At 46.7% G+C, this 70,744-nt stretch overlaps 4 protein-coding genes across 4 annotated transcripts; all 4 read left to right on the top strand.

Moving 5' to 3' along the window:
* Positions 1 to 9,610: 9,610 nt before the first annotated feature.
* On the top strand, positions 9,611 to 11,740 carry LOC309796191 (OTU domain-containing protein 6A-like; the record flags this gene model as incomplete). Its single annotated transcript, XM_082609249.1, has 1 exon — positions 9,611 to 11,740. The coding sequence occupies exon 1, from the start codon at positions 10,883 to 10,885 to the stop codon at positions 11,738 to 11,740; it is 858 nt and encodes a 285-aa protein (XP_082465375.1). The 5' UTR covers positions 9,611 to 10,882.
* A 14,322-nt stretch (positions 11,741 to 26,062) lies between these two features.
* LOC309796364 (OTU domain-containing protein 6A-like) lies at positions 26,063 to 28,850 on the top strand. The gene has a single exon (XM_082609392.1). It carries the CDS (start codon positions 27,591 to 27,593, stop codon positions 28,461 to 28,463), a length of 873 nt encoding a protein of 290 aa, XP_082465518.1. The 5' UTR covers positions 26,063 to 27,590; the 3' UTR covers positions 28,464 to 28,850.
* Positions 28,851 to 44,331: 15,481 nt separating this feature from the next.
* LOC309796592 (OTU domain-containing protein 6A-like) lies at positions 44,332 to 45,598 on the top strand. The gene has a single exon (XM_082609825.1). The coding sequence runs from the start codon at positions 44,339 to 44,341 to the stop codon at positions 45,209 to 45,211; it is 873 nt and encodes a 290-aa protein (XP_082465951.1). The 5' UTR covers positions 44,332 to 44,338; the 3' UTR covers positions 45,212 to 45,598.
* A 14,301-nt stretch (positions 45,599 to 59,899) lies between these two features.
* On the top strand, positions 59,900 to 61,952 carry LOC309796192 (OTU domain-containing protein 6A-like; the record flags this gene model as incomplete). Its single annotated transcript, XM_082609250.1, has 1 exon — positions 59,900 to 61,952. The coding sequence occupies exon 1, from the start codon at positions 61,080 to 61,082 to the stop codon at positions 61,950 to 61,952; it is 873 nt and encodes a 290-aa protein (XP_082465376.1). The 5' UTR covers positions 59,900 to 61,079.
* Between the last annotated feature and the right edge of the window lie 8,792 nt (positions 61,953 to 70,744).

Here is a 70,744-nt window from a genome sequence, read left to right on the forward strand (position 1 = left end):
AGCCAAAGACAAGGACACCTATCTGGATTTGAAGCCCAGCTCATATACCCGCTTCCTAGCTTTGTGACTTGGATTAAGTCATCTAATCTTTCTGGGCTTCAGTTACCTCATCAGTAACATGGGACAGTTAATGCCCGTCTTAGAGGTATCTCTTGGGATGTTAGGTACATTAAATGAAAATATGTATAAAATGTGCAATAAATGTATCATTACCTAGGGGCCTAACACTATAACACTATCAGCTGTGGCAGCAACCACCCCTTCACTCTGTCTACAGTAATTTTGGAGCCACTTGGCCTCTTCCCGCAGGTCCTACAGTGGAAGCCAAAACTTCTTGGGCTGCAGCGTGAAAGCAAATCCCACTGGGGCTTACCAGAGTGTCCTCTTGGGGACAGGGGGGCCTGTGTGCGGGGACTCCTCAGGCCAGTCAGTATCTTCCTTCCTTCCACCCTTTTTCTACACACACACATAGACATGCGTATTTAAAAAAAACCAAACTGGTATCATTCTATTTGGACTACTTTTTTTTTTTTAACTTAACAATACATTATAAGCATTTCCTTCTCTCCTTAGTCTTCAATACGATGATTTGAATGCCTGCATTCTAGCCTGTGAATGTGCCACAATTTATTTGTCCTATTCTATTGCTGGACATTTAGATTGCTTTCAGTTTCTCACTGCTACAAATATGCGACTGTAATATCCTTGTAGCTGAGTCTTTGTCTATATTCCTGATTATTCCCCTTTGATAAGATTTCTAGAAGTGATCTAGGTCCAAAGGAGAGGCTTTTAATGCATACTGGTAAATTGCCCTCCAGAAAGAGTGAGCCAATGTACACTCGCAGGGTGTGAGAGTGTTATTTTCCCATATAGTTGCAAACACTGAAAATTATCATCTTTGCTCATTTGTTAGGTGAAAGATGCTGTATTAGTTGACCCTTTGTTGATTACTAGTAAGGTAGAATATTCCTCTAAGTATTTGTTAGCATGTCTATTTCATTCATGCTGGAACAAATAATTCTTAATTTATTGCCTGTTCCTGACATTTGCTTAATTTTTTATGGGTAAGTTTGTCTTCTTCTTACGGATTTTTAATAGGTCCTTCCACTTTTCATTCGGATATTTTTTAAAAACAGTTTTTCCCGTACATTATTAGGCTCTCAGTGTTGTTTCTGACTTTTTGCGTGTGCTCAAGTTTAAAATTGTAATGGGGTCTATCTATCGATCTTTTTCTTTATGGTTTCTGTCTTGGTATCTTGCTTAGAAAGGGCTTCCCCATCCCGAGGTTGGATCAATATTCGTATATACTTTCAAGTTTTTTATGCTTTCTCTTTATATTTAACACTATTTAACATATCCACCTGGAAATTACTTGGGTGGAAGACAAGGACATAAATTGATTTTCTCCAATTATGGTAATTAACCAGTTAGCCCCACACCACTTACTGAATAATCCACCATTTCACCACTGATTTCAAGTGCCACCTTCCACATATATGACATTCTTATGAGAGGGTAAATCTCGTTTCAGCCAGTCACACAGAATAACTGCATTCCAGTGACCTCCATGTGAAACTGCCAGCTGTCCATTCATCCATTCACTCCATATTTACTGAAGAGAATGGTGATAAACAGTAGAGGTAGAGAGATAAAGATCCAGTCCCAGCGCTCACCATCTAGTAGAAATGGCAGATGGGAAAATAGACAGAAATAAACAGAAGGCAGCATGACCAGTGCTGTGATGAAAGGAAGCACAGAGGAAGGACACTTCATCAGACCTGGGGTGGCAGGGAGGCTTAGGAGGAGCTCGCAGAGGACACAGCCAGAGCAAAGGCAGGAGTGAAAGAACAGGGTGTCGGGACTTCCCTGGTGGCCCAGAGGTTGGGACTTTGCCTTCCAATGCAGGGGGTGAGGGTTCGATCCCTGGTCGGGAAGCTGGGATCCCACGTGCCTTGAGGCCAACAAACCAAAACACAAAAGGGAAGCAGTGTTGTAACAAATTCAATAAAGACTTTAAAAAAAAATGGTCCACATTAAAAAAAAAAAAAAAAAAGAACATGGTGTGTCCGTGTTCAGTGGAGCTGGAGGATAGAGGTGACAGGTGAGGGAGCTGTGGGAAAGAAGCTGCAGAGGGAGGCTGGCATGGTCTCCCAGCTTTAGTAACCATCGGTTTTACTCATAATATTACAAATTAAATAAATACACATTGAATGAGATACCATTTTTCATCAGTCAGATTAGCAAAGAAGTCAAGTTTGATAATATGCTGTGTTGATGGGAGAATGCAGAAACAGGCATTCTCAAACATACTGTTTCCCTTGTACATGACTAAAGAATATATTTTAAATGATACTATTGGTTGCTTTTGAGGAGGGGAACCAAGTTGCTGGGGGAAAAGGATGGGACGGAGCTTTGCACTGTGTGATCTCTTAAATGGCTGATATTTTGAACTATATGAGTTAATCAATAAATCTAAACCTAACTAACTCGCTAAATAAAACGCACATAGCTTTTGAACTGGCAGTCCATATCCAGGGACCTATACTACAGGTATACGTATTATACGGCAGTATATTTCAAGGCTATTCATTAGAGTGTTGTTTGTGCAAGTAAAACTCTAGATACAACCTAAATATCCTCAGTGAGGACTAGCTGAGTAAATTTTGGATCATCCATATGAATTGTTTCCTCTAGGGAGAGGGAAAGAAATGGGTGGGTGGGAGGAGGAAGGTGTTGAGCTTTTTCCTTTTAAACTATGTCCTTCGATAGAGTTGGATTTTTTTATTGCAAGGCTATATATCTCCTCATTCTCTCTCCTGCCAGCCCCTGGCAACCAACATTCTACTCTCTGTCTCTCAATTTGACTACTCTATGTACCTCATATAAGTGGAATCATACAATATTTGTCCTTTTGTGACTGGCTTATTTCACATAGCATAATGTCTTCAAGGTTCATCCACGTTGTAGCAGGTGTCAGAATTTCCTTTTTAAAGCTGAATAATAGTCCATCGTGTGTATATACCACATTTTGTTTATCCATTATATCATTGAATTTTTAAGTAGAAAGTTGTATCTATGTATCATCTAAAACCTAGAAAAAAATGATTTCAAAACACTATTTCCTTTCTTCCTCTTCCTCTGGGATAATTTAAATATCATAGGAATTATCTGCTCCTTGAAAGTTTGAAACAGTCCATTCGCTTGTGAAACTGCGCCTGGGCCTTTCTTTGAAGTGAGACTCTGACAGTCAGGTAGAGTCCTTGGAAGAAAAGCTATGCTGTGTAAAACAACCATAATTTATCTAAAATAGATAGGGACAAAAATTAGACAAAACAGTCAGGAGGTAAAGAGTAAATGTGAAATTTTTCTTATCTCTCAGAGGGTGAATCAAAGATACCATTTCAGTTTTGAAGTTGAAAAATTGAGAATTGTAGGCTTAAGCGTGGGGCTTACCGTCATAAAAATAACCACCAGTAGAACTAAAAGCGAATTGCCTATGCTCCCATTTAGAAGATTAAAAAAAAAAGAATAAAGGAAAGAGAAAACCTAGCCCTTGGAGCAACAGATAGAAAACAAGGGAAACAGAAATAGTGAACTGGCCTTTTGTCATGGGGTCGGGGAGGGCGTGGGAGGAGCCAGGTAGCTTCTGCCTTTTTTTCCTGGCGTCTTCATTTTTACTTTGGTTTAAATTATTTTGCATATGGAGATACCAAGGTTGTGCTCTGCGTCTGTGGCCTGTTCCTACTTGGAAAAAGAAGACATCTTCTTATCTCATTTTGATTCTGTTTTATTTCGGTGGGTATCTCCTAGGGGGATTATGCATATGCTCATTAACTCAGCCATCAAGTCCCAACTTGACTTTGAATAGGAAAGATGTGCCCCTTAAATATGTTTACTGCTCCTGAATTAATCTTGCCAAAACAGTGTGTTAACCATTGACCTAGATGATCTCTGTAGGCCCTTCCAGCTCCCTCTGCGTCTGTCTTGGTTTCTCTGTCTCTCTATCTCTCTGTCTCTGTCTCTCTCCTTCACACACACACACACACACACTCACACAAATCTAGGAAATGTCTCTGAACATTGTGTATGACCCCACAACACTACATGGCAGAAACAATAGGGAAGCAGTCTTGGTTTGGCGTAAGAAAGAAATGTTTTGATAATCAGAGCTATTCAAAGATATGAAAAACCATCTCACAAGGTGGTGAGTTCTCTGTTATTGGAGATGTGTAAGCCCAGGCTGGATAGCCACCACCTCAGAGGTTTTCAGGCTATTCAAGCGTCTAATGGGGATTTAGAAGAAATTTGAAAACAAAAGAGGTTTCTTTTACTTAGAGGTGGGGAGTGAGCCAGAAGAGAACCACAGAAGCCCCTGGGCATGGGGAAGGCCTGGGCCGGGAGCTGGGGGAGCACTAAAGGAGATTTGCCAGGCCTCTTTTACTCAGTTGAGTCCTCTTTCTAGGACCACAGAAATGTTCATCCCTCCCCCAGGGATGGCCCTGATGAGTCTTGAGTTTGGAAACACAACAGTATTGTGGAGCTGCAGGAATAGCCTAAGGTGGAGACACCGCAACTGCAATGTTGACTCCAGCCCTTGTTCCTAAGTGCAAAACTACCGGTTGAGCGGGCTTGCAGAGTTGCCCAAGGGACCTGTTCTAATGAATAGCCTAGAAACACTGGAATACATTCTCAAGTGTGTAAATAGTGCTTCTGACATATTTGAGGGGGCTTGAAAACAGTTTAAGTATCCTAATCAGTTCAACCAAATACACTGAGTATCTCTACTAGCAGGCACTGCTGGCTGGGTAGGGGCCCCAAAATAATTAAGACTGAGTTTGTGCTCTCCATGGCAGCCTCACGGCCTCGGAGATGAGAAGCACACAAATCCAAGTGACTGCCAACCCAAGGCCCAGCCTTAAGTGCTGTGGTCCAGTTAAGAAGATGAGGAAGTGAAGTGGGAATGCTCTGGGCCAGCTTGGAGTAGGGAGGAAGAGGGAACGGGAAGCTCGGAAAGTTCATCTCAGATTTAGGGGGGAAGCCCTCAAGGGAAGAGCGTCCCAGGCTGTGAGGTCCCCAGGAGGCAAACACCAGAGGTGGCAGTGGGCGAGACACGAGTAAAGAAGGGTTGTTCGCATCTCCAGCGTCTGTTTCCCTCCATCACCACAAAAGCCTCCAATCTCCTTTTTGGGGGTGCGAACCCCTGTCACCCTCTTGGGGTGACAGCGGTTCACCTCCAGGACCCTCCCCTTTCAGGTCTGCCAATCAAAGCACCGATTCTTCCGGGCCACAGTGATTGGCTCAAGGTGAATCTATGGCTTGGGCCTGCCCAATCAGAGTGAAGCCCATGAGCACACGCGCTCTGTTGCTCCTTTGAGCCTGTGAGAAACAAAATCCGGAGCCCCTGCCGTCTTGCATCTGTGGGAGCTGGCGGGGGAGGGACTGCATTGACCAGGGTGGCCGAGGTGAAGCCACCAAGGTTCATCACCAAACTGAGTCACCTCCTAGGAAGAGGCTAATAAGGCTTTCCTGGAATTGGAGGTGAGTTCAAAGTTCTTGCAAAATCACGTCAGAATTTTGTTTGAAACAAAAGCGGAAGGAAATGGGGAGCGGCAGCGGTGTTTTCCCATGTCCACGAAGCCGCTTTATCTGGGCTTCTCAGCTACCTTGAAACCAAGAACGGGCTACTCGGGGTATTCTAGCCCCTGGGGAGTGGGCTCTCTAAGGAGTAAGTGAGAACTCGGGGGCCTGTGGCAGTCTGATGTGAATGAGTGTTTGTCCATTCCCAGGAATGCAAGCATCCCTGAGGGGTCCTGGGAGTAACCGGGTTCTGATCCCAGTCATGAGTTTCTGATCATGAGCTGCCTTCCCGTAGGGCCCAGATTCAGTGACCAGCCACATCCGAGAAGAGAGAATATTTCTGCCACTTGCTCCATCCTTTGTGGAAAAAAATCTTCTGTACTCAGGAGTTAGAATGTTACCCTAGGGGCAGTAGAATCCGTTAAAAGTTTGTTTTTCAGAAGGAATGAGACATCAGAGCTATGCTTTAGAGATAAGGAATCTTAGGGGAAAGAATGGATTGCAAGGAGAGAGATTGGAGGCAAGAGGCTGATTTGAGAGGCTGTCTTTTCATCCATGACAGACGACGCTGACGTGGCCTGGGGCTGTGGCAGCAGGGAGAGAACAGGGGACCAAAGTGATGGACACTGGGAGTAGAATTAACATTTGTTTTATGAGGAGGGTAAAGACAAAGACAGGATCAGAGGTGATTCCCTGGTTTCTGGCTGGAGTATCTCAGGAAGAGGTCCACTGAGATAGGCCCTTAAAAATCCCTTCAATTACCAATCAAGTAGAGTGTCCCCAGTTTCACATATACAACCTTTGTACACTAAAGCTTTTTGTACCTCTGAGCCAAACTGAAAGGAGCATATGAGTGAGCACAGACTCTTAGAAATGATACACAAGAAACTCCAAGGAGACCAACTCAGCAGCTGAGAATAGGGTGTAAAAGCACTGATTATTCAAAATATAAATAGAGTTTAAAATTTTAAGTATATAATCAAATTTTAAGAATAAAAGCAGTACGGGATTTCCCAGGTGGTCCAGTGGTTAGGACTCCACGCTTTCACTGCCAAGGGCCCGAGTTCAATCCCTGGTCAGGGAACTAAGATCCCACAAGCCACATGGCACAGCCAAATAAATAAATAAATAAAAGCAGTAGCAAGACAAGAGTGTGTCACCCATCAGTAGTCACCAAGCTGAGAATTTTTCAGTTGATAATAATAAGACAGGAGCTTCAGCAGGACAATGCAGGGAGGGCTCTACACCCTTCCTCCTGTAGTTCTCTAGTAGGTAACTATTTGACCACAGTTCACAGCCTGTCTCTTTGTCATACACACATCCCACTGCTTTCAAGGAAAGCAAATAATCCTCAGAGACAGTAAAGTCTAAATTCCACATCTTTTGGTTAAAATGGTAAATTGTATTTATTTTACTATAATAAGAATCATATTATATATACATATGTATACATATACATTTATACAGTAATATACATACAGATATACATACATGCATATATAAATGAAACACTAAAAAGCTACAAGCCAAATGTCAGCAGTGAATTGTGAAGTCTGAATTGTGAGATTATGAGATTTTTACTTTCTTTTTTTTGTTTTTGGCTTTGTAGGGTCTTTGTTGCTGCACGAGGCTTTCTCTAATTGCCCTGAGCGGGGGCTACTCTTTGTTGCAGTGTGCGGGCTTCTCATTGCGGTGGCTTCTCTTGTTGTGGAGCACGGGCTCTAGGCGCGCGAGCTTCAGTAGTTGTGGCACACGGGCTTAGTTGCTCCGAGGCATGTGGGATCTTCCTGGACCAGGGCTTGAACCTGTGTCCACTGCATTGGCAGGTGGATTCTTAACCAGTGCACCACCAGGGAAGCCCGAACACATTACTTTTTCAGGGAAAAATAAGTGTGTTTCTTTAAATCCACTTGAGTTTGCTTGAACAGGCTCTTTGCTTTGGCCAAGGAGGAGGCAGGCCCTAGGGGCAGATGCACGTGTGTTCCACCGCAGGAATTTCTCCTCTCCAGGCCTGCCCTCCACCTTTACAAGGCGATTTCAGGCTTGCAGAGCTCATGAGGAGTCTCTCGCTCACACGTGGGCATTGTCGGAGGGCACGTACAAGGTCTCTTTGAATCTCATAGATGAATTTACAGCCGTTTCATGAGGGATTCCTCCCGATGGCCCCAGAAGCTATGTTGGGACTGTTCTGCCTGACTTACAGCCAAGAGTCATGTCAAGGCTGCGTGTGGCAGCAGCACAGTGCGGTGGGAAACGTGACACAGACGAGTCAGCCGTGGAATTCTGCAGTGTGACCATCAGCCCAACACTCCCCCTCTCTGGCCCTTCCTTCCTTCATTGCTAAGATGAGGGGATCATTAATTCCATTAAAAGCAGTATAATTTTTTCCTGAAATCGGACCCACAATGGATTTTGAGTTTTGCATCATTTGCAAAGCAGTTTCTGTTTCTTTCTTCTGCTTCTACTGATGCAGAGACCTGAGGCCCACTACAATGCCTTGTCTAAAAGCAGAACCACTAAACCTTGGTGACACAAAGAAATTGCCGCAGAAACTTTGAAATTTAAGAACTTTCTGTTTTGCTTTGTTGTTTGTTGTTTTGACTTTTTACTTTGAGCCAGGTCAAATTTTTAGCCTTGATGTATTTCCCTCACTGATCTTTGAAGAGAGAAGGGAGGTCCCCAGAGGCCAAGGTGGGGAGGGCGATAGGCAGACAGGATGGCAGGGAGCACCGCTTAGAGTTCTGTTAACAAACAAAATTCACCTGAGTGAATTTGAAGATCAATTGGCTTTATTCAGCAATTCACAAATGGGACAGCATCCCATCCACCAAGTAGTGAGGAGCTCCAAGGAACTGTACAAAACGGAAGGTTTTGAAAGGCAGAGAAGGGGTGGGACAAAGAAGTCATCAACAAAATAAGGGGTTATTTCAGACAGAGGTCACCTTCCTTTTGGGGAAGGCAGGGGTCTATGTGGCAGACTACCTCACTAGTGCTGGCCAGGAAATTCCAGACTGACTGGTTAAAGTCACTTTCATGGGATGGGCTAAAACTGCAATTTGGTTACGTATTAAGTCTTGGTTTACTGATGTGGGGCATAGCACACGTGACTTCATTTTGGGTCTGTTGTTTCTTTGTTTAACAGTTCTATTTGAGTAGAATAGGCATGGCAAGAATAAACACAAAATGTTAACAGAGGGCTTCCCCGGTGGCGCAGTGGTTGAGAGTCTGCCTGCCGATGCAGGGGACACGGGTTCGTGCCCCGGTCCACATGCCGCGGAGCGGCTGGGCCCGTGAGCCATGGCCGCTGAGCCTGCGCGTCCGGAGCCTGTGCTCCGCAACGGGAGAGGCCACAGCGGTGAGAGGCCCGTGTACCGCAAAAAAAAAAAAAAAAAAAAAAAAATGTTCACAGGGGTTTTCTCCCAGGAGAATTATGGAATTTAATTTCTCCAGATTATTGACAGTGAGCATATATTACAGTTTTATTTTATATTGTATTTCAATAAAAATCAATCAGTGTAAAGATTCCTAGATACTGTGAGACTCATTAAAATCATTTTGTAGTATTCTTTTCTGCAAACAAAAAGACCCTTTTTAATTAAGAAAAACATCATTTGAAATTGCAAATGCTTTTCTTTTTTTAATGAAAAAACAATTAGCCATGACTTTTTTCCAGTGAATAAAAATTTCCCTAACAGGCTTGCTCTAAATGTTAAATTTTAAAAATTTCAGTATGGTAGTGCTACCTCCATACACAATAGCTAGCCTGATTAAAAGTTAAAGTCTTTCTTAAAACACAGAAAATCATTATAATGAATAATGCAAGTTAAAAAAAAATTTAATTCAGTGTTTTCCTGAAAGTAGCTTCATATTTTAAGTACTCATTAGAAAAACGAAGCTGCAAAGTAATTTGTAAAATGAGACCACTACACATCTATCAGAATGACTAAAAATAAAAAATGATGACGACACCAAATGCTGGTGAGGATGCAGAGAAACCTGATTGCGCATACACTGCTGGTGAGAACGCACAATGGTACAACCACTCTGGAAAATAGCTTCTTCACAAACTAAACATACACTTATAATATGACCCAGAAATTGCACTCCTGGGCATTTTTTTCCCAGAGAAATGAAGCCTTGTGCTCACACAAAACACCTGTATATGGATGTTTATAGCAGGGGTTGTAACAACCCCAAACTGGAAACAGCCCAGATGTCCTTCAACAGGTGAATGGTTAAGTGAACTACAGTACATCCATATCATGGAATCCTAGTTAGCACTAAAAACGACTGAAGTTTTGATATATGTAAAAACTTGGACAAATGTCCACTTTCCTCATTTGTAACAGGGAGGAGGTTGTCTCAAGAGCCTTCCTGTTTGGGAATTCACGATACAGATGAGCAGAGTGGGGCAGGATGAGAGCATGTTTGAAAGAGCTTAGGGATTTTATTTTACTTTATTTTATTTTTTAGAACTTTTAGAGATTCAAAATAATCAGAAGGAAGTGGCTTGATGAAGGCCAACTGTCATGCTTCATGGGAGCCCATTTTGGAAGCTGGGAACCCAGGAGAAGGGGAGTTTAGGGTAGGTGCATTCTGTTGGCACAAGACGAAGTCTGCTCAGCTGTAGTGAACTTTAAGGTTGTTGCTTTCTCACACTGAGATGGGACAGGGTGGATTTGAGGCCTAAACTGAAAGGATTCTGTGTTCCCAGGAACATAAGGAAATATCTTGTTCTGATACACAAAATTAAGGGTTCATCAGTCAAGGCAACTAAAGAACTGGAGAGAGCCACATTGCCTCCTGAACACTGGGAGCAATGGGAAGTCCGGTGTCAAGGGCACATTCATCTGGTGTAACAGTATTTGTCATGTGATTCTCAAGCACGACCAGTGTCTGCACTGTGTTCAGGCTAGGAAGTGAAGTACGCAGTTCAGAGCCCACGAAAATCTCCACAAGCTCAGTTGCTGCACATGATGCACCAAGGCGGGATTTTACATCCGGGACAGGAACCCCGCTAAAACCGGAAGCACCCCTTGCTACGGGGTCTACTGGGGGCATACGTAGTGTCTCCCAACAGCCAATCCTAGTGCCAGGAGTGTTTAGGAGGCGTAGCCGTGGAGAGACAGTGGCCAATGGCAGAGAGGGCCGTTAATAGAGTGAGGGCAGCCGCGGGTGAGGGGAAGAGAGTACAGCCGCCACGGGAGGCTGAGGAGCTCTAGCCGGTTGGGTGGTTAGACTGTTGACGCGAACTGTAGCGGTACTTCAGCCACCAAACTTCGATTCTCGCCTGCCCTTAAACATCATGGGAGATGCACAGAGTGAGCATCAGCGGATGTTACGACGCCACAAGCGCGAGAAGGCAGAGCTGCAGGCCCACATTCAGGGCATGAAGAGCTCGGTCCCCAAGAGGGACGAGAAGAGAAGAAAGCAGTTGCTCCTCGATGTGGCCCGCCTCGAGGCCGAGATGGAGCAGAAGCAGCAGCAGGAGCTGCAGAAGTTCCAGGAGAGTTTCCCTGATAACAGCAACCTCGATTCAGTCACTGAAGATCTGGGCAAGCTGGATCTCGAGGACAAGCCTCCTCACCTCTCGAGGGCACAGAGAAGGCGCGAAAGAAAGGTGGCCCTCGAGAGAGAAAGGCAGGAGAGGATGGCCAAGGCTGAGATGGAGCACCTGGCCAGCTTCCGCCATGACGAGGAAATGAAGCTCGACGGCATCCTGTGGGCCAGGAATCTGGAGATGAAGGCTATCCCGGCCGACGGCCACTGCATGTACCGCGCCATCCAAGACCAGCTGGTGTTCTCCGTGACCGTGGAGAGCCTGCGGAGGCGCACCGCCGAGTACATGCGGAAGCATGTCGAGGACTTCCTGCCCTTCTGCAGCGACGCCTGCAGCCACGACGACTTCTTGAGCTGCTGCGACGACATCGTGCTCAGCGCGTCGTGTGGAGGCCAGCTCGAGCTGAGGGCCCTGTCGCACGTCCTGCAGACCCCCATCGAGGTGATCCAGGCCAACTCGCCCGCCGTCGTCTACGGAGAGGAGTACACCAAGAAGCCGCTCACCCTGGTCTACAGGAGCTACTCCATGTGCGGGGAGCACTACAACTCGGTGAAGCCGCTCGACGCCGGCTCCGTCAGGTGCCTGGCCTGCCGTCTCTTGTAGGCCCGCTGCCGCCATCGCCGTGGCGGCTGCCGTTGGAGCCGAAGCTGCCGCCGCCGCGTCTCCTCAGCAGGCTCCGCTTTTTTCCTTCGGTTTTCTCAGGGTTTTGTTGATTCATTTTACTCAGAGTTCACCCCCTCTCTCCACCCCCGCCCCCCCTTCTTCCCCCCTCGCTCTTCTATCCTCCTCGATCGTCCCTGGGTTGCTTCTTTCACGGGGTTAGGGGAACCGGAGGCCGGTGACCAGGAAGACATCTGCACCGTCCTACCCTAGCGGAGTGACTATGCCAAGTTCCCACCTTTCTTGCTCCGCGGCATGTGGGGTTGGGTCTTCCCCGACCAGGGCTGGAACCCGTGTCCCCAGGATTCTTAACCACTGAGCCACCAGGGAAGCCCTAGTATTTTGTTTTGTTTTTTCATAAAACCTTGTATGGTTGCAAATTAATGACAGTTGTTTAGATGTTTTCTGAATTCTAAATAATGTTTGTTAACTTTAGAAGTTAAATGTAAGCGTTAAATGTAGAAAGTAGATTTACCGAAACTGATAGGCTAGATAAGGCTTGCTCTAAGATATGAAAGATCTCAATTTAATTTCCTTTATTAAATATAAGAAAGGACATGACTTTATTCAAGTAGTTGATTCATTTCATTATATCTGCAATTGATGTGAAGTAAGAAGAGACAAACTGATAGGTAGTTTAACTGACTGTGAGGGGTGACATCAACTAGTAAGTTTCCTTTATTCTCAGACATAAAAGGGTATAACGCTGTTCAAGCACTTGGTCCACTTTGTTCTATCTACAACTGGTATGAGTGTGAAAGATCTGAACTTAGTCGTTTTCCTTAATTCTTAGAGATAAAAAGTATTTAAAGAGAGATTTTAAAAAGTATTAAAGTCGTTGATTCATTTTGTTATATCTGCAACTGCTATGAAGCACAAAAAATGAGCAATATACTTTTGTTGATATTTGAGACTTGTTGATATCTGAATTTGCCAAAAAAAAGTAAAAGTGAAATGATTTGCAGTAAACAACTTAAAAAAATTTAACCTTTAGGTCCTGTACTTCAGTGAGATTACTTACATTCATTTAAAAATTCTTTGTACACACCAAATGTTCTAAACTAAAACATACGAAGGGGAAAAGGCGAACAGTAGTTTGTTTAAAGAATAAAAGCAGTTTAAAAAAATACCTGGTTTTCTATTTTTGTATAGCTGACTGAGTTCATATAGAGTTTGTATCCCAGGATCGACTTCAGCAAAGGAATCCTGGAGGGTTAGGGAGCAGGAGGGAAGGGGGAGGACACAGTGACAGATGAGGCTTTTGGAAGGAGGAATGGGCCTGCAGTCCTGATGGTGGTCTGGAGTGGAATATCTCCCAGGGAAGGATATAGGGAGGAATAAGATAGTTGAAGCTATCCTGAGTTGATGTTTCACTCAGTGAAAACATCATGAAATGGCTCCAGTTAAGGATGTTCTCATTGCTATGCATGACAAAGTACTTGCACTTTCAAAAACTTGCCAGTCCAGGGCTAGTTGCAGGAGGGAAAGAAGTGCCACTGTTTTTTTCTTTTTTTTTTTTTTTGAAGGCAGGGTGTGTGTTGGGGGGAATCTCTTTTCAAAATGCAAATATAGAAATCCTGCCAGATAGCTCGCTGTGTAAATGTGTGCATCAGATACATTTTCAGATAGCCAGCTGTCTGAGAAGAGGAAGTCCCTGAGAAAACTAGGTATTTGGACGCATTGTGAGAAGAGCGCCTTTTATAGGGATGAGAATGCTGGCTGGGGAAGGAAGAATAGGCCAGGAAGGGAGGCATAATCTGTAGAAGGGGGCCTGGCTGGGACAAAGGGTGAAAACTGGGGAAGGGGTCAGTCTAGGAGGATGAATGGGCCGTGGCAGGGGAAAGGGGAACAGGCAGAAGAAGGGGAGACGGCGAGGTAAGGACACCTGTGTGGACTGGGGCACAGGGTGAAGAAGGAGGCCAGGCTAGGAAGGGGATAATGGAGCGGGGGCTGCTTAGGGAAGGAGGACTCGGCTGGTCAAGGGAAAGAGGCTTAGTTGAGTTAGGAGGCAAAGGATGAGAGAGGAATCCTTGAGTGTTAAAGGGTAAAAACCCTGGGGAATGGCACCTGACCAGGGAAAGAGATCTGGCTGGGAAAGTAGGCTTAAGCTGGGGAAGAGGGTGAGGCTGGGGAAGGGGCCTGGATGTGGGAAGGGGCCTGTCTTGTAAAAGGAGCAGAGACTTGATAGGGTGGCACAAGCTGAGGATGGGAGACTGGTTGGGCTGGGGGAGATTGGGGGGAGAAAATATCCTGGCAGGGAAAGGTGGCCTGCCTGGGGAGGGGCTCTGGCAGGGGAATGGGGCCTGGGAAGGAGGCACAGGCAAGGAAAGGAAGCTGGTGGCGGGAGAGGTTCGAATGCTGAGACCAACATAGGCTGGGCATGGGATAATCGGTGGGTTGATGGACCTGCCTGGAAGAGGGGGATTAGCAGGTGGGGAGGGCCTGCTAGGGCAGGGATCCTGCCTGGGAAGGAAGGCGTGTGTCCTGGCTGAGGGAGGGCACATGGTTGAGGAAAGGGACCTAGCTGGGGGCACAGGCTAGGGATGGGGAAAAGGTCTGGCTGAGGAGGGGGAATAAGCTAGGGGAGGGGTTTGGTTGAGGAAGGGGTATACCGGTTGAGGAAAGGTACCTTACTGGGAAGGAGGCCCGCCTAGGGAAATGAGCTTAGACTGGGGGAGAGGCTGTTAGGTCCCTGGGTGAAGAGAGCCTGGCTGTGGGGAGGAGTTTGGCTGGGAAAGACTTCCCAGCTGGGGGCATGTGTGTGTGAAGGGGTCCCGGCAGGGAAATGTCACATGGTTGGGGAGGGGACTTTACTGGTGTTGGAGAGCTGAGAGAGGAGGATGCTTGGCCAGGGAAGGGGGCCTTTTTTTTTTTTTTTTCTGGGGATGGCAGAAGTGTGTTTGTTCTGGGTCCACCCACCGAGCCAATTAGGGTGCTGGGGGTGCGAAGCGGATGTAAAGGGTGGGCCGAGACAGTCCCGGGGACGGCCTAGGCCTCCACGGCCCGGCCGTTGATGATGCGGATGTGGCGGATGATGTCGTGGATGGCTTCTGACGTGGTGCCCTGGCCCCCGATGTCTGGGGTGTGCATATTTTCATTGTCCATGGATGCCAAGACGGCCTTGCGGGTGGAGGTGGCGTAGGAGTGGAGCTTGAGGTGGTCGAGCATCATGCGACTTGGCACTGGCTATGAAAGGCCAGTGAAGGGGGAACTCCTTGGAAAAGTGGTCCAGCTGAAAAGGGAAAAGGCTGGGCACAAGCACCTGGCTATCAGAAGGAGGCCCTTTCTGGAGAAGGGGTCCCGTGAGGGCAAGGGGACACAGGGTTGAAAAGGGGCTTTGCCTGGGGAAGGGTAGCCTGGCTAAGGAGGCTGTCAACAGGGTCTCAGGTCGGGGAACAGGCCCTGGCTGGGTGAGGGGCCTGCGAGCAGAAGGGTCCTGCATGGGGAATAACACAGGCTGGGGTTGAGGCCTGCCTGGGGAGGGGAGGCTGGCAGCATAGGACGGTAAAGAGGCTGGGCTGTGGCCCAGGGTGGGAAAACTTCCAGGCAAGTGGCTAGAGGCTGGAGAGTTGGACACAGGCTGGTAAGATGGCTGGTTTAGAAAGGGGGCCAATGCCAAGAAGGAGGCATAGGCTGAGGAAGAGGCTCTGGCTGGGGAAAGGGGCCTGGCCGGGCAAGGGGGCATAGGCTGGGGAAGGAAAAGCAAGTTGGGTCAGGGAGCCTGGGCACGGGCTGGCGGGGGTGGGTGGGTGGGTAAGAAGCTGGGGCAGGGGCCGAGGCAGGGGCCTGGGTAGGGTTACTGCAAAAGAGGATACTGGCTGGGAATGTGACTCCGCTGGGGCGAGGGTCTAGGTGGGTATAGGGGACGCCTGCCTAGGAGGGGAAGGGAACCAGGCTGGGGAGGTAGCCTTGGCCAGGGAAGGGGGCATAGGTAGCTGGGGAGGCAGGTATAAACGGACAAAGAGAGCCCGGCTGAGAAGAGGGCCTGGCTGGCTTGGAAGCACAGGCAGGTTAAGGGCTTCTGATGGGGGATGGGCTTATCTGCTGGGGCAGGGTGCATAATGTGGGGAAATGGGACTACCTGGGGAAGGGGGCCTGGCTCCAAGGGGGTATAGACTGAGGAGCAGGGTTAGGGAAGTGAGGAAGAGGGAATAGGCTGGTGACAAGGACCAGGGGCCTGGTTGGTATAGGGTATGAATTGGTATAAGGTGAAAAGGGGATTCCTGGCTTTTGCATGGGGAAGGGCTAGGGAGTGGCACCTGGCTAGGGGAGGAGGCACTCGCTAGGGAAGTTATCTGCACATAAAGTTGGGAGGGGCTGGATGCAGAGGGGGCACTGTTGTGAAGGCAGGGTGCACTGGCCAAGGAAGGGGGCATGGCCGCGGAAGAGGGCATAGGTTGGTGAAGAGGGCACTGCCTGGATAATGTGGGCCTTGCTGGGAGTGGGGGGAGGGCCTGGTGCTGCCCACGGAATTCTGCCCAGCAGAAGGCAGCAAACAAACCAGCAGAGTCCCATTTTACAGGCTTCTTTCTCCCTAAATACAAGAGAAATAACTATTTCTGTCTAGGGAACCCTTAAGATCTCACTGGGCCTGTCCCAGCTTCCTCCACTGGGTCTGCCTTCAGCTGGAAGGATGGGGAAGAGTAAACCCAGGCCAGATTCCAACCAGGCCCAGAGCACAAGCCAAGAAGGGGCCTTCGCTGTGGGATCTGGCAGGACATGAGGGATTTGCAGTCTGTTCCATTTTGTAACAGTGACCACAGTCACTGAGGACAGTTGACTGTTCTGGGCAATTGTGTGTGCAAAAGCCATGGGGTACTGTTCCCAAAGGGGTTCAATTCCAGAAGCAGCTTTCATTCATTTACTTACCATTCTTCATTTACTCCTCATGATCATGCACTTTTGCCTTAGCAGCCAAAGACAAGGACACCTATCTGGATTTGAAGCCCAGCTCATATACCCGCTTCCTAGCTTTGTGACTTGGATTAAGTCATCTAATCTTTCTGGGCTTCAGTTACCTCATCAGTAACATGGGACAGTTAATGCCCGTCTTAGAGGTATCTCTTGGGATGTTAGGTACATTAAATGAAAATATGTATAAAATGTGCAATAAATGTATCATTACCTAGGGGCCTAACACTATAACACTATCAGCTGTGGCAGCAACCACCCCTTCACTCTGTCTACAGTAATTTTGGAGCCACTTGGCCTCTTCCCGCAGGTCCTACAGTGGAAGCCAAAACTTCTTGGGCTGCAGCGTGAAAGCAAATCCCACTGGGGCTTACCAGAGTGTCCTCTTGGGGACAGGGGGGCCTGTGTGCGGGGACTCCTCAGGCCAGTCAGTATCTTCCTTCCTTCCACCCTTTTTCTACACACACACATAGACATGCGTATTTAAAAAAAAACCAAACTGGTATCATTCTATTTGGACTACTTTTTTTTTTTTAACTTAACAATACATTATAAGCATTTCCTTCTCTCCTTAGTCTTCAATACGATGATTTGAATGCCTGCATTCTAGCCTGTGAATGTGCCACAATTTATTTGTCCTATTCTATTGCTGGACATTTAGATTGCTTTCAGTTTCTCACTGCTACAAATATGCGACTGTAATATCCTTGTAGCTGAGTCTTTGTCTATATTTCTGATTATTCCCCTTTGATAAGATTTCTAGAAGTGATCTAGGTCCAAAGGAGAGGCTTTTAATGCATACTGGTAAATTGCCCTCCAGAAAGAGTGAGCCAATGTACACTCGCAGGGTGTGAGAGTGTTATTTTCCCATATAGTTGCAAACACTGAAAATTATCATCTTTGCTCATTTGTTAGGTGAAAGATGCTGTATTAGTTGACCCTTTGTTGATTACTAGTAAGGTAGAATATTCCTCTAAGTATTTGTTAGCATGTCTATTTCATTCATGCTGGAACAAATAATTCTTAATTTATTGCCTGTTCCTGACATTTGCTTAATTTTTTATGGGTAAGTTTGTCTTCTTCTTACGGATTTTTAATAGGTCCTTCCACTTTTCATTCGGATATTTTTTAAAAACAGTTTTTCCCGTACATTATTAGGCTCTCAGTGTTGTTTCTGACTTTTTGCGTGTGCTCAAGTTTAAAATTGTAATGGGGTCTATCTATCGATCTTTTTCTTTATGGTTTCTGTCTTGGTATCTTGCTTAGAAAGGGCTTCCCCATCCCGAGGTTGGATCAATATTCGTATATACTTTCAAGTTTTTTATGCTTTCTCTTTATATTTAACACTATTTAACATATCCACCTGGAAATTACTTGGGTGGAAGACAAGGACATAAATTGATTTTCTCCAATTATGGTAATTAACCAGTTAGCCCCACACCACTTACTGAATAATCCACCATTTCACCACTGATTTCAAGTGCCACCTTCCACATATATGACATTCTTATGAGAGGGTAAATCTCGTTTCAGCCAGTCACACAGAATAACTGCATTCCAGTGACCTCCATGTGAAACTGCCAGCTGTCCATTCATCCATTCACTCCATATTTACTGAAGAGAATGGTGATAAACAGTAGAGGTAGAGAGATAAAGATCCAGTCCCAGCGCTCACCATCTAGTAGAAATGGCAGATGGGAAAATAGACAGAAATAAACAGAAGGCAGCATGACCAGTGCTGTGATGAAAGGAAGCACAGAGGAAGGACACTTCATCAGACCTGGGGTGGCAGGGAGGCTTAGGAGGAGCTCGCAGAGGACACAGCCAGAGCAAAGGCAGGAGTGAAAGAACAGGGTGTCGGGACTTCCCTGGTGGCCCAGAGGTTGGGACTTTGCCTTCCAATGCAGGGGGTGAGGGTTCGATCCCTGGTCGGGAAGCTGGGATCCCACGTGCCTTGAGGCCAACAAACCAAAACACAAAAGGGAAGCAGTGTTGTAACAAATTCAATAAAGACTTTAAAAAAAAATGGTCCACATTAAAAAAAAAAAAAAAAAAGAACATGGTGTGTCCGTGTTCAGTGGAGCTGGAGGATAGAGGTGACAGGTGAGGGAGCTGTGGGAAAGAAGCTGCAGAGGGAGGCTGGCATGGTCTCCCAGCTTTAGTAACCATCGGTTTTACTCATAATATTACAAATTAAATAAATACACATTGAATGAGATACCATTTTTCATCAGTCAGATTAGCAAAGAAGTCAAGTTTGATAATATGCTGTGTTGATGGGAGAATGCAGAAACAGGCATTCTCAAACATACTGTTTCCCTTGTACATGACTAAAGAATATATTTTAAATGATACTATTGGTTGCTTTTGAGGAGGGGAACCAAGTTGCTGGGGGAAAAGGATGGGACGGAGCTTTGCACTGTGTGATCTCTTAAATGGCTGATATTTTGAACTATATGAGTTAATCAATAAATCTAAACCTAACTAACTCGCTAAATAAAACGCACATAGCTTTTGAACTGGCAGTCCATATCCAGGGACCTATACTACAGGTATACGTATTATACGGCAGTATATTTCAAGGCTATTCATTAGAGTGTTGTTTGTGCAAGTAAAACTCTAGATACAACCTAAATATCCTCAGTGAGGACTAGCTGAGTAAATTTTGGATCATCCATATGAATTGTTTCCTCTAGGGAGAGGGAAAGAAATGGGTGGGTGGGAGGAGGAAGGTGTTGAGCTTTTTCCTTTTAAACTATGTCCTTCGATAGAGTTGGATTTTTTTATTGCAAGGCTATATATCTCCTCATTCTCTCTCCTGCCAGCCCCTGGCAACCAACATTCTACTCTCTGTCTCTCAATTTGACTACTCTATGTACCTCATATAAGTGGAATCATACAATATTTGTCCTTTTGTGACTGGCTTATTTCACATAGCATAATGTCTTCAAGGTTCATCCACGTTGTAGCAGGTGTCAGAATTTCCTTTTTAAAGCTGAATAATAGTCCATCGTGTGTATATACCACATTTTGTTTATCCATTATATCATTGAATTTTTAAGTAGAAAGTTGTATCTATGTATCATCTAAAACCTAGAAAAAAATGATTTCAAAACACTATTTCCTTTCTTCCTCTTCCTCTGGGATAATTTAAATATCATAGGAATTATCTGCTCCTTGAAAGTTTGAAACAGTCCATTCGCTTGTGAAACTGCGCCTGGGCCTTTCTTTGAAGTGAGACTCTGACAGTCAGGTAGAGTCCTTGGAAGAAAAGCTATGCTGTGTAAAACAACCATAATTTATCTAAAATAGATAGGGACAAAAATTAGACAAAACAGTCAGGAGGTAAAGAGTAAATGTGAAATTTTTCTTATCTCTCAGAGGGTGAATCAAAGATACCATTTCAGTTTTGAAGTTGAAAAATTGAGAATTGTAGGCTTAAGCGTGGGGCTTACCGTCATAAAAATAACCACCAGTAGAACTAAAAGCGAATTGCCTATGCTCCCATTTAGAAGATTAAAAAAAAAAGAATAAAGGAAAGAGAAAACCTAGCCCTTGGAGCAACAGATAGAAAACAAGGGAAACAGAAATAGTGAACTGGCCTTTTGTCATGGGGTCGGGGAGGGCGTGGGAGGAGCCAGGTAGCTTCTGCCTTTTTTTCCTGGCGTCTTCATTTTTACTTTGGTTTAAATTATTTTGCATATGGAGATACCAAGGTTGTGCTCTGCGTCTGTGGCCTGTTCCTACTTGGAAAAAGAAGACATCTTCTTATCTCATTTTGATTCTGTTTTATTTCGGTGGGTATCTCCTAGGGGGATTATGCATATGCTCATTAACTCAGCCATCAAGTCCCAACTTGACTTTGAATAGGAAAGATGTGCCCCTTAAATATGTTTACTGCTCCTGAATTAATCTTGCCAAAACAGTGTGTTAACCATTGACCTAGATGATCTCTGTAGGCCCTTCCAGCTCCCTCTGCGTCTGTCTTGGTTTCTCTGTCTCTCTATCTCTCTGTCTCTGTCTCTCTCCTTCACACACACACACACACACACTCACACAAATCTAGGAAATGTCTCTGAACATTGTGTATGACCCCACAACACTACATGGCAGAAACAATAGGGAAGCAGTCTTGGTTTGGCGTAAGAAAGAAATGTTTTGATAATCAGAGCTATTCAAAGATATGAAAAACCATCTCACAAGGTGGTGAGTTCTCTGTTATTGGAGATGTGTAAGCCCAGGCTGGATAGCCACCACCTCAGAGGTTTTCAGGCCATTCAAGCGTCTAATGGGGATTTAGAAGAAATTTGAAAACAAAAGAGGTTTCTTTTACTTAGAGGTGGGGAGTGAGCCAGAAGAGAACCACAGAAGCCCCTGGGCATGGGGAAGGCCTGGGCCGGGAGCTGGGGGAGCACTAAAGGAGATTTGCCAGGCCTCTTTTACTCAGTTGAGTCCTCTTTCTAGGACCACAGAAATGTTCATCCCTCCCCCAGGGATGGCCCTGATGAGTCTTGAGTTTGGAAACACAACAGTATTGTGGAGCTGCAGGAATAGCCTAAGGTGGAGACACCGCAACTGCAATGTTGACTCCAGCCCTTGTTCCTAAGTGCAAAACTACCGGTTGAGCGGGCTTGCAGAGTTGCCCAAGGGACCTGTTCTAATGAATAGCCTAGAAACACTGGAATACATTCTCAAGTGTGTAAATAGTGCTTCTGACATATTTGAGGGGGCTTGAAAACAGTTTAAGTATCCTAATCAGTTCAACCAAATACACTGAGTATCTCTACTAGCAGGCACTGCTGGCTGGGTAGGGGCCCCAAAATAATTAAGACTGAGTTTGTGCTCTCCATGGCAGCCTCACGGCCTCGGAGATGAGAAGCACACAAATCCAAGTGACTGCCAACCCAAGGCCCAGCCTTAAGTGCTGTGGTCCAGTTAAGAAGATGAGGAAGTGAAGTGGGAATGCTCTGGGCCAGCTTGGAGTAGGGAGGAAGAGGGAACGGGAAGCTCGGAAAGTTCATCTCAGATTTAGGGGGGAAGCCCTCAAGGGAAGAGCGTCCCAGGCTGTGAGGTCCCCAGGAGGCAAACACCAGAGGTGGCAGTGGGCGAGACACGAGTAAAGAAGGGTTGTTCGCATCTCCAGCGTCTGTTTCCCTCCATCACCACAAAAGCCTCCAATCTCCTTTTTGGGGGTGCGAACCCCTGTCACCCTCTTGGGGTGACAGCGGTTCACCTCCAGGACCCTCCCCTTTCAGGTCTGCCAATCAAAGCACCGATTCTTCCGGGCCACAGTGATTGGCTCAAGGTGAATCTATGGCTTGGGCCTGCCCAATCAGAGTGAAGCCCATGAGCACACGCGCTCTGTTGCTCCTTTGAGCTTGTGAGAAACAAAATCCGGAGCCCCTGCCGTCTTGCATCTGTGGGAGCTGGCGGGGGAGGGACTGCATTGACCAGGGTGGCCGAGGTGAAGCCACCAAGGTTCATCACCAAACTGAGTCACCTCCTAGGAAGAGGCTAATAAGGCTTTCCTGGAATTGGAGGTGAGTTCAAAGTTCTTGCAAAATCACGTCAGAATTTTGTTTGAAACAAAAGCGGAAGGAAATGGGGAGCGGCAGCGGTGTTTTCCCATGTCCACGAAGCCGCTTTATCTGGGCTTCTCAGCTACCTTGAAACCAAGAACGGGCTACTCGGGGTATTCTAGCCCCTGGGGAGTGGGCTCTCTAAGGAGTAAGTGAGAACTCGGGGGCCTGTGGCAGTCTGATGTGAATGAGTGTTTGTCCATTCCCAGGAATGCAAGCATCCCTGAGGGGTCCTGGGAGTAACCGGGTTCTGATCCCAGTCATGAGTTTCTGATCATGAGCTGCCTTCCCGTAGGGCCCAGATTCAGTGACCAGCCACATCCGAGAAGAGAGAATATTTCTGCCACTTGCTCCATCCTTTGTGGAAAAAAATCTTCTGTACTCAGGAGTTAGAATGTTACCCTAGGGGCAGTAGAATCCGTTAAAAGTTTGTTTTTCAGAAGGAATGAGACATCAGAGCTATGCTTTAGAGATAAGGAATCTTAGGGGAAAGAATGGATTGCAAGGAGAGAGATTGGAGGCAAGAGGCTGATTTGAGAGGCTGTCTTTTCATCCATGACAGACGACGCTGACGTGGCCTGGGGCTGTGGCAGCAGGGAGAGAACAGGGGACCAAAGTGATGGACACTGGGAGTAGAATTAACATTTGTTTTATGAGGAGGGTAAAGACAAAGACAGGATCAGAGGTGATTCCCTGGTTTCTGGCTGGAGTATCTCAGGAAGAGGTCCACTGAGATAGGCCCTTAAAAATCCCTTCAATTACCAATCAAGTAGAGTGTCCCCAGTTTCACATATACAACCTTTGTACACTAAAGCTTTTTGTACCTCTGAGCCAAACTGAAAGGAGCATATGAGTGAGCACAGACTCTTAGAAATGATACACAAGAAACTCCAAGGAGACCAACTCAGCAGCTGAGAATAGGGTGTAAAAGCACTGATTATTCAAAATATAAATAGAGTTTAAAATTTTAAGTATATAATCAAATTTTAAGAATAAAAGCAGTACGGGATTTCCCAGGTGGTCCAGTGGTTAGGACTCCACGCTTTCACTGCCAGGGGCCCGAGTTCAATCCCTGGTCAGGGAACTAAGATCCCACAAGCCACATGGCACAGCCAAATAAATAAATAAATAAAAGCAGTAGCAAGACAAGAGTGTGTCACCCATCAGTAGTCACCAAGCTGAGAATTTTTCAGTTGATAATAATAAGACAGGAGCTTCAGCAGGACAATGCAGGGAGGGCTCTACACCCTTCCTCCTGTAGTTCTCTAGTAGGTAACTATTTGACCACAGTTCACAGCCTGTCTCTTTGTCATACACACATCCCACTGCTTTCAAGGAAAGCAAATAATCCTCAGAGACAGTAAAGTCTAAATTCCACATCTTTTGGTTAAAATGGTAAATTGTATTTATTTTACTATAATAAGAATCATATTATATATACATATGTATACATATACATTTATACAGTAATATACATACAGATATACATACATGCATATATAAATGAAACACTAAAAAGCTACAAGCCAAATGTCAGCAGTGAATTGTGAAGTCTGAATTGTGAGATTATGAGATTTTTACTTTCTTTTTTTTGTTTTTGGCTTTGTAGGGTCTTTGTTGCTGCACGAGGCTTTCTCTAATTGCCCTGAGCGGGGGCTACTCTTTGTTGCAGTGTGCGGGCTTCTCATTGCGGTGGCTTCTCTTGTTGTGGAGCACGGGCTCTAGGCGCGCGAGCTTCAGTAGTTGTGGCACACGGGCTTAGTTGCTCCGAGGCATGTGGGATCTTCCTGGACCAGGGCTTGAACCTGTGTCCACTGCATTGGCAGGTGGATTCTTAACCAGTGCACCACCAGGGAAGCCCGAACACATTACTTTTTCAGGGAAAAATAAGTGTGTTTCTTTAAATCCACTTGAGTTTGCTTGAACAGGCTCTTTGCTTTGGCCAAGGAGGAGGCAGGCCCTAGGGGCAGATGCACGTGTGTTCCACCGCAGGAATTTCTCCTCTCCAGGCCTGCCCTCCACCTTTACAAGGCGATTTCAGGCTTGCAGAGCTCATGAGGAGTCTCTCGCTCACACGTGGGCATTGTCGGAGGGCACGTACAAGGTCTCTTTGAATCTCATAGATGAATTTACAGCCGTTTCATGAGGGATTCCTCCCGATGGCCCCAGAAGCTATGTTGGGACTGTTCTGCCTGACTTACAGCCAAGAGTCATGTCAAGGCTGCGTGTGGCAGCAGCACAGTGCGGTGGGAAACGTGACACAGACGAGTCAGCCGTGGAATTCTGCAGTGTGACCATCAGCCCAACACTCCCCCTCTCTGGCCCTTCCTTCCTTCATTGCTAAGATGAGGGGATCATTAATTCCATTAAAAGCAGTATAATTTTTTCCTGAAATCGGACCCACAATGGATTTTGAGTTTTGCATCATTTGCAAAGCAGTTTCTGTTTCTTTCTTCTGCTTCTACTGATGCAGAGACCTGAGGCCCACTACAATGCCTTGTCTAAAAGCAGAACCACTAAACCTTGGTGACACAAAGAAATTGCCGCAGAAACTTTGAAATTTAAGAACTTTCTGTTTTGCTTTGTTGTTTGTTGTTTTGACTTTTTACTTTGAGCCAGGTCAAATTTTTAGCCTTGATGTATTTCCCTCACTGATCTTTGAAGAGAGAAGGGAGGTCCCCAGAGGCCAAGGTGGGGAGGGCGATAGGCAGACAGGATGGCAGGGAGCACCGCTTAGAGTTCTGTTAACAAACAAAATTCACCTGAGTGAATTTGAAGATCAATTGGCTTTATTCAGCAATTCACAAATGGGACAGCATCCCATCCACCAAGTAGTGAGGAGCTCCAAGGAACTGTACAAAACGGAAGGTTTTGAAAGGCAGAGAAGGGGTGGGACAAAGAAGTCATCAACAAAATAAGGGGTTATTTCAGACAGAGGTCACCTTCCTTTTGGGGAAGGCAGGGGTCTATGTGGCAGACTACCTCACTAGTGCTGGCCAGGAAATTCCAGACTGACTGGTTAAAGTCACTTTCATGGGATGGGCTAAAACTGCAATTTGGTTACGTATTAAGTCTTGGTTTACTGATGTGGGGCATAGCACACGTGACTTCATTTTGGGTCTGTTGTTTCTTTGTTTAACAGTTCTATTTGAGTAGAATAGGCATGGCAAGAATAAACACAAAATGTTAACAGAGGGCTTCCCCGGTGGCGCAGTGGTTGAGAGTCTGCCTGCCGATGCAGGGGACACGGGTTCGTGCCCCGGTCCACATGCCGCGGAGCGGCTGGGCCCGTGAGCCATGGCCGCTGAGCCTGCGCGTCCGGAGCCTGTGCTCCGCAACGGGAGAGGCCACAGCGGTGAGAGGCCCGTGTACCGCAAAAAAAAAAAAAAAAAAAAAAAAATGTTCACAGGGGTTTTCTCCCAGGAGAATTATGGAATTTAATTTCTCCAGATTATTGACAGTGAGCATATATTACAGTTTTATTTTATATTGTATTTCAATAAAAATCAATCAGTGTAAAGATTCCTAGATACTGTGAGACTCATTAAAATCATTTTGTAGTATTCTTTTCTGCAAACAAAAGACCTTTTTAAATTAAGAAAAACATCATTTAAAATTGCAAATGCTTTTCTTTTTTTAATGAAAAAACAATTAGCCATGACTTTTTTCCAGTGAATAAAAATTTCCCTAACAGGCTTGCTCTAAATGTTAAATTTTAAAAATTTCAGTATGGTAGTGCTACCTCCATACACAATAGCTAGCCTGATTAAAAGTTAAAGTCTTTCTTAAAACACAGAAAATCATTATAATGAATAATTCAAGTTAAAAAAATTTTAATTCAGTGTTTTCCTAAAAGTAGCTTCATATTTTAAGTACTCATTAGAAAAACGAAGCTGCAAAGTAATTTGTAAAATGAGACCACTACACATCTATCAGAATGACTAAAAATAAAAAATGATGACGACACCAAATGCTGGTGAGGATGCAGAGAAACCTGATTGCGCATACACTGCTGGTGAGAACGCACAATGGTACAACCACTCTGGAAAATAGCTTCTTCACAAACTAAACATACACTTATAATATGACCCAGAAATTGCACTCCTGGGCATTTTTTTCCCAGAGAAATGAAGCCTTGTGCTCACACAAAACACCTGTATATGGATGTTTATAGCAGGGGTTGTAACAACCCCAAACTGGAAACAGCCCAGATGTCCTTCAACAGGTGAATGGTTAAGTGAACTACAGTACATCCATATCATGGAATCCTAGTTAGCACTAAAAACGACTGAAGTTTTGATATATGTAAAAACTTGGACAAATGTCCACTTTCCTCATTTGTAACAGGGAGGAGGTTGTCTCAAGAGCCTTCCTGTTTGGGAATTCACGATACAGATGAGCAGAGTGGGGCAGGATGAGAGCATGTTTGAAAGAGCTTAGGGATTTTATTTTACTTTATTTTATTTTTTAGAACTTTTAGAGATTCAAAATAATCAGAAGGAAGTGGCTTGATGAAGGCCAACTGTCATGCTTCATGGGAGCCCATTTTGGAAGCTGGGAACCCAGGAGAAGGGGAGTTTAGGGTAGGTGCATTCTGTTGGCACAAGACGAAGTCTGCTCAGCTGTAGTGAACTTTAAGGTTGTTGCTTTCTCACACTGAGATGGGACAGGGTGGATTTGAGGCCTAAACTGAAAGGATTCTGTGTTCCCAGGAACATAAGGAAATATCTTGTTCTGATACACAAAATTAAGGGTTCATCAGTCAAGGCAACTAAAGAACTGGAGAGAGCCACATTGCCTCCTGAACACTGGGAGCAATGGGAAGTCCGGTGTCAAGGGCACATTCATCTGGTGTAACAGTATTTGTCATGTGATTCTCAAGCACGACCAGTGTCTGCACTGTGTTCAGGCTAGGAAGTGAAGTACGCAGTTCAGAGCCCACGAAAATCTCCACAAGCTCAGTTGCTGCACATGATGCACCAAGGCGGGATTTTACATCCGGGACAGGAACCCCGCTAAAACCGGAAGCACCCCTTGCTACGGGGTCTACTGGGGGCATACGTAGTGTCTCCCAACAGCCAATCCTAGTGCCAGGAGTGTTTAGGAGGCGTAGCCGTGGAGAGACAGTGGCCAATGGCAGAGAGGGCCGTTAATAGAGTGAGGGCAGCCGCGGGTGAGGGGAAGAGAGTACAGCCGCCACGGGAGGCTGAGGAGCTCTAGCCGGTTGGGTGGTTAGACTGTTGACGCGAACTGTAGCGGTACTTCAGCCACCAAACTTCGATTCTCGCCTGCCCTTAAACATCATGGGAGATGCACAGAGTGAGCATCAGCGGATGTTACGACGCCACAAGCGCGAGAAGGCAGAGCTGCAGGCCCACATTCAGGGCATGAAGAGCTCGGTCCCCAAGAGGGACGAGAAGAGAAGAAAGCAGTTGCTCCTCGATGTGGCCCGCCTCGAGGCCGAGATGGAGCAGAAGCAGCAGCAGGAGCTGCAGAAGTTCCAGGAGAGTTTCCCTGATAACAGCAACCTCGATTCAGTCACTGAAGATCTGGGCAAGCTGGATCTCGAGGACAAGCCTCCTCACCTCTCGAGGGCACAGAGAAGGCGCGAAAGAAAGGTGGCCCTCGAGAGAGAAAGGCAGGAGAGGATGGCCAAGGCTGAGATGGAGCATCTGGCCAGCTTCCGCCATGACGAGGAAAGGAAGCTCGACGGCATCCTGTGGGCCAGGAATCTGGAGATGAAGGCTATCCCGGCCGACGGCCACTGCATGTACCGCGCCATCCAAGACCAGCTGGTGTTCTCCGTGACCGTGGAGAGCCTGCGGAGGCGCACCGCCGAGTACATGCGGAAGCATGTCGAGGACTTCCTGCCCTTCTACAGCGACCCCGAAACCGGCGACGCCTGCAGCCGCGACGACTTCTTGAGCTACTGCGACGACATCGTGCTCAGCACGTCGTGTGGAGGCCAGCTCGAGCTGAGGGCCCTGTCGCACGTCCTGCAGACCCCCATCGAGGTGATCCAGGCCAACTCGCCCGCCGTCGTCTACGGAGAGGAGTACACCAAGAAGCCGCTCACCCTGGTCTACAAGAGCTCCTCCACCTGCGGGGAGCACTACAACTCGGTGAAGCCGCTCGACACCGGCTCCGTCAGGTGCCTGGCCTGCCGTCTCTTGTAGGCCCGCTGCCGCCATCGCCGTGGCGGCTGCCGTTGGAGCCGAAGCTGCCGCCGCCGCGTCTCCTCAGCAGGCTCCGCTTTTTTCCTTCGGTTTTCTCAGGGTTTTGTTGATTCATTTTACTCAGAGTTCACCCCCTCTCTCCACCCCCGCCCCCCCTTCTTCCTCCCTCGCTCTTCTATCCTCCTCGATCGTCCCTGGGTTGCTTCTTTCACGGGGTTAGGGGAACCGGAGGCCGGTGACCAGGAAGACATCTGCACCGTCCTACCCTAGCGGAGTGACTATGCCAAGTTCCCACCTTTCTTGCTCCGCGGCATGTGGGGTTGGGTCTTCCCCGACCAGGGCTGGAACCCGTGTCCCCAGGATTCTTAACCACTGAGCCACCAGGGAAGCCCTAGTATTTTGTTTTGTTTTTTCATAAAACCTTGTATGGTTGCAAATTAATGACAGTTGTTTAGATGTTTTCTGAATTCTAAATAATGTTTGTTAACTTTAGAAGTTAAATGTAAGCGTTAAATGTAGAAAGTAGATTTACCGAAACTGATAGGCTAGATAAGGCTTGCTCTAAGATGTGAAAGATCTCAATTTAATTTCCTTTATTAAATATAAGAAAGGACATGACTTTATTCAAGTAGTTGATTCATTTCATTATATCTGCAACTGATGTGAAGTAAGAAGAGACAAACTGATAGGTAGTTTAACTGACTGTGAGGGGTGACATCAACTAGTAAGTTTCCTTTATTCTCAGACATAAAAGGGTATAACGCTGTTCAAGCACTTGGTCCACTTTGTTCTATCTACAACTGGTATGAGTGTGAAAGATCTGAACTTAGTCGTTTTCCTTAATTCTTAGAGATAAAAAGTATTTAAAGAGAGATTTTAAAAAGTATTAAAGTCGTTGATTCATTTTGTTATATCTGCAACTGCTATGAAGCACAAAAAATGAGCAATATACTTTTGTTGATATTTGAGACTTGTTGATATCTTGAATTTGCCAAAAAAAAGTAAAAGTGAAATGATTTGCAGTAAACAATTTAAAAAAATTTAACCTTTAGGTTCTGTACTTCAGTGAGATTACTTACATTCATTTAAAAAATTCTTTGTACACACCAAATGTTCTAAACTAAAACATACGAAGGGGAAAAGGCGAACAGTAGTTTGTTTAAAGAATAAAAGCAGTTTAAAAAAATACCTGGTTTTCTATTTTTGTATAGCTGACTGAGTTCATATAGAGTTTGTATCCCAGGATCGACTTCAGCAAAGGAATCCTGGAGGGTTAGGGAGCAGGAGGGAAGGGGGAGGACACAGTGACAGATGAGGCTTTTGGAAGGAGGAATGGGCCTGCAGTCCTGATGGTGGTCTGGAGTGGAATATCTCCCAGGGAAGGATATAGGGAGGAATAAGATAGTTGAAGCTATCCTGAGTTGATGTTTCACTCAGTGAAAACATCATGAAATGGCTCCAGTTAAGGATGTTCTCATTGCTATGCATGACAAAGTACTTGCACTTTCAAAAACTTGCCAGTCCAGGGCTAGTTGCAGGAGGGAAAGAAGTGCCACTGTTTTTTTCTTTTTTTTTTTTTTTTGAAGGCAGGGCGTGTGTTGGGGGGAATCTCTTTTCAAAATGCAAATATAGAAATCCTGCCAGATAGCTCGCTGTGTAAATGTGTGCATCAGATACATTTTCAGATAGCCAGCTGTCTGAGAAGAGGAAGTCCCTGAGAAAACTAGGTATTTGGACGCATTGTGAGAAGAGCGCCTTTTATAGGGATGAGAATGCTGGCTGGGGAAGGAAGAATAGGCCAGGAAGGGAGGCATAATCTGTAGAAGGGGGCCTGGCTGGGACAAAGGGTGAAAACTGGGGAAGGGGTCAGTCTAGGAGGATGAATGGGCCGTGGCAGGGGAAAGGGGAACAGGCAGAAGAAGGGGAGACGGCGAGGTAAGGACACCTGTGTGGACTGGGGCACAGGGTGAAGAAGGAGGCCAGGCTAGGAAGGGGATAATGGAGCGGGGGCTGCTTAGGGAAGGAGGACTCGGCTGGTCAAGGGAAAGAGGCTTAGTTGAGTTAGGAGGCAAAGGATGAGAGAGGAATCCTTGAGTGTTAAAGGGTAAAAACCCTGGGGAATGGCACCTGACCAGGGAAAGAGATCTGGCTGGGAAAGTAGGCTTAAGCTGGGGAAGAGGGTGAGGCTGGGGAAGGGGCCTGGATGTGGGAAGGGGCCTGTCTTGTAAAAGGAGCAGAGACTTGATAGGGTGGCACAAGCTGAGGATGGGAGACTGGCTGGGCTGGGGGAGATTGGGGGGAGAAAATATCCTGGCAGGGAAAGGTGGCCTGCCTGGGGAGGGGCTCTGGCAGGGGAATGGGGCCTGGGAAGGAGGCACAGGCAAGGAAAGGAAGCTGGTGGCGGGAGAGGTTCGAATGCTGAGACCAACATAGGCTGGGCATGGGATAATCGGTGGGTTGATGGACCTGCCTGGAAGAGGGGGATTAGCAGGTGGGGAGGGCCTGCTAGGGCAGGGATCCTGCCTGGGAAGGAAGGCGTGTGTCCTGGCTGAGGGAGGGCACATGGTTGAGGAAAGGGACCTAGCTGGGGGCACAGGCTAGGGATGGGGAAAAGGTCTGGCTGAGGAGGGGGAATAAGCTAGGGGAGGGGTTTGGTTGAGGAAGGGGTATACCGGTTGAGGAAAGGTACCTTACTGGGAAGGAGGCCCGCCTAGGGAAATGAGCTTAGACTGGGGGAGAGGCTGTTAGGTCCCTGGGTGAAGAGAGCCTGGCTGTGGGGAGGAGTTTGGCTGGGAAAGACTTCCCAGCTGGGGGCATGTGTGTGTGAAGGGGTCCCGGCAGGGAAATGTCACATGGTTGGGGAGGGGACTTTACTGGTGTTGGAGAGCTGAGAGAGGAGGATGCTTGGCCAGGGAAGGGGGCCTTTTTTTTTTTTTTTTTCTGGGGATGGCAGAAGTGTGTTTGTTCTGGGTCCACCCACCGAGCCAATTAGGGTGCTGGGGGTGCGAAGCGGATGTAAAGGGTGGGCCGAGACAGTCCCGGGGACGGCCTAGGCCTCCACGGCCCGGCCGTTGATGATGCGGATGTGGCGGATGATGTCGTGGATGGCTTCTGACGTGGTGCCCTGGCCCCCGATGTCTGGGGTGTGCATATTTTCATTGTCCATGGATGCCAAGACGGCCTTGCGGATGGAGGTGGCGTAGGAGTGGAGCTTGAGGTGGTCGAGCATCATGCGACTTGGCACTGGCTATGAAAGGCCAGTGAAGGGGGAACTCCTTGGAAAAGTGGTCCAGCTGAAAAGGGAAAAGGCTGGGCACAAGCACCTGGCTATCAGAAGGAGGCCCTTTCTGGAGAAGGGGTCCCGTGAGGGCAAGGGGACACAGGGTTGAAAAGGGGCTTTGCCTGGGGAAGGGTAGCCTGGCTAAGGAGGCTGTCAACAGGGTCTCAGGTCGGGGAACAGGCCCTGGCTGGGTGAGGGGCCTGCGAGCAGAAGGGTCCTGCATGGGGAATAACACAGGCTGGGGTTGAGGCCTGCCTGGGGAGGGGAGGCTGGCAGCATAGGACGGTAAAGAGGCTGGGCTGTGGCCCAGGGTGGGAAAACTTCCAGGCAAGTGGCTAGAGGCTGGAGAGTTGGACACAGGCTGGTAAGATGGCTGGTTTAGAAAGGGGGCCAATGCCAAGAAGGAGGCATAGGCTGAGGAAGAGGCTCTGGCTGGGGAAAGGGGCCTGGCCGGGCAAGGGGGCATAGGCTGGGGAAGGAAAAGCAAGTTGGGTCAGGGAGCCTGGGCACGGGCTGGCGGGGGTGGGTGGGTGGGTAAGAAGCTGGGGCAGGGGCCGAGGCAGGGGCCTGGGTAGGGTTACTGCAAAAGAGGATACTGGCTGGGAATGTGACTCCGCTGGGGCGAGGGTCTAGGTGGGTATAGGGGAAGCCTGCCTAGGAGGGGAAGGGAACCAGGCTGGGGAGGTAGCCTTGGCCAGGGAAGGGGGCATAGGTAGCTGGGGAGGCACGTATAAACGGACAAAGAGAGCCCGGCTGAGAAGAGGGCCTGGCTGGCTTGGAAGCACAGGCAGGTTAAGGGCTTCTGATGGGGGATGGGCTTATCTGCTGGGGCAGGGTGCATAATGTGGGGAAATGGGACTACCTGGGGAAGGGGGCCTGGCTCCAAGGGGGTATAGACTGAGGAGCAGGGTTAGGGAAGTGAGGAAGAGGGAATAGGCTGGTGACAAGGACCAGGGGCCTGGTTGGTATAGGGTATGAATTGGTATAAGGTGAAAAGGGGATTCCTGGCTTTTGCATGGGGAAGGGCTAGGGAGTGGCACCTGGCTAGGGGAGGAGGCACTCGCTAGGGAAGTTATCTGCACATAAAGTTGGGAGGGGCTGGATGCAGAGGGGGCACTGTTGTGAAGGCAGGGTGCACTGGCCAAGGAAGGGGGCATGGCCGCGGAAGAGGGCATAGGTTGGTGAAGAGGGCACTGCCTGGATAATGTGGGCCTTGCTGGGAGTGGGGGGAGGGCCTGGTGCTGCCCACGGAATTCTGCCCAGCAGAAGGCAGCAAACAAACCAGCAGAGTCCCATTTTACAGGCTTCTTTCTCCCTAAATACAAGAGAAATAACTATTTCTGTCTAGGGAACCCTTAAGATCTCACTGGGCCTGTCCCAGCTTCCTCCACTGGGTCTGCCTTCAGCTGGAAGGATGGGGAAGAGTAAACCCAGGCCAGATTCCAACCAGGCCCAGAGCACAAGCCAAGAAGGGGCCTTCGCTGTGGGATCTGGCAGGACATGAGGGATTTGCAGTCTGTTCCATTTTGTAACAGTGACCACAGTCACTGAGGACAGTTGACTGTTCTGGGCAATTGTGTGTGCAAAAGCCATGGGGTACTGTTCCCAAAGGGGTTCAATTCCAGAAGCAGCTTTCATTCATTTACTTACCATTCTTCATTTACTCCTCATGATCATGCACTTTTGCCTTAGCAGCCAAAGACAAGGACACCTATCTGGATTTGAAGCCCAGCTCATATACCCGCTTCCTAGCTTTGTGACTTGGATTAAGTCATCTAATCTTTCTGGGCTTCAGTTACCTCATCAGTAACATGGGACAGTTAATGCCCGTCTTAGAGGTATCTCTTGGGATGTTAGGTACATTAAATGAAAATATGTATAAAATGTGCAATAAATGTATCATTACCTAGGGGCCTAACACTATAACACTATCAGCTGTGGCAGCAACCACCCCTTCACTCTGTCTACAGTAATTTTGGAGCCACTTGGCCTCTTCCCGCAGGTCCTACAGTGGAAGCCAAAACTTCTTGGGCTGCAGCGTGAAAGCAAATCCCACTGGGGCTTACCAGAGTGTCCTCTTGGGGACAGGGGGGCCTGTGTGCGGGGACTCCTCAGGCCAGTCAGTATCTTCCTTCCTTCCACCCTTTTTCTACACACACACATAGACATGCGTATTTAAAAAAACCAAACTGGTATCATTCTATTTGAACTACTTTTTTTTTTTTTAACTTAACAATACATTATAAGCATTTCCTTCTCTCCTTAGTCTTCAATACGATGATTTGAATGCCTGCATTCTAGCCTGTGAATGTGCCACAATTTATTTGTCCTATTCTATTGCTGGACATTTAGATTGCTTTCAGTTTCTCACTGCGACAAATATGCGACTGTAATATCCTTGTAGCTGAGTCTTTGTCTATATTTCTGATTATTCCCCTTTGATAAGATTTCTAGAAGTGATCTAGGTCCAAAGGAGAGGCTTTTAATGCATACTGGTAAATTGCCCTCCAGAAAGAGTGAGCCAATGTACACTCGCAGGGTGTGAGAGTGTTATTTTCCCATATAGTTGCAAACACTGAAAATTATCATCTTTGCTCATTTGTTAGGTGAAAGATGCTGTATTAGTTGACCCTTTGTTGATTACTAGTAAGGTAGAATATTCCTCTAAGTATTTGTTAGCATGTCTATTTCATTCATGCTGGAACAAATAATTCTTAATTTATTGCCTGTTCCTGACATTTGCTTAATTTTTTATGGGTAAGTTTGTCTTCTTCTTACGGATTTTTAATAGGTCCTTCCACTTTTCATTCGGATATTTTTTAAAAACAGTTTTTCCCGTACATTATTAGGCTCTCAGTGTTGTTTCTGACTTTTTGCGTGTGCTCAAGTTTAAAATTGTAATGGGGTCTATCTATCGATCTTTTTCTTTATGGTTTCTGTCTTGGTATCTTGCTTAGAAAGGGCTTCCCCATCCCGAGGTTGGATCAATATTCGTATATACTTTCAAGTTTTTTATGCTTTCTCTTTATATTTAACACTATTTAACATATCCACCTGGAAATTACTTGGGTGGAAGACAAGGACATAAATTGATTTTCTCCAATTATGGTAATTAACCAGTTAGCCCAACACCACTTACTGAATAATCCACCATTTCACCACTGATTTCAAGTGCCACCTTCCACATATATGACATTCTTATGAGAGGGTAAATCTCGTTTCAGCCAGTCACACAGAATAACTGCATTCCAGTGACCTCCATGTGAAACTGCCAGCTGTCCATTCATCCATTCACTCCATATTTACTGAAGAGAATGGTGATAAACAGTAGAGGTAGAGAGATAAAGATCCAGTCCCAGCGCTCACCATCTAGTAGAAATGGCAGATGGGAAAATAGACAGAAATAAACAGAAGGCAGCATGACCAGTGCTGTGATGAAAGGAAGCACAGAGGAAGGACACTTCATCAGACCTGGGGTGGCAGGGAGGCTTAGGAGGAGCTCGCAGAGGACACAGCCAGAGCAAAGGCAGGAGTGAAAGAACAGGGTGTCAGGACTTCCCTGGTGGCCCAGAGGTTGGGACTTTGCCTTCCAATGCAGGGGGTGAGGGTTCGATCCCTGGTCGGGAAGCTGGGATCCCACGTGCCTTGAGGCCAACAAACCAAAACACAAAAGGGAAGCAGTGTTGTAACAAATTCAATAAAGACTTTAAAAAAAAATGGTCCACATTAAAAAAAAAAAAAAAAAAAAGAACATGGTGTGTCCGTGTTCAGTGGAGCTGGAGGATAGAGGTGACAGGTGAGGGAGCTGTGGGAAAGAAGCTGCAGAGGGAGGCTGGCATGGTCTCCCAGCTTTAGTAACCATCGGTTTTACTCATAATATTACAAATTAAATAAATACACATTGAATGAGATACCATTTTTCATCAGTCAGATTAGCAAAGAAGTCAAGTTTGATAATATGCTGTGTTGATGGGAGAATGCAGAAACAGGCATTCTCAAACATACTGTTTCCCTTGTACATGACTAAAGAATATATTTTAAATGATACTATTGGTTGCTTTTGAGGAGGGGGACCAAGTTGCTGGGGGAAAAGGATGGGACGGAGCTTTGCACTGTGTGATCTCTTAAATGGCTGATATTTTGAACTATATGAGTTAATCAATAAATCTAAACCTAACTAACTCGCTAAATAAAACGCACATAGCTTTTGAACTGGCAGTCCATATCCAGGGACCTATACTACAGGTATACGTATTATACGGCAGTATATTTCAAGGCTATTCATTAGAGTGTTGTTTGTGCAAGTAAAACTCTAGATACAACCTAAATATCCTCAGTGAGGACTAGCTGAGTAAATTTTGGATCATCCATATGAATTGTTTCCTCTAGGGAGAGGGAAAGAAATGGGTGGGTGGGAGGAGGAAGGTGTTGAGCTTTTTCCTTTTAAACTATGTCCTTCGATAGAGTTGGATTTTTTTATTGCAAGGCTATATATCTCCTCATTCTCTCTCCTGCCAGCCCCTGGCAACCAACATTCTACTCTCTGTCTCTCAATTTGACTACTCTATGTACCTCATATAAGTGGAATCATACAATATTTGTCCTTTTGTGACTGGCTTATTTCACATAGCATAATGTCTTCAAGGTTCATCCACGTTGTAGCAGGTGTCAGAATTTCCTTTTTAAAGCTGACTAATAGTCCATCGTGTGTATATACCACATTTTGTTTATCCATTATATCATTGAATTTTTAAGTAGAAAGTTGTATCTATGTATCATCTAAAACCTAGAAAAAAATGATTTCAAAACACTATTTCCTTTCTTCCTCTTCCTCTGGGATAATTTAAATATCATAGGAATTATCTGCTCCTTGAAAGTTTGAAACAGTCCATTCACTTGTGAAACTGCGCCTGGGCCTTTCTTTGAAGTGAGACTCTGACAGTCAGGTAGAGTCCTTGGAAGAAAAGCTATGCTGTGTAAAACAACCATAATTTATCTAAAATAGATAGGGACAAAAATTAGACAAAACAGTCAGGAGGTAAAGAGTAAATGTGAAATTTTTCTTATCTCTCAGAGGGTGAATCAAAGATACCATTTCAGTTTTGAAGTTGAAAAATTGAGAATTGTAGGCTTAAGCGTGGGGCTTACCGTCATAAAAATAACCACCAGTAGAACTAAAAGCGAATTGCCTATGCTCCCATTTAGAAGATTAAAAAAAAAAGAATAAAGGAAAGAGAAAACCTAGCCCTTGGAGCAACAGATAGAAAACAAGGGAAACAGAAATAGTGAACTGGCCTTTTGTCATGGGGTCGGGGAGGGCGTGGGAGGAGCCAGGTAGCTTCTGCCTTTTTTTCCTGGCGTCTTCATTTTTACTTTGGTTTAAATTATTTTGCATATGGAGATACCAAGGTTGTGCTCTGCGTCTGTGGCCTGTTCCTACTTGGAAAAAGAAGACATCTTCTTATCTCATTTTGATTCTGTTTTATTTCGGTGGGTATCTCCTAGGGGGATTATGCATATGCTCATTAACTCAGCCATCAAGTCCCAACTTGACTTTGAATAGGAAAGATGTGCCCCTTAAATATGTTTACTGCTCCTGAATTAATCTTGCCAAAACAGTGTGTTAACCATTGACCTAGATGATCTCTGTAGGCCCTTCCAGCTCCCTCTGTGCCTGTCTTGGTTTCTCTGTCTCTCTATCTCTCTGTCTCTGTCTCTGTCTCTCTCCTTCACGCACACACACACACACACTCACACAAATCTAGGAACTGTCTCTGAACATTGTGTATGACCCCACAACACTACATGGCAGAAACAATAGGGAAGCAGTCTTGGTTTGGCGTAAGAAAGAAATGTTTTGATAATCAGAGCTATTCAAAGATATGAAAAACCATCTCACAAGGTGGTGAGTTCTCTGTTATTGGAGATGTGTAAGCCCAGGCTGGATAGCCACCACCTCAGAGGTTTTCAGGCCATTCAAGCGTCTAATGGGGATTTAGAAGAAATTTGAAAACAAAAGAGGTTTCTTTTACTTAGAGGTGGGGAGTGAGCCAGAAGAGAACCACAGAAGCCCCTGGGCATGGGGAAGGCCTGGGCCGGGAGCTGGGGGAGCACTAAAGGAGATTTGCCAGGCCTCTTTTACTCAGTTGAGTCCTCTTTCTAGGACCACAGAAATGTTCATCCCTCCCCCAGGGATGGCCCTGATGAGTCTTGAGTTTGGAAACACAACAGTATTGTGGAGCTGCAGGAATAGCCTAAGGTGGAGACACCGCAACTGCAATGTTGACTCCAGCCCTTGTTCCTAAGTGCAAAACTACCGGTTGAGCGGGCTTGCAGAGTTGCCCAAGGGACCTGTTCTAATGAATAGCCTAGAAACACTGGAATACATTCTCAAGTGTGTAAATAGTGCTTCTGACATATTTGAGGGGGCTTGAAAACAGTTTAAGTATCCTAATCAGTTCAACCAAATACACTGAGTATCTCTACTAGCAGGCACTGCTGGCTGGGTAGGGGCCCCAAAATAATTAAGACTGAGTTTGTGCTCTCCATGGCAGCCTCACGGCCTCGGAGATGAGAAGCACACAAATCCAAGTGACTGCCAACCCAAGGCCCAGCCTTAAGTGCTGTGGTCCAGTTAAGAAGATGAGGAAGTGAAGTGGGAATGCTCTGGGCCAGCTTGGAGTAGGGAGGAAGAGGGAACGGGAAGCTCGGAAAGTTCATCTCAGATTTAGGGGGGAAGCCCTCAAGGGAAGAGCATCCCAGGCTGTGAGGTCCCCAGGAGGCAAACACCAGAGGTGGCAGTGGGCGAGACACGAGTAAAGAAGGGTTGTTCGCATCTCCAGCGTCTGTTTCCCTCCATTGCCACAAAAGCCTCCAATCTCCTTTTTGGGGGTGCGAACCCCTGTCACCCTCTTGGGGTGACAGCGGTTCACCTCCAGGACCCTCCCCTTTCAGGTCTGCCAATCAAAGCACCGATTCTTCCGGGCCACAGTGATTGGCTCAAGGTGAATCTATGGCTTGGGCCTGCCCAATCAGAGTGAAGCCCATGAGCACACGCGCTCTGTTGCTCCTTTGAGCCTGTGAGAAACAAAATCCGGAGCCCCTGCCGTCTTGCATCTGTGGGAGCTGGCGGGGGAGGGACTGCATTGACCAGGGTGGCCGAGGTGAAGCCACCAAGGTTCATCACCAAATTGAGTCACCTCCTAGGAAGAGGCTAATAAGGCTTTCCTGGAATTGGAGGTGAGTTCACAGTTCTTGCAAAATCACGTCAGAATTTTGTTTGAAACAAAAGCGGAAGGAAATGGGGAGCGGCAGCGGTGTTTTCCCATGTCCACGAAGCCGCTTTATCTGGGCTTCTCAGCTACCTTGAAACCAAGAACGGGCTACTCGGGGTATTCTAGCCCCTGGGGAGTGGGCTCTCTAAGGAGTAAGTGAGAACTCGGGGGCCTGTGGCAGTCTGATGTGAATGAGTGTTTGTCCATTCCCAGGAATGCAAGCATCCCTGAGGGGTCCTGGGAGTAACCGGGTTCTGATCCCAGTCATGAGTTTCTGATCATGAGCTGCCTTCCCGTAGGGCCCAGATTCAGTGACCAGCCACATCCGAGAAGAGAGAATATTTCTGCCACTTGCTCCATCCTTTGTGGAAAAAAATCTTCTGTACTCAGGAGTTAGAATGTTACCCTAGGGGCAGTAGAATCCGTTAAAAGTTTGTTTTTCAGAAGGAATGAGACATCAGAGCTATGCTTTAGAGATAAGGAATCTTAGGGGAAAGGATGGATTGCAAGGAGAGAGATTGGAGGCAAGAGGCTGATTTGAGAGGCTGTCTTTTCATCCATGACAGACGACGCTGACGTGGCCTGGGGCTGTGGCGGCAGGGAGAGAACAGGGGACCAAAGTGATGGACACTGGGAGTAGAATTAACATTTGTTTTAGGAGGAGGGTAAAGACAAAGACAGGATCAGAGGTGATTCCCTGGTTTGTGGCTGGAGTATCTCAGGAAAAGGTCCACTGAGATAGGCCCTTAAAAATCCCTTCAATTACCAATCAAGTAGAGTGTCCCCAGTTTCACGTATACAACCTTTGTACACTAAAGCTTTTTGTACCTCTGAGCCAAACTGAAAGGAGCATATGAGTGAGCACAGACTATCTTAGAAAGGATACACAAGAAACTCCAAGGAGTCCAGCTCAGCAGCTGAGAATAGGATGTAAAAGCACTGATTATTCAAAATATAAATAGAGTTTAAAATTTTAAGTATATAATCAAATTTTAAGAATAAAAGCAGTACGGGATTTCCCGGGTGGTCCAGTGGTCAGGACTCCACGCTTTCACTGCCAAGGGCCCGAGTTCAATCCCTGGTCAGGGAACTAAGATCCCACAAGCCGCATGGCACAGCCAAATAAATAAATAAATAAAAGCAGTAGCAAGACAAGAGTGTGTCACCCATCAGTACTGTCACCAAGCTCAGATTTTTTCAGTTGATAATAATAAGACAGGAGCTTCAGCAGGACAATGCAGGGAGGGCTCTACACCCTTCCTCCTGTAGTTCTCTAGTAGGTAACTATTTGACCACAGTTCACAGCCTGTCTCTTTGTCATACACACATCCCACTGCTTTCAAGGAAAGCAAATAATCCTCAGAGACGGTAAAGTCTAAATTCCACATCTTTTGGTTAAAATGGTAAATTGTATTTATTTTACTATAATAAGAATCATATTATATATACATATGTATACATATACATTTATACAGTAATATACATACAGATATACATACATGCATATATAAATGAAACACTAAAAAGCTACAAGCCAAATGTCAGCAGTGAATTGTGAAGTCTGAATTGTGAGATTATGAGATTTTTACTTTCTTTTTTTTGTTTTTGGCTTTGTAGGGTCTTTGTTGCTGCACGAGGCTTTCTCTAATTGCCCTGAGCGGGGGCTACTCTTTGTTGCAGTGTGCGGGCTTCTCATTGCGGTGGCTTCTCTTGTTGTGGAGCACGGGCTCTAGGCGCGTGAGCTTCAGTAGTTGTGGCACACGGGCTTAGTTGCTCCGAGGCATGTGGGATCTTCCTGGACCAGGGCTTGAACCTGTGTCCACTGCATTGGCAGGTGGATTCTTAACCAGTGCACCACCAGGGAAGCCCGAACACATTACTTTTTCAGGGAAAAATAAGTGTGTTTCTTTAAATCCACTTGAGTTTGCTTGAACAGGCTCTTTGCTTTGGCCAAGGAGGAGGCAGGCCCTAGGGGCAGATGCACGTGTGTTCCACCGCAGGAATTTCTCCTCTCCAGGCCTGCCCTCCACCTTTACAAGGCGATTTCAGGCTTGCAGAGCTCATGAGGAGTCTCTCGCTCACACGTGGGCATTGTCGGAGGGCACGTACAAGGTCTCTTTGAATCTCATAGATGAATTTACAGCCGTTTCATGAGGGATTCCTCCCGATGGCCCCAGAAGCTATGTTGGGACTGTTCTGCCTGACTTACAGCCAAGAGTCATGTCAAGGCTGCGTGTGGCAGCAGCACAGTGCGGTGGGAAACGTGACACAGACGAGTCAGCCGTGGAATTCTGCAGTGTGACCATCAGCCCAACACTCCCCCTCTCTGGCCCTTCCTTCCTTCATTGCTAAGATGAGGGGATCATTAATTCCATTAAAAGCAGTATAATTTTTTCCTGAAATCGGACCCACAATGGATTTTGAGTTTTGCATCATTTGCAAAGCAGTTTCTGTTTCTTTCTTCTGCTTCTACTGATGCAGAGACCTGAGGCCCACTACAATGCCTTGTCTAAAAGCAGAACCACTAAACCTTGGTGACACAAAGAAATTGCCGCAGAAACTTTGAAATTTAAGAACTTTCTGTTTTGCTTTGTTGTTTGTTGTTTTGACTTTTTACTTTGAGCCAGGTCAAATTTTTAGCCTTGATGTATTTCCCTCACTGATCTTTGAAGAGAGAAGGGAGGTCCCCAGAGGCCAAGGTGGGGAGGGCGATAGGCAGACAGGATGGCAGGGAGCACCGCTTAGAGTTCTGTTAACAAACAAAATTCACCTGAGTGAATTTGAAGATCAATTGGCTTTATTCAGCAATTCACAAATGGGACAGCATCCCATCCACCAAGTAGTGAGGAGCTCCAAGGAACTGTACAAAACGGAAGGTTTTGAAAGGCAGAGAAGGGGTGGGACAAAGAAGTCATCAACAAAATAAGGGGTTATTTCAGACAGAGGTCACCTTCCTTTTGGGGAAGGCAGGGGTCTATGTGGCAGACTACCTCACTAGTGCTGGCCAGGAAATTCCAGACTGACTGGTTAAAGTCACTTTCATGGGATGGGCTAAAACTGCAATTTGGTTACGTATTAAGTCTTGGTTTACTGATGTGGGGCATAGCACACGTGACTTCATTTTGGGTCTGTTGTTTCTTTGTTTAACAGTTCTATTTGAGTAGAATAGGCATGGCAAGAATAAACACAAAATGTTAACAGAGGGCTTCCCCGGTGGCGCAGTGGTTGAGAGTCTGCCTGCCGATGCAGGGGACACGGGTTCGTGCCCCGGTCCGAGAAGATCCCACATGCCGCGGAGCGGCTGGGCCCGTGAGCCATGGCCGCTGAGCCTGCGCGTCCGGAGCCTGTGCTCCGCAACGGGAGAGGCCACAGCGGTGAGAGGCCCGTGTACCGCAAAAAAAAAAAAAAAAAAAAAAAATGTTCACAGGGGTTTTCTCCCAGGAGAATTATGGAATTTAATTTCTCCAGATTATTGACAGTGAGCATATATTACAGTTTTATTTTATATTGTATTTCAATAAAAACCAATCAGTGTAAAGATTCCTAGATACTGTGAGACTCATTAAAATCATTTTGTAGTATTCTTTTCTGCAAACAAAAGACCTTTTTAAATTAAGAAAAACATCATTTAAAATTGCAAATGCTTTTCTTTTTTTAATGAAAAAACAATTAGCCATGACTTTTTTCCAGTGAATAAAAATTTCCCTAACAGGCTTGCTCTAAATGTTAAATTTTAAAAATTTCAGTATGGTAGTGCTACCTCCATACACAATAGCTAGCCTGATTAAAAGTTAAAGTCTTTCTTAAAACACAGAAAATCATTATAATGAATAATTCAAGTTAAAAAAATTTTAATTCAGTGTTTTCCTAAAAGTAGCTTCATATTTTAAGTACTCATTAGAAAAACGAAGCTGCAAAGTAATTTGTAAAATGAGACCACTACACATCTATCAGAATGACTAAAAATAAAAAATGATGACGACACCAAATGCTGGTGAGGATGCAGAGAAACCTGATTGCGCATACACTGCTGGTGAGAACGCACAATGGTACAACCACTCTGGAAAATAGCTTCTTCACAAACTAAACATACACTTATAATATGACCCAGAAATTGCACTCCTGGGCATTTTTTTCCCAGAGAAATGAAGCCTTGTGCTCACACAAAACACCTGTATATGGATGTTTATAGCAGGGGTTGTAACAACCCCAAACTGGAAACAGCCCAGATGTCCTTCAACAGGTGAATGGTTAAGTGAACTACAGTACATCCATATCATGGAATCCTAGTTAGCACTAAAAACGACTGAAGTTTTGATATATGTAAAAACTTGGACAAATGTCCACTTTCCTCATTTGTAACAGGGAGGAGGTTGTCTCAAGAGCCTTCCTGTTTGGGAATTCACGATACAGATGAGCAGAGTGGGGCAGGATGAGAGCATGTTTGAAAGAGCTTAGGGATTTTATTTTACTTTATTTTATTTTTTAGAACTTTTAGAGATTCAAAATAATCAGAAGGAAGTGGCTTGATGAAGGCCAACTGTCATGCTTCATGGGAGCCCATTTTGGAAGCTGGGAACCCAGGAGAAGGGGAGTTTAGGGTAGGTGCATTCTGTTGGCACAAGACGAAGTCTGCTCAGCTGTAGTGAACTTTAAGGTTGTTGCTTTCTCACACTGAGATGGGACAGGGTGGATTTGAGGCCTAAACTGAAAGGATTCTGTGTTCCCAGGAACATAAGGAAATATCTTGTTCTGATACACAAAATTAAGGGTTCATCAGTCAAGGCAACTAAAGAACTGGAGAGAGCCACATTGCCTCCTGAACACTGGGAGCAATGGGAAGTCCGGTGTCAAGGGCACATTCATCTGGTGTAACAGTATTTGTCATGTGATTCTCAAGCACGACCAGTGTCTGCACTGTGTTCAGGCTAGGAAGTGAAGTACGCAGTTCAGAGCCCACGAAAATCTCCACAAGCTCAGTTGCTGCACATGATGCACCAAGGCGGGATTTTACATCCGGGACAGGAACCCCGCTAAAACCGGAAGCACCCCTTGCTACGGGGTCTACTGGGGGCATACGTAGTGTCTCCCAACAGCCAATCCTAGTGCCAGGAGTGTTTAGGAGGCGTAGCCGTGGAGAGACAGTGGCCAATGGCAGAGAGGGCCGTTAATAGAGTGAGGGCAGCCGCGGGTGAGGGGAAGAGAGTACAGCCGCCACAGGAGGCTGAGGAGCTCTAGCCGGTTGGGTGGTTAGACTGTTGACGCGAACTGTAGCGGTACTTCAGCCACCAAACTTCGATTCTCGCCTGCCCTTAAACATCATGGGAGATGCACAGAGTGAGCATCAGCGGATGTTACGACGCCACAAGCGCGAGAAGGCAGAGCTGCAGGCCCACATTCAGGGCATGAAGAGCTCGGTCCCCAAGAGGGACGAGAAGAGAAGAAAGCAGTTGCTCCTCGATGTGGCCCGCCTCGAGGCCGAGATGGAGCAGAAGCAGCAGCAGGAGCTGCAGAAGTTCCAGGAGAGTTTCCCTGATAACAGCAACCTCGATTCAGTCACTGAAGATCTGGGCAAGCTGGATCTCGAGGACAAGCCTCCTCACCTCTCGAGGGCACAGAGAAGGCGCGAAAGAAAGGTGGCCCTCGAGAGAGAAAGGCAGGAGAGGATGGCCAAGGCTGAGATGGAGCATCTGGCCAGCTTCCGCCATGACGAGGAAAGGAAGCTCGACGGCATCCTGTGGGCCAGGAATCTGGAGATGAAGGCTATCCCGGCCGACGGCCACTGCATGTACCGCGCCATCCAAGACCAGCTGGTGTTCTCCGTGACCGTGGAGAGCCTGCGGAGGCGCACCGCCGAGTACATGCGGAAGCATGTCGAGGACTTCCTGCCCTTCTACAGCGACCCCGAAACCGGCGACGCCTGCAGCCGCGACGACTTCTTGAGCTACTGCGACGACATCGTGCTCAGCACGTCGTGTGGAGGCCAGCTCGAGCTGAGGGCCCTGTCGCACGTCCTGCAGACCCCCATCGAGGTGATCCAGGCCAACTCGCCCGCCGTCGTCTACGGAGAGGAGTACACCAAGAAGCCGCTCACCCTGGTCTACAAGAGCTCCTCCACCTGCGGGGAGCACTACAACTCGGTGAAGCCGCTCGACACCGGCTCCGTCAGGTGCCTGGCCTGCCGTCTCTTGTAGGCCCGCTGCCGCCATCGCCGTGGCGGCTGCCGTTGGAGCCGAAGCTGCCGCCGCCGCGTCTCCTCAGCAGGCTCCGCTTTTTTCCTTCGGTTTTCTCAGGGTTTTGTTGATTCATTTTACTCAGAGTTCACCCCCTCTCTCCACCCCCGCCCCCCCTTCTTCCTCCCTCGCTCTTCTATCCTCCTCGATCGTCCCTGGGTTGCTTCTTTCACGGGGTTAGGGGAACCGGAGGCCGGTGACCAGGAAGACATCTGCACCGTCCTACCCTAGCGGAGTGACTATGCCAAGTTCCCACCTTTCTTGCTCCGCGGCATGTGGGGTTGGGTCTTCCCCGACCAGGGCTGGAACCCGTGTCCCCAGGATTCTTAACCACTGAGCCACCAGGGAAGCCCTAGTATTTTGTTTTGTTTTTTCATAAAACCTTGTATGGTTGCAAATTAATGACAGTTGTTTAGATGTTTTCTGAATTCTAAATAATGTTTGTTAACTTTAGAAGTTAAATGTAAGCGTTAAATGTAGAAAGTAGATTTACCGAAACTGATAGGCTAGATAAGGCTTGCTCTAAGATGTGAAAGATCTCAATTTAATTTCCTTTATTAAATATAAGAAAGGACATGACTTTATTCAAGTAGTTGATTCATTTCATTATATCTGCAACTGATGTGAAGTAAGAAGAGACAAACTGATAGGTAGTTTAACTGACTGTGAGGGGTGACATCAACTAGTAAGTTTCCTTTATTCTCAGACATAAAAGGGTATAACGCTGTTCAAGCACTTGGTCCACTTTGTTCTATCTACAACTGGTATGAGTGTGAAAGATCTGAACTTAGTCGTTTTCCTTAATTCTTAGAGATAAAAAGTATTTAAAGAGAGATTTTAAAAAGTATTAAAGTCGTTGATTCATTTTGTTATATCTGCAACTGCTATGAAGCACAAAAAATGAGCAATATACTTTTGTTGATATTTGAGACTTGTTGATATCTTGAATTTGCCAAAAAAAAGTAAAAGTGAAATGATTTGCAGTAAACAATTTAAAAAAATTTAACCTTTAGGTCCTGTACTTCAGTGAGATTACTTACATTCATTTAAAAATTCTTTGTACACACCAAATGTTCTAAACTAAAACATACGAAGGGGAAAAGGCGAACAGTAGTTTGTTTAAAGAATAAAAGCAGTTTAAAAAAATACCTGGTTTTCTATTTTTGTATAGCTGACTGAGTTCATATAGTTTGTATCCCAGGATCGACTTCAGCAAAGGAATCCTGGAGGGTTAGGGAGCAGGAGGGAAGGGGGAGGACACAGTGACAGATGAGGCTTTTGGAAGGAGGAATGGGCCTGCAGTCCTGATGGTGGTCTGGAGTGGAATATCTCCCAGGGAAGGATATAGGGAGGAACAAGATAGTTGAAGCTATCCTGAGTTGATGTTTCACTCAGTGAAAACATCATGAAATGGCTCCAGTTAAGGATGTTCTCATTGCTATGCATGACAAAGTACTTGCACTTTCAAAAACTTGCCAGTCCAGGGCTAGTTGCAGGAGGGAAAGAAGTGCCACTGTTTTTTTCTTTTTTTTTTTTTTTGAAGGCAGGGTGTGTGTTGGGGGGAATCTCTTTTCAAAATGCAAATATAGAAATCCTGCCAGATAGCTCGCTGTGTAAATGTGTGCATCAGATACATTTTCAGATAGCCAGCTGTCTGAGAAGAGGAAGTCCCTGAGAAAACTAGGTATTTGGATGCATTGTGAGAAGAGCGCCTTTTATAGGGATGAGAATGCTGGCTGGGGAAGGAAGAATAGGCCAGGAAGGGAGGCATAATCTGTAGAAGGGGGCCTGGCTGGGACAAAGGGTGAAAACTGGGGAAGGGGTCAGTCTAGGAGGATGAATGGGCCGTGGCAGGGGAAAGGGGAACAGGCAGAAGAAGGGGAGACGGCGAGGTAAGGACACCTGTGTGGACTGGGGCACAGGGTGAAGAAGGAGGCCAGGCTAGGAAGGGGATAATGGAGCGGGGGCTGCTTAGGGAAGGAGGGCTCGGCTGGTCAAGGGAAAGAGGCTTAGTTGAGTTAGGAGGCAAAGGATGAGAGAGGAATCCTTGAGTGTTAAAGGGTAAAAACCCTGGGGAATGGCACCTGACCAGGGAAAGAGATCTGGCTGGGAAAGTAGGCTTAAGCTGGGGAAGAGGGTGAGGCTGGGGAAGGGGCCTGGATGTGGGAAGGGGCCTGTCTTGTAAAAGGAGCAGAGACTTGATAGGGTGGCACAAGCTGAGGATGGGAGACTGGCTGGGCTGGGGGAGATTGGGGGGAGAAAATATCCTGGCAGGGAAAGGTGGCCTGCCTGGGGAGGGGCTCTGGCAGGGGAATGGGGCCTGGGAAGGAGGCACAGGCAAGGAAAGGAAGCTGGTGGCGGGAGAGGTTCGAATGCTGAGACCAACATAGGCTGGGCATGGGATAATCGGTGGGTTGATGGACCTGCCTGGAAGAGGGGGATTAGCAGGTGGGGAGGGCCTGCTAGGGCAGGGATCCTGCCTGGGAAGGAAGGCGTGTGTCCTGGCTGAGGGAGGGCACATGGTTGAGGAAAGGGACCTAGCTGGGGGCACAGGCTAGGGATGGGGAAAAGGTCTGGCTGAGGAGGGGGAATAAGCTAGGGGAGGGGTTTGGTTGAGGAAGGGGTATACCGGTTGAGGAAAGGTACCTTACTGGGAAGGAGGCCCGCCTAGGGAAATGAGCTTAGACTGGGGGAGAGGCTGTTAGGTCCCTGGGTGAAGAGAGCCTGGCTGTGGGGAGGAGTCTGGCTGGGAAAGACTTCCCAGCTGGGGGCATGTGTGTGTGAAGGGGTCCCGGCAGGGAAATGTCACATGGTTGGGGAGGGGACTTTACTGGTGTTGGAGAGCTGAGAGAGGAGGATGCTTGGCCAGGGAAGGAGGCCTTTTTTTTTTTTTTTTTCTGGGGGTGGCAGAAGTGTGTTTGTTCTGGGTCCACCCACCGAGCCAATTAGGGTGCTGGGGGTGCGAAGCGGATGTAAAGGGTGGGCCAAGACAGTCCCAGGGACGGCCTAGGCCTCCACGGCCCGGCCGTTGATGATGCGGATGTGGCGGATGATGTCGTGGATGGCTTCTGACGTGGTGCCCTGGCCCCCGATGTCTGGGGTGTGCATATTTTCATTGTCCATGGATGCCAAGACGGCCTTGCGGGTGGAGGTGGCGTAGGAGTGGAGCTTGAGGTGGTCAAGCATCATGCGACTTGGCACTGGCTATGAAAGGCCAGTGAAGGGGGAACTCCTTGGAAAAGTGGTCCAGCTGAAAAGGGAAAAGGCTGGGCACAAGCACCTGGCTATCAGAAGGAGGCCCTTTCTGGAGAAGGGGTCCCGTGAGGGCAAGGGGACAAAGGGTTGAAAAGGGGCTTTGCCTGGGGAAGGGTAGCCTGGCTAAGGAGGCTGTCAACAGGGTCTCAGGTCGGGGAACAGGCCCTGGCTGGGTGAGGGGCCTGCGAGCAGAAGGGTCCTGCATGGGGAATAACACAGGCTGGGGTTGAGGCCTGCCTGGGGAGGGGAGGCTGGCAGCATAGGACGGTAAAGAGGCTGGGCTGTGGCCCAGGGTGGGAAAACTTCCAGGCAAGTGGCTAGAGGCTGGAGAGTTGGACACAGGCTGGTAAGATGGCTGGTTTAGAAAGGGGGCCAATGCCAAGAAGGAGGCATAGGCTGAGGAAGAGGCTCTGGCTGGGGAAAGGGGCCTGGCCGGGCAAGGGGGCATAGGCTGGGGAAGGAAAAGCAAGTTGGGTCAGGGAGCCTGGGCACGGGCTGGCGGGGGTGGGTGGGTGGGTAAGAAGCTGGGGCAGGGGCCGAGGCAGGGGCCTGGGTAGGGTTACTGCAAAAGAGGATACTGGCTGGGAATGTGACTCCGCTGGGGCGAGGGTCTAGGTGGGTATAGGGGACGCCTGCCTAGGAGGGGAAGGGAACCAGGCTGGGGAGGTAGCCTTGGCCAGGGAAGGGGGCATAGGTAGCTGGGGAGGCAGGTATAAACGGACAAAGAGAGCCCGGCTGAGAAGAGGGCCTGGCTGGCTTGGAAGCACAGGCAGGTTAAGGGCTTCTGATGGGGGATGGGCTTATCTGCTGGGGCAGGGTGCATAATGTGGGGAAATGGGACTACCTGGGGAAGGGGGCCTGGCTCCAAGGGGGTATAGACTGAGGAGCAGGGTTAGGGAAGTGAGGAAGAGGGAATAGGCTGGTGACAAGGACCAGGGGCCTGGTTGGTATAGGGTATGAATTGGTATAAGGTGAAAAAGGGATTCCTGGCTTTTGCATGGGGAAGGGCTAGGGAGTGGCACCTGGCTAGGGGAGGAGGCACTCGCTAGGGAAGTTATCTGCACATAAAGTTGGGAGGGGCTGGATGCAGAGGGGGCACTGTTGTGAAGGCAGGGTGCACTGGCCAAGGAAGGGGGCATGGCCGCGGAAGAGGGCATAGGTTGGTGAAGAGGGCACTGCCTGGATAATGTGGGCCTTGCTGGGAGTGGGGGGAGGGCCTGGTGCTGCCCACGGAATTCTGCCCAGCAGAAGGCAGCAAACAAACCAGCAGAGTCCCATTTTACAGGCTTCTTTCTCCCTAAATACAAGAGAAATAACTATTTCTGTCTAGGGAACCCTTAAGATCTCACTGGGCCTGTCCCAGCTTCCTCCACTGGGTCTGCCTTCAGCTGGAAGGATGGGGAAGAGTAAACCCAGGCCAGATTCCAACCAGGCCCAGAGCACAAGCCAAGAAGGGGCCTTCGCTGTGGGATCTGGCAGGACATGAGGGATTTGCAGTCTGTTCCATTTTGTAACAGTGACCACAGTCACTGAGGACAGTTGACTGTTCTGGGCAATTGTGTGTGCAAAAGCCATGGGGTACTGTTCCCAAAGGGGTTCAATTCCAGAAGCAGCTTTCATTCATTTACTTACCATTCTTCATTTACTCCTCATGATCATGCACTTTTGCCTTAGCAGCCAAAGACAAGGACACCTATCTGGATTTGAAGCCCAGCTCATATACCCGCTTCCTAGCTTTGTGACTTGGATTAAGTCATCTAATCTTTCTGGGCTTCAGTTACCTCATCAGTAACATGGGACAGTTAATGCCCGTCTTAGAGGTATCTCTTGGGATGTTAGGTACATTAAATGAAAATATGTATAAAATGTGCAATAAATGTATCATTACCTAGGGGCCTAACACTATAACACTATCAGCTGTGGCAGCAACCACCCCTTCACTCTGTCTACAGTAATTTTGGAGCCACTTGGCCTCTTCCCGCAGGTCCTACAGTGGAAGCCAAAACTTCTTGGGCTGCAGCGTGAAAGCAAATCCCACTGGGGCTTACCAGAGTGTCCTCTTGGGGACAGGGGGGCCTGTGTGCGGGGACTCCTCAGGCCAGTCAGTATCTTCCTTCCTTCCACCCTTTTTCTACACACACACATAGACATGCGTATTTAAAAAAAACCAAACTGGTATCATTCTATTTGGACTACTTTTTTTTTTTTAACTTAACAATACATTATAAGCATTTCCTTCTCTCCTTAGTCTTCAATACGATGATTTGAATGCCTGCATTCTAGCCTGTGAATGTGCCACAATTTATTTGTCCTATTCTATTGCTGGACATTTAGATTGCTTTCAGTTTCTCACTGCTACAAATATGCGACTGTAATATCCTTGTAGCTGAGTCTTTGTCTATATTTCTGATTATTCCCCTTTGATAAGATTTCTAGAAGTGATCTAGGTCCAAAGGAGAGGCTTTTAATGCATACTGGTAAATTGCCCTCCAGAAAGAGTGAGCCAATGTACACTCGCAGGGTGTGAGAGTGTTATTTTCCCATATAGTTGCAAACACTGAAAATTATCATCTTTGCTCATTTGTTAGGTGAAAGATGCTGTATTAGTTGACCCTTTGTTGATTACTAGTAAGGTAGAATATTCCTCTAAGTATTTGTTAGCATGTCTATTTCATTCATGCTGGAACAAATAATTCTTAATTTATTGCCTGTTCCTGACATTTGCTTAATTTTTTATGGGTAAGTTTGTCTTCTTCTTACGGATTTTTAATAGGTCCTTCCACTTTTCATTCGGATATTTTTTAAAAACAGTTTTTCCCGTACATTATTAGGCTCTCAGTGTTGTTTCTGACTTTTTGCGTGTGCTCAAGTTTAAAATTGTAATGGGGTCTATCTATCGATCTTTTTCTTTATGGTTTCTGTCTTGGTATCTTGCTTAGAAAGGGCTTCCCCATCCCGAGGTTGGATCAATATTCGTATATACTTTCAAGTTTTTTATGCTTTCTCTTTATATTTAACACTATTTAACATATCCACCTGGAAATTACTTGGGTGGAAGACAAGGACATAAATTGATTTTCTCCAATTATGGTAATTAACCAGTTAGCCCCACACCACTTACTGAATAATCCACCATTTCACCACTGATTTCAAGTGCCACCTTCCACATATATGACATTCTTATGAGAGGGTAAATCTCGTTTCAGCCAGTCACACAGAATAACTGCATTCCAGTGACCTCCATGTGAAACTGCCAGCTGTCCATTCATCCATTCACTCCATATTTACTGAAGAGAATGGTGATAAACAGTAGAGGTAGAGAGATAAAGATCCAGTCCCAGCGCTCACCATCTAGTAGAAATGGCAGATGGGAAAATAGACAGAAATAAACAGAAGGCAGCATGACCAGTGCTGTGATGAAAGGAAGCACAGAGGAAGGACACTTCATCAGACCTGGGGTGGCAGGGAGGCTTAGGAGGAGCTCGCAGAGGACACAGCCAGAGCAAAGGCAGGAGTGAAAGAACAGGGTGTCGGGACTTCCCTGGTGGCCCAGAGGTTGGGACTTTGCCTTCCAATGCAGGGGGTGAGGGTTCGATCCCTGGTCGGGAAGCTGGGATCCCACGTGCCTTGAGGCCAACAAACCAAAACACAAAAGGGAAGCAGTGTTGTAACAAATTCAATAAAGACTTTAAAAAAAAATGGTCCACATTAAAAAAAAAAAAAAAAAAAAGAACATGGTGTGTCCGTGTTCAGTGGAGCTGGAGGATAGAGGTGACAGGTGAGGGAGCTGTGGGAAAGAAGCTGCAGAGGGAGGCTGGCATGGTCTCGCAGCTTTAGTAACCATCGGTTTTACTCATAATATTACAAATTAAATAAATACACATTGAATGAGATACCATTTTTCATCAGTCAGATTAGCAAAGAAGTCAAGTTTGATAATATGCTGTGTTGATGGGAGAATGCAGAAACAGGCATTCTCAAACATACTGTTTCCCTTGTACATGACTAAAGAATATATTTTAAATGATACTATTGGTTGCTTTTGAGGAGGGGGACCAAGTTGCTGGGGGAAAAGGATGGGACGGAGCTTTGCACTGTGTGATCTCTTAAATGGCTGATATTTTGAACTATATGAGTTAATCAATAAATCTAAACCTAACTAACTCGCTAAATAAAACGCACATAGCTTTTGAACTGGCAGTCCATATCCAGGGACCTATACTACAGGTATACGTATTATACGGCAGTATATTTCAAGGCTATTCATTAGAGTGTTGTTTGTGCAAGTAAAACTCTAGATACAACCTAAATATCCTCAGTGAGGACTAGCTGAGTAAATTTTGGATCATCCATATGAATTGTTTCCTCTAGGGAGAGGGAAAGAAATGGGTGGGTGGGAGGAGGAAGGTGTTGAGCTTTTTCCTTTTAAACTATGTCCTTCGATAGAGTTGGATTTTTTTATTGCAAGGCTATATATCTCCTCATTCTCTCTCCTGCCAGCCCCTGGCAACCAACATTCTACTCTCTGTCTCTCAATTTGACTACTCTATGTACCTCATATAAGTGGAATCATACAATATTTGTCCTTTTGTGACTGGCTTATTTCACATAGCATAATGTCTTCAAGGTTCATCCACGTTGTAGCAGGTGTCAGAATTTCCTTTTTAAAGCTGACTAATAGTCCATCGTGTGTATATACCACATTTTGTTTATCCATTATACCATTGAATTTTTAAGTAGAAAGTTGTATCTATGTATCATCTAAAACCTAGAAAAAAATGATTTCAAAACACTATTTCCTTTCTTCCTCTTCCTCTGGGATAATTTAAATATCATAGGAATTATCTGCTCCTTGAAAGTTTGAAACAGTCCATTCACTTGTGAAACTGCGCCTGGGCCTTTCTTTGAAGTGAGACTCTGACAGTCAGGTAGAGTCCTTGGAAGAAAAGCTATGCTGTGTAAAACAACCATAATTTATCTAAAATAGATAGGGACAAAAATTAGACAAAACAGTCAGGAGGTAAAGAGTAAATGTGAAATTTTTCTTATCTCTCAGAGGGTGAATCAAAGATACCATTTCAGTTTTGAAGTTGAAAAACTGAGAATTGTAGGCTTAAGCGTGGGGCTTACCGTCATAAAAATAACCACCAGTAGAACTAAAAGCGAATTGCCTATGCTCCCATTTAGAAGATTAAAAAAAAAAGAATAAAGGAAAGAGAAAACCTAGCCCTTGGAGCAACAGATAGAAAACAAGGGAAACAGAAATAGTGAACTGGCCTTTTGTCATGGGGTCGGGGAGGGCGTGGGAGGAGCCAGGTAGCTTCTGCCTTTTTTTCCTGGCGTCTTCATTTTTACTTTGGTTTAAATTATTTTGCATATGGAGATACCAAGGTTGTGCTCTGCGTCTGTGGCCTGTTCCTACTTGGAAAAAGAAGACATCTTCTTATCTCATTTTGATTCTGTTTTATTTCGGTGGGTATCTCCTAGGGGGATTATGCATATGCTCATTAACTCAGCCATCAAGTCCCAACTTGACTTTGAATAGGAAAGATGTGCCCCTTAAATATGTTTACTGCTCCTGAATTAATCTTGCCAAAACAGTGTGTTAACCATTGACCTAGATGATCTCTGTAGGCCCTTCCAGCTCCCTCTGTGCCTGTCTTGGTTTCTCTGTCTCTCTATCTCTCTGTCTCTGTCTCTGTCTCTCTCCTTCACACACACACACACACACACTCACACAAATCTAGGAACTGTCTCTGAACATTGTGTATGACCCCACAACACTACATGGCAGAAACAATAGGGAAGCAGTCTTGGTTTGGCGTAAGAAAGAAATGTTTTGATAATCAGAGCTATTCAAAGATATGAAAAACCATCTCACAAGGTGGTGAGTTCTCTGTTATTGGAGATGTGTAAGCCCAGGCTGGATAGCCACCACCTCAGAGGTTTTCAGGCCATTCAAGCGTCTAATGGGGATTTAGAAGAAATTTGAAAACAAAAGAGGTTTCTTTTACTTAGAGGTGGGGAGTGAGCCAGAAGAGAACCACAGAAGCCCCTGGGCATGGGGAAGGCCTGGGCCGGGAGCTGGGGGAGCACTAAAGGAGATTTGCCAGGCCTCTTTTACTCAGTTGAGTCCTCTTTCTAGGACCACAGAAATGTTCATCCCTCCCCCAGGGATGGCCCTGATGAGTCTTGAGTTTGGAAACACAACAGTATTGTGGAGCTGCAGGAATAGCCTAAGGTGGAGACACCGCAACTGCAATGTTGACTCCAGCCCTTGTTCCTAAGTGCAAAACTACCGGTTGAGCGGGCTTGCAGAGTTGCCCAAGGGACCTGTTCTAATGAATAGCCTAGAAACACTGGAATACATTCTCAAGTGTGTAAATAGTGCTTCTGACATATTTGAGGGGGCTTGAAAACAGTTTAAGTATCCTAATCAGTTCAACCAAATACACTGAGTATCTCTACTAGCAGGCACTGCTGGCTGGGTAGGGGCCCCAAAATAATTAAGACTGAGTTTGTGCTCTCCATGGCAGCCTCACGGCCTCGGAGATGAGAAGCACACAAATCCAAGTGACTGCCAACCCAAGGCCCAGCCTTAAGTGCTGTGGTCCAGTTAAGAAGATGAGGAAGTGAAGTGGGAATGCTCTGGGCCAGCTTGGAGTAGGGAGGAAGAGGGAACGGGAAGCTCGGAAAGTTCATCTCAGATTTAGGGGGGAAGCCCTCAAGGGAAGAGCGTCCCAGGCTGTGAGGTCCCCAGGAGGCAAACACCAGAGGTGGCAGTGGGCGAGACACGAGTAAAGAAGGGTTGTTCGCATCTCCAGCGTCTGTTTCCCTCCATCACCACAAAAGCCTCCAATCTCCTTTTTGGGGGTGCGAACCCCTGTCACCCTCTTGGGGTGACAGCGGTTCACCTCCAGGACCCTCCCCTTTCAGGTCTGCCAATCAAAGCACCGATTCTTCCGGGCCACAGTGATTGGCTCAAGGTGAATCTATGGCTTGGGCCTGCCCAATCAGAGTGAAGCCCATGAGCACACGCGCTCTGTTGCTCCTTTGAGCCTGTGAGAAACAAAATCCGGAGCCCCTGCCGTCTTGCATCTGTGGGAGCTGGCGGGGGAGGGACTGCATTGACCAGGGTGGCCGAGGTGAAGCCACCAAGGTTCATCACCAAACTGAGTCACCTCCTAGGAAGAGGCTAATAAGGCTTTCCTGGAATTGGAGGTGAGTTCAAAGTTCTTGCAAAATCACGTCAGAATTTTGTTTGAAACAAAAGCGGAAGGAAATGGGGAGCGGCAGCGGTGTTTTCCCATGTCCACGAAGCCGCTTTATCTGGGCTTCTCAGCTACCTTGAAACCAAGAACGGGCTACTCGGGGTATTCTAGCCCCTGGGGAGTGGGCTCTCTAAGGAGTAAGTGAGAACTCGGGGGCCTGTGGCAGTCTGATGTGAATGAGTGTTTGTCCATTCCCAGGAATGCAAGCATCCCTGAGGGGTCCTGGGAGTAACCGGGTTCTGATCCCGGTCATGAGTTTCTGATCATGAGCTGCCTTCCCGTAGGGCCCAGATTCAGTGACCAGCCACATCCGAGAAGAGAGAATATTTCTGCCACTTGCTCCATCCTTTGTGGAAAAAAATCTTCTGTACTCAGGAGTTAGAATGTTACCCTAGGGGCAGTAGAATCCGTTAAAAGTTTGTTTTTCAGAAGGAATGAGACATCAGAGCTATGCTTTAGAGATAAGGAATCTTAGGGGAAAGAATGGATTGCAAGGAGAGAGATTGGAGGCAAGAGGCTGATTTGAGAGGCTGTCTTTTCATCCATGACAGACGACGCTGACGTGGCCTGGGGCTGTGGCAGCAGGGAGAGAACAGGGGACCAAAGTGATGGACACTGGGAGTAGAATTAACATTTGTTTTATGAGGAGGGTAAAGACAAAGACAGGATCAGAGGTGATTCCCTGGTTTCTGGCTGGAGTATCTCAGGAAGAGGTCCACTGAGATAGGCCCTTAAAAATCCCTTCAATTACCAATCAAGTAGAGTGTCCCCAGTTTCACATATACAACCTTTGTACACTAAAGCTTTTTGTACCTCTGAGCCAAACTGAAAGGAGCATATGAGTGAGCACAGACTCTTAGAAATGATACACAAGAAACTCCAAGGAGACCAACTCAGCAGCTGAGAATAGGGTGTAAAAGCACTGATTATTCAAAATATAAATAGAGTTTAAAATTTTAAGTATATAATCAAATTTTAAGAATAAAAGCAGTACGGGATTTCCCAGGTGGTCCAGTGGTTAGGACTCCACGCTTTCACTGCCAAGGGCCCGAGTTCAATCCCTGGTCAGGGAACTAAGATCCCACAAGCCACATGGCACAGCCAAATAAATAAATAAATAAAAGCAGTAGCAAGACAAGAGTGTGTCACCCATCAGTAGTCACCAAGCTGAGAATTTTTCAGTTGATAATAATAAGACAGGAGCTTCAGCAGGACAATGCAGGGAGGGCTCTACACCCTTCCTCCTGTAGTTCTCTAGTAGGTAACTATTTGACCACAGTTCACAGCCTGTCTCTTTGTCATACACACATCCCACTGCTTTCAAGGAAAGCAAATAATCCTCAGAGACAGTAAAGTCTAAATTCCACATCTTTTGGTTAAAATGGTAAATTGTATTTATTTTACTATAATAAGAATCATATTATATATACATATGTATACATATACATTTATACAGTAATATACATACAGATATACATACATGCATATATAAATGAAACACTAAAAAGCTACAAGCCAAATGTCAGCAGTGAATTGTGAAGTCTGAATTGTGAGATTATGAGATTTTTACTTTCTTTTTTTTGTTTTTGGCTTTGTAGGGTCTTTGTTGCTGCACGAGGCTTTCTCTAATTGCCCTGAGCGGGGGCTACTCTTTGTTGCAGTGTGCGGGCTTCTCATTGCGGTGGCTTCTCTTGTTGTGGAGCACGGGCTCTAGGCGCGCGAGCTTCAGTAGTTGTGGCACACGGGCTTAGTTGCTCCGAGGCATGTGGGATCTTCCTGGACCAGGGCTTGAACCTGTGTCCACTGCATTGGCAGGTGGATTCTTAACCAGTGCACCACCAGGGAAGCCCGAACACATTACTTTTTCAGGGAAAAATAAGTGTGTTTCTTTAAATCCACTTGAGTTTGCTTGAACAGGCTCTTTGCTTTGGCCAAGGAGGAGGCAGGCCCTAGGGGCAGATGCACGTGTGTTCCACCGCAGGAATTTCTCCTCTCCAGGCCTGCCCTCCACCTTTACAAGGCGATTTCAGGCTTGCAGAGCTCATGAGGAGTCTCTCGCTCACACGTGGGCATTGTCGGAGGGCACGTACAAGGTCTCTTTGAATCTCATAGATGAATTTACAGCCGTTTCATGAGGGATTCCTCCCGATGGCCCCAGAAGCTATGTTGGGACTGTTCTGCCTGACTTACAGCCAAGAGTCATGTCAAGGCTGCGTGTGGCAGCAGCACAGTGCGGTGGGAAACGTGACACAGACGAGTCAGCCGTGGAATTCTGCAGTGTGACCATCAGCCCAACACTCCCCCTCTCTGGCCCTTCCTTCCTTCATTGCTAAGATGAGGGGATCATTAATTCCATTAAAAGCAGTATAATTTTTTCCTGAAATCGGACCCACAATGGATTTTGAGTTTTGCATCATTTGCAAAGCAGTTTCTGTTTCTTTCTTCTGCTTCTACTGATGCAGAGACCTGAGGCCCACTACAATGCCTTGTCTAAAAGCAGAACCACTAAACCTTGGTGACACAAAGAAATTGCCGCAGAAACTTTGAAATTTAAGAACTTTCTGTTTTGCTTTGTTGTTTGTTGTTTTGACTTTTTACTTTGAGCCAGGTCAAATTTTTAGCCTTGATGTATTTCCCTCACTGATCTTTGAAGAGAGAAGGGAGGTCCCCAGAGGCCAAGGTGGGGAGGGCGATAGGCAGACAGGATGGCAGGGAGCACCGCTTAGAGTTCTGTTAACAAACAAAATTCACCTGAGTGAATTTGAAGATCAATTGGCTTTATTCAGCAATTCACAAATGGGACAGCATCCCATCCACCAAGTAGTGAGGAGCTCCAAGGAACTGTACAAAACGGAAGGTTTTGAAAGGCAGAGAAGGGGTGGGACAAAGAAGTCATCAACAAAATAAGGGGTTATTTCAGACAGAGGTCACCTTCCTTTTGGGGAAGGCAGGGGTCTATGTGGCAGACTACCTCACTAGTGCTGGCCAGGAAATTCCAGACTGACTGGTTAAAGTCACTTTCATGGGATGGGCTAAAACTGCAATTTGGTTACGTATTAAGTCTTGGTTTACTGATGTGGGGCATAGCACACGTGACTTCATTTTGGGTCTGTTGTTTCTTTGTTTAACAGTTCTATTTGAGTAGAATAGGCATGGCAAGAATAAACACAAAATGTTAACAGAGGGCTTCCCCGGTGGCGCAGTGGTTGAGAGTCTGCCTGCCGATGCAGGGGACACGGGTTCGTGCCCCGGTCCGAGAAGATCCCACATGCCGCGGAGCGGCTGGGCCCGTGAGCCATGGCCGCTGAGCCTGCGCGTCCGGAGCCTGTGCTCCGCAACGGGAGAGGCCACAGCGGTGAGAGGCCCGTGTACCGCAAAAAAAAAAAAAAAAAAAAAAAAATGTTCACAGGGGTTTTCTCCCAGGAGAATTATGGAATTTAATTTCTCCAGATTATTGACAGTGAGCATATATTACAGTTTTATTTTATATTGTATTTCAATAAAAATCAATCAGTGTAAAGATTCCTAGATACTGTGAGACTCATTAAAATCATTTTGTAGTATTCTTTTCTGCAAACAAAAGACCTTTTTAAATTAAGAAAAACATCATTTAAAATTGCAAATGCTTTTCTTTTTTTAATGAAAAAACAATTAGCCATGACTTTTTTCCAGTGAATAAAAATTTCCCTAACAGGCTTGCTCTAAATGTTAAATTTTAAAAATTTCAGTATGGTAGTGCTACCTCCATACACAATAGCTAGCCTGATTAAAAGTTAAAGTCTTTCTTAAAACACAGAAAATCATTATAATGAATAATTCAAGTTAAAAAAATTTTAATTCAGTGTTTTCCTAAAAGTAGCTTCATATTTTAAGTACTCATTAGAAAAACGAAGCTGCAAAGTAATTTGTAAAATGAGACGACTACACATCTATCAGAATGACTAAAAATAAAAAATGATGACGACACCAAATGCTGGTGAGGATGCAGAGAAACCTGATTGCGCATACACTGCTGGTGAGAACGCACAATGGTACAACCACTCTGGAAAATAGCTTCTTCACAAACTAAACATACACTTATAATATGACCCAGAAATTGCACTCCTGGGCATTTTTTTCCCAGAGAAATGAAGCCTTGTGCTCACACAAAACACCTGTATATGGATGTTTATAGCAGGGGTTGTAACAACCCCAAACTGGAAACAGCCCAGATGTCCTTCAACAGGTGAATGGTTAAGTGAACTACAGTACATCCATATCATGGAATCCTAGTTAGCACTAAAAACGACTGAAGTTTTGATATATGTAAAAACTTGGACAAATGTCCACTTTCCTCATTTGTAACAGGGAGGAGGTTGTCTCAAGAGCCTTCCTGTTTGGGAATTCACGATACAGATGAGCAGAGTGGGGCAGGATGAGAGCATGTTTGAAAGAGCTTAGGGATTTTATTTTACTTTATTTTATTTTTTAGAACTTTTAGAGATTCAAAATAATCAGAAGGAAGTGGCTTGATGAAGGCCAACTGTCATGCTTCATGGGAGCCCATTTTGGAAGCTGGGAACCCAGGAGAAGGGGAGTTTAGGGTAGGTGCATTCTGTTGGCACAAGACGAAGTCTGCTCAGCTGTAGTGAACTTTAAGGTTGTTGCTTTCTCACACTGAGATGGGACAGGGTGGATTTGAGGCCTAAACTGAAAGGATTCTGTGTTCCCAGGAACATAAGGAAATATCTTGTTCTGATACACAAAATTAAGGGTTCATCAGTCAAGGCAACTAAAGAACTGGAGAGAGCCACATTGCCTCCTGAACACTGGGAGCAATGGGAAGTCCGGTGTCAAGGGCACATTCATCTGGTGTAACAGTATTTGTCATGTGATTCTCAAGCACGACCAGTGTCTGCACTGTGTTCAGGCTAGGAAGTGAAGTACGCAGTTCAGAGCCCACGAAAATCTCCACAAGCTCAGTTGCTGCACATGATGCACCAAGGCGGGATTTTACATCCGGGACAGGAACCCCGCTAAAACCGGAAGCACCCCTTGCTACGGGGTCTACTGGGGGCATACGTAGTGTCTCCCAACAGCCAATCCTAGTGCCAGGAGTGTTTAGGAGGCGTAGCCGTGGAGAGACAGTGGCCAATGGCAGAGAGGGCCGTTAATAGAGTGAGGGCAGCCGCGGGTGAGGGGAAGAGAGTACAGCCGCCACGGGAGGCTGAGGAGCTCTAGCCGGTTGGGTGGTTAGACTGTTGACGCGAACTGTAGCGGTACTTCAGCCACCAAACTTCGATTCTCGCCTGCCCTTAAACATCATGGGAGATGCACAGAGTGAGCATCAGCGGATGTTACGACGCCACAAGCGCGAGAAGGCAGAGCTGCAGGCCCACATTCAGGGCATGAAGAGCTCGGTCCCCAAGAGGGACGAGAAGAGAAGAAAGCAGTTGCTCCTCGATGTGGCCCGCCTCGAGGCCGAGATGGAGCAGAAGCAGCAGCAGGAGCTGCAGAAGTTCCAGGAGAGTTTCCCTGATAACAGCAACCTCGATTCAGTCACTGAAGATCTGGGCAAGCTGGATCTCGAGGACAAGCCTCCTCACCTCTCGAGGGCACAGAGAAGGCGCGAAAGAAAGGTGGCCCTCGAGAGAGAAAGGCAGGAGAGGATGGCCAAGGCTGAGATGGAGCATCTGGCCAGCTTCCGCCATGACGAGGAAAGGAAGCTCGACGGCATCCTGTGGGCCAGGAATCTGGAGATGAAGGCTATCCCGGCCGACGGCCACTGCATGTACCGCGCCATCCAAGACCAGCTGGTGTTCTCCGTGACCGTGGAGAGCCTGCGGAGGCGCACCGCCGAGTACATGCGGAAGCATGTCGAGGACTTCCTGCCCTTCTACAGCGACCCCGAAACCGGCGACGCCTGCAGCCGCGACGACTTCTTGAGCTACTGCGACGACATCGTGCTCAGCGCGTCGTGTGGAGGCCAGCTCGAGCTGAGGGCCCTGTCGCACGTCCTGCAGACCCCCATCGAGGTGATCCAGGCCAACTCGCCCGCCGTCGTCTACGGAGAGGAGTACACCAAGAAGCCGCTCACCCTGGTCTACAAGAGCTCCTCCACCTGCGGGGAGCACTACAACTCGGTGAAGCCGCTCGACACCGGCTCCGTCAGGTGCCTGGCCTGCCGTCTCTTGTAGGCCCGCTGCCGCCATCGCCGTGGCGGCTGCCGTTGGAGCCGAAGCTGCCGCCGCCGCGTCTCCTCAGCAGGCTCCGCTTTTTTCCTTCGGTTTTCTCAGGGTTTTGTTGATTCATTTTACTCAGAGTTCACCCCCTCTCTCCACCCCCGCCCCCCCTTCTTCCTCCCTCGCTCTTCTATCCTCCTCGATCGTCCCTGGGTTGCTTCTTTCACGGGGTTAGGGGAACCGGAGGCCGGTGACCAGGAAGACATCTGCACCGTCCTACCCTAGCGGAGTGACTATGCCAAGTTCCCACCTTTCTTGCTCCGCGGCATGTGGGGTTGGGTCTTCCCCGACCAGGGCTGGAACCCGTGTCCCCAGGATTCTTAACCACTGAGCCACCAGGGAAGCCCTAGTATTTTGTTTTGTTTTTTCATAAAACCTTGTATGGTTGCAAATTAATGACAGTTGTTTAGATGTTTTCTGAATTCTAAATAATGTTTGTTAACTTTAGAAGTTAAATGTAAGCGTTAAATGTAGAAAGTAGATTTACCGAAACTGATAGGCTAGATAAGGCTTGCTCTAAGATGTGAAAGATCTCAATTTAATTTCCTTTATTAAATATAAGAAAGGACATGACTTTATTCAAGTAGTTGATTCATTTCATTATATCTGCAACTGATGTGAAGTAAGAAGAGACAAACTGATAGGTAGTTTAACTGACTGTGAGGGGTGACATCAACTAGTAAGTTTCCTTTATTCTCAGACATAAAAGGGTATAACGCTGTTCAAGCACTTGGTCCACTTTGTTCTATCTACAACTGGTATGAGTGTGAAAGATCTGAACTTAGTCGTTTTCCTTAATTCTTAGAGATAAAAAGTATTTAAAGAGAGATTTTAAAAAGTATTAAAGTCGTTGATTCATTTTGTTATATCTGCAACTGCTATGAAGCACAAAAAATGAGCAATATACTTTTGTTGATATTTGAGACTTGTTGATATCTTGAATTTGCCAAAAAAAAGTAAAAGTGAAATGATTTGCAGTAAACAATTTTAAAAAATTTAACCTTTAGGTCCTGTACTTCAGTGAGATTACTTACATTCATTTAAAAATTCTTTGTACACACCAAATGTTCTAAACTAAAACATACGAAGGGGAAAAGGCGAACAGTAGTTTGTTTAAAGAATAAAAGCAGTTTAAAAAAATACCTGGTTTTCTATTTTTGTATAGCTGACTGAGTTCATATAGAGTTTGTATCCCAGGATCGACTTCAGCAAAGGAATCCTGGAGGGTTAGGGAGCAGGAGGGAAGGGGGAGGACACAGTGACAGATGAGGCTTTTGGAAGGAGGAATGGGCCTGCAGTCCTGATGGTGGTCTGGAGTGGAATATCTCCCAGGGAAGGATATAGGGAGGAATAAGATAGTTGAAGCTATCCTGAGTTGATGTTTCACTCAGTGAAAACATCATGAAATGGCTCCAGTTAAGGATGTTCTCATTGCTATGCATGACAAAGTACTTGCACTTTCAAAAACTTGCCAGTCCAGGGCTAGTTGCAGGAGGGAAAGAAGTGCCACTGTTTTTTTCTTTTTTTTTTTTTTTTGAAGGCAGGGCGTGTGTTGGGGGGAATCTCTTTTCAAAATGCAAATATAGAAATCCTGCCAGATAGCTCGCTGTGTAAATGTGTGCATCAGATACATTTTCAGATAGCCAGCTGTCTGAGAAGAGGAAGTCCCTGAGAAAACTAGGTATTTGGATGCAATGTGAGAAGAGCGCCTTTTATAGGGATGAGAATGCTGGCTGGGGAAGGAAGAATAGGCCAGGAAGGGAGGCATAATCTGTAGAAGGGGGCCTGGCTGGGACAAAGGGTGAAAACTGGGGAAGGGGTCAGTCTAGGAGGATGAATGGGCCGTGGCAGGGGAAAGGGGAACAGGCAGAAGAAGGGGAGACGGCGAGGTAAGGACACCTGTGTGGACTGGGGCACAGGGTGAAGAAGGAGGCCAGGCTAGGAAGGGGATAATGGAGCGGGGGCTGCTTAGGGAAGGAGGACTCGGCTGGTCAAGGGAAAGAGGCTTAGTTGAGTTAGGAGGCAAAGGATGAGAGAGGAATCCTTGAGTGTTAAAGGGTAAAAACCCTGGGGAATGGCACCTGACCAGGGAAAGAGATCTGGCTGGGAAAGTAGGCTTAAGCTGGGGAAGAGGGTGAGGCTGGGGAAGGGGCCTGGATGTGGGAAGGGGCCTGTCTTGTAAAAGGAGCAGAGACTTGATAGGGTGGCACAAGCTGAGGATGGGAGACTGGCTGGGCTGGGGGAGATTGGGGGGAGAAAATATCCTGGCAGGGAAAGGTGGCCTGCCTGGGGAGGGGCTCTGGCAGGGGAATGGGGCCTGGGAAGGAGGCACAGGCAAGGAAAGGAAGCTGGTGGCGGGAGAGGTTCGAATGCTGAGACCAACATAGGCTGGGCATGGGATAATCGGTGGGTTGATGGACCTGCCTGGAAGAGGGGGATTAGCAGGTGGGGAGGGCCTGCTAGGGCAGGGATCCTGCCTGGGAAGGAAGGCGTGTGTCCTGGCTGAGGGAGGGCACATGGTTGAGGAAAGGGACCTAGCTGGGGGCACAGGCTAGGGATGGGGAAAAGGTCTGGCTGAGGAGGGGGAATAAGCTAGGGGAGGGGTTTGGTTGAGGAAGGGGTATACCGGTTGAGGAAAGGTACCTTACTGGGAAGGAGGCCCGCCTAGGGAAATGAGCTTAGACTGGGGGAGAGGCTGTTAGGTCCCTGGGTGAAGAGAGCCTGGCTGTGGGGAGGAGTCTGGCTGGGAAAGACTTCCCAGCTGGGGGCATGTGTGTGTGAAGGGGTCCCGGCAGGGAAATGTCACATGGTTGGGGAGGGGACTTTACTGGTGTTGGAGAGCTGAGAGAGGAGGATGCTTGGCCAGGGAAGGGGGCCTTTTTTTTTTTTTTTTTCTGGGGATGGCAGAAGTGTGTTTGTTCTGGGTCCATCCACCGAGCCAATTAGGGTGCTGGGGGTGCGAAGCGGATGTAAAGGGTGGGCCGAGACAGTCCCGGGGACGGCCTAGGCCTCCACGGCCCGGCCGTTGATGATGCGGATGTGGCGGATGATGTCGTGGATGGCTTCTGACGTGGTGCCCTGGCCCCCGATGTCTGGGGTGTGCATATTTTCATTGTCCATGGATGCCAAGACGGCCTTGCGGATGGAGGTGGCGTAGGAGTGGAGCTTGAGGTGGTCGAGCATCATGCGACTTGGCACTGGCTATGAAAGGCCAGTGAAGGGGGAACTCCTTGGAAAAGTGGTCCAGCTGAAAAGGGAAAAGGCTGGGCACAAGCACCTGGCTATCAGAAGGAGGCCCTTTCTGGAGAAGGGGTCCCGTGAGGGCAAGGGGACACAGGGTTGAAAAGGGGCTTTGCCTGGGGAAGGGTAGCCTGGCTAAGGAGGCTGTCAACAGGGTCTCAGGTCGGGGAACAGGCCCTGGCTGGGTGAGGGGCCTGCGAGCAGAAGGGTCCTGCATGGGGAATAACACAGGCTGGGGTTGAGGCCTGCCTGGGGAGGGGAGGCTGGCAGCATAGGACGGTAAAGAGGCTGGGCTGTGGCCCAGGGTGGGAAAACTTCCAGGCAAGTGGCTAGAGGCTGGAGAGTTGGACACAGGCTGGTAAGATGGCTGGTTTAGAAAGGGGGCCAATGCCAAGAAGGAGGCATAGGCTGAGGAAGAGGCTCTGGCTGGGGAAAGGGGCCTGGCCGGGCAAGGGGGCATAGGCTGGGGAAGGAAAAGCAAGTTGGGTCAGGGAGCCTGGGCACGGGCTGGCGGGGGTGGGTGGGTGGGTAAGAAGCTGGGGCAGGGGCCGAGGCAGGGGCCTGGGTAGGGTTACTGCAAAAGAGGATACTGGCTGGGAATGTGACTCCGCTGGGGCGAGGGTCTAGGTGGGTATAGGGGAAGCCTGCCTAGGAGGGGAAGGGAACCAGGCTGGGGAGGTAGCCTTGGCCAGGGAAGGGGGCATAGGTAGCTGGGGAGGCACGTATAAACGGACAAAGAGAGCCCGGCTGAGAAGAGGGCCTGGCTGGCTTGGAAGCACAGGCAGGTTAAGGGCTTCTGATGGGGGATGGGCTTATCTGCTGGGGCAGGGTGCATAATGTGGGGAAATGGGACTACCTGGGGAAGGGGGCCTGGCTCCAAGGGGGTATAGACTGAGGAGCAGGGTTAGGGAAGTGAGGAAGAGGGAATAGGCTGGTGACAAGGACCAGGGGCCTGGTTGGTATAGGGTATGAATTGGTATAAGGTGAAAAGGGGATTCCTGGCTTTTGCATGGGGAAGGGCTAGGGAGTGGCACCTGGCTAGGGGAGGAGGCACTCGCTAGGGAAGTTATCTGCACATAAAGTTGGGAGGGGCTGGATGCAGAGGGGGCACTGTTGTGAAGGCAGGGTGCACTGGCCAAGGAAGGGGGCATGGCCGCGGAAGAGGGCATAGGTTGGTGAAGAGGGCACTGCCTGGATAATGTGGGCCTTGCTGGGAGTGGGGGGAGGGCCTGGTGCTGCCCACGGAATTCTGCCCAGCAGAAGGCAGCAAACAAACCAGCAGAGTCCCATTTTACAGGCTTCTTTCTCCCTAAATACAAGAGAAATAACTATTTCTGTCTAGGGAACCCTTAAGATCTCACTGGGCCTGTCCCAGCTTCCTCCACTGGGTCTGCCTTCAGCTGGAAGGATGGGGAAGAGTAAACCCAGGCCAGATTCCAACCAGGCCCAGAGCACAAGCCAAGAAGGGGCCTTCGCTGTGGGATCTGGCAGGACATGAGGGATTTGCAGTCTGTTCCATTTTGTAACAGTGACCACAGTCACTGAGGACAGTTGACTGTTCTGGGCAATTGTGTGTGCAAAAGCCATGGGGTACTGTTCCCAAAGGGGTTCAATTCCAGAAGCAGCTTTCATTCATTTACTTACCATTCTTCATTTACTCCTCATGATCATGCACTTTTGCCTTAGCAGCCAAAGACAAGGACACCTATCTGGATTTGAAGCCCAGCTCATATACCCGCTTCCTAGCTTTGTGACTTGGATTAAGTCATCTAATCTTTCTGGGCTTCAGTTACCTCATCAGTAACATGGGACAGTTAATGCCCGTCTTAGAGGTATCTCTTGGGATGTTAGGTACATTAAATGAAAATATGTATAAAATGTGCAATAAATGTATCATTACCTAGGGGCCTAACACTATAACACTATCAGCTGTGGCAGCAACCACCCCTTCACTCTGTCTACAGTAATTTTGGAGCCACTTGGCCTCTTCCCGCAGGTCCTACAGTGGAAGCCAAAACTTCTTGGGCTGCAGCGTGAAAGCAAATCCCACTGGGGCTTACCAGAGTGTCCTCTTGGGGACAGGGGGGCCTGTGTGCGGGGACTCCTCAGGCCAGTCAGTATCTTCCTTCCTTCCACCCTTTTTCTACACACACACATAGACATGCGTATTTAAAAAAAACCAAACTGGTATCATTCTATTTGGACTACTTTTTTTTTTTTAACTTAACAATACATTATAAGCATTTCCTTCTCTCCTTAGTCTTCAATACGATGATTTGAATGCCTGCATTCTAGCCTGTGAATGTGCCACAATTTATTTGTCCTATTCTATTGCTGGACATTTAGATTGCTTTCAGTTTCTCACTGCTACAAATATGCGACTGTAATATCCTTGTAGCTGAGTCTTTGTCTATATTTCTGATTATTCCCCTTTGATAAGATTTCTAGAAGTGATCTAGGTCCAAAGGAGAGGCTTTTAATGCATACTGGTAAATTGCCCTCCAGAAAGAGTGAGCCAATGTACACTCGCAGGGTGTGAGAGTGTTATTTTCCCATATAGTTGCAAACACTGAAAATTATCATCTTTGCTCATTTGTTAGGTGAAAGATGCTGTATTAGTTGACCCTTTGTTGATTACTAGTAAGGTAGAATATTCCTCTAAGTATTTGTTAGCATGTCTATTTCATTCATGCTGGAACAAATAATTCTTAATTTATTGCCTGTTCCTGACATTTGCTTAATTTTTTATGGGTAAGTTTGTCTTCTTCTTACGGATTTTTAATAGGTCCTTCCACTTTTCATTCGGATATTTTTTAAAAACAGTTTTTCCCGTACATTATTAGGCTCTCAGTGTTGTTTCTGACTTTTTGCGTGTGCTCAAGTTTAAAATTGTAATGGGGTCTATCTATCGATCTTTTTCTTTATGGTTTCTGTCTTGGTATCTTGCTTAGAAAGGGCTTCCCCATCCCGAGGTTGGATCAATATTCGTATATACTTTCAAGTTTTTTATGCTTTCTCTTTATATTTAACACTATTTAACATATCCACCTGGAAATTACTTGGGTGGAAGACAAGGACATAAATTGATTTTCTCCAATTATGGTAATTAACCAGTTAGCCCAACACCACTTACTGAATAATCCACCATTTCACCACTGATTTCAAGTGCCACCTTCCACATATATGACATTCTTATGAGAGGGTAAATCTCGTTTCAGCCAGTCACACAGAATAACTGCATTCCAGTGACCTCCATGTGAAACTGCCAGCTGTCCATTCATCCATTCACTCCATATTTACTGAAGAGAATGGTGATAAACAGTAGAGGTAGAGAGATAAAGATCCAGTCCCAGCGCTCACCATCTAGTAGAAATGGCAGATGGGAAAATAGACAGAAATAAACAGAAGGCAGCATGACCAGTGCTGTGATGAAAGGAAGCACAGAGGAAGGACACTTCATCAGACCTGGGGTGGCAGGGAGGCTTAGGAGGAGCTCGCAGAGGACACAGCCAGAGCAAAGGCAGGAGTGAAAGAACAGGGTGTCGGGACTTCCCTGGTGGCCCAGAGGTTGGGACTTTGCCTTCCAATGCAGGGGGTGAGGGTTCGATCCCTGGTCGGGAAGCTGGGATCCCACGTGCCTTGAGGCCAACAAACCAAAACACAAAAGGGAAGCAGTGTTGTAACAAATTCAATAAAGACTTTAAAAAAAAATGGTCCACATTAAAAAAAAAAAAAAAAAAAGAACATGGTGTGTCCGTGTTCAGTGGAGCTGGAGGATAGAGGTGACAGGTGAGGGAGCTGTGGGAAAGAAGCTGCAGAGGGAGGCTGGCATGGTCTCCCAGCTTTAGTAACCATCGGTTTTACTCATAATATTACAAATTAAATAAATACACATTGAATGAGATACCATTTTTCATCAGTCAGATTAGCAAAGAAGTCAAGTTTGATAATATGCTGTGTTGATGGGAGAATGCAGAAACAGGCATTCTCAAACATACTGTTTCCCTTGTACATGACTAAAGAATATATTTTAAATGATACTATTGGTTGCTTTTGAGGAGGGGAACCAAGTTGCTGGGGGAAAAGGATGGGACGGAGCTTTGCACTGTGTGATCTCTTAAATGGCTGATATTTTGAACTATATGAGTTAATCAATAAATCTAAACCTAACTAACTCGCTAAATAAAACGCACATAGCTTTTGAACTGGCAGTCCATATCCAGGGACCTATACTACAGGTATACGTATTATACGGCAGTATATTTCAAGGCTATTCATTAGAGTGTTGTTTGTGCAAGTAAAACTCTAGATACAACCTAAATATCCTCAGTGAGGACTAGCTGAGTAAATTTTGGATCATCCATATGAATTGTTTCCTCTAGGGAGAGGGAAAGAAATGGGTGGGTGGGAGGAGGAAGGTGTTGAGCTTTTTCCTTTTAAACTATGTCCTTCGATAGAGTTGGATTTTTTTATTGCAAGGCTATATATCTCCTCATTCTCTCTCCTGCCAGCCCCTGGCAACCAACATTCTACTCTCTGTCTCTCAATTTGACTACTCTATGTACCTCATATAAGTGGAATCATACAATATTTGTCCTTTTGTGACTGGCTTATTTCACATAGCATAATGTCTTCAAGGTTCATCCACGTTGTAGCAGGTGTCAGAATTTCCTTTTTAAAGCTGAATAATAGTCCATCGTGTGTATATACCACATTTTGTTTATCCATTATACCATTGAATTTTTAAGTAGAAAGTTGTATCTATGTATCATCTAAAACCTAGAAAAAAATGATTTCAAAACACTATTTCCTTTCTTCCTCTTCCTCTGGGATAATTTAAATATCATAGGAATTATCTGCTCCTTGAAAGTTTGAAACAGTCCATTCGCTTGTGAAACTGCGCCTGGGCCTTTCTTTGAAGTGAGACTCTGACAGTCAGGTAGAGTCCTTGGAAGAAAAGCTATGCTGTGTAAAACAACCATAATTTATCTAAAATAGATAGGGACAAAAATTAGACAAAACAGTCAGGAGGTAAAGAGTAAATGTGAAATTTTTCTTATCTCTCAGAGGGTGAATCAAAGATACCATTTCAGTTTTGAAGTTGAAAAACTGAGAATTGTAGGCTTAAGCGTGGGGCTTACCGTCATAAAAATAACCACCAGTAGAACTAAAAGCGAATTGCCTATGCTCCCATTTAGAAGATTAAAAAAAAAAGAATAAAGGAAAGAGAAAACCTAGCCCTTGGAGCAACAGATAGAAAACAAGGGAAACAGAAATAGTGAACTGGCCTTTTGTCATGGGGTCGGGGAGGGCGTGGGAGGAGCCAGGTAGCTTCTGCCTTTTTTTCCTGGCGTCTTCATTTTTACTTTGGTTTAAATTATTTTGCATATGGAGATACCAAGGTTGTGCTCTGCGTCTGTGGCCTGTTCCTACTTGGAAAAAGAAGACATCTTCTTATCTCATTTTGATTCTGTTTTATTTCGGTGGGTATCTCCTAGGGGGATTAT

Source organism: Mesoplodon mirus, assembly GCF_964341445.2.
Source record: "Mesoplodon mirus genome assembly, chromosome: X".
Lineage (NCBI taxonomy): Eukaryota > Metazoa > Chordata > Mammalia > Artiodactyla > Ziphiidae > Mesoplodon > Mesoplodon mirus.

Coding starts and splice junctions, on each gene's coding strand:
- LOC309796364 (XM_082609392.1), top strand. CDS start 27,591: ATGGGAGATGCACAGAGTGAGCATCAGCGGATGTTACGACGCCACAAG.
- LOC309796592 (XM_082609825.1), top strand. CDS start 44,339: ATGGGAGATGCACAGAGTGAGCATCAGCGGATGTTACGACGCCACAAG.